The sequence below is a fragment of the Sardina pilchardus genome, chromosome 1, assembly GCF_963854185.1.
Source record: "Sardina pilchardus chromosome 1, fSarPil1.1, whole genome shotgun sequence".
In the NCBI taxonomy this organism is placed as follows: domain Eukaryota; kingdom Metazoa; phylum Chordata; class Actinopteri; order Clupeiformes; family Clupeidae; genus Sardina; species Sardina pilchardus.
The window spans coordinates 40165526-40235087 of NC_084994.1; the positions used below are offsets into that span (position 1 = coordinate 40165526).

At 42.5% G+C, this 69562-nt stretch overlaps 13 protein-coding genes and 2 long non-coding RNA genes across 15 annotated transcripts; 5 read left to right on the forward strand and 10 right to left on the reverse strand.

Moving 5' to 3' along the window:
• Positions 1–8805: 8805 nt before the first annotated feature.
• LOC134078834 (histone H2A-like) lies at positions 8806–13209 on the forward strand. Its single transcript, XM_062534990.1, has 2 exons — positions 8806–9113; positions 12834–13209. Exons 1-2 carry the CDS (start codon positions 8806–8808, stop codon positions 13195–13197), a joined length of 672 nt encoding a protein of 223 aa, XP_062390974.1. The 3' UTR covers positions 13198–13209.
• Positions 13210–14100: 891 nt separating this feature from the next.
• Positions 14101–14514, forward strand: LOC134092044 (histone H3). Its single transcript, XM_062544850.1, has one exon. It carries the CDS (start codon positions 14104–14106, stop codon positions 14512–14514), a length of 411 nt encoding a protein of 136 aa, XP_062400834.1. The 5' UTR covers positions 14101–14103.
• A 900-nt stretch (positions 14515–15414) lies between these two features.
• On the reverse strand, positions 15415–15812 carry LOC134091880 (histone H2B-like). The gene has a single exon (XM_062544593.1). It carries the CDS (start codon positions 15805–15807, stop codon positions 15433–15435), a length of 375 nt encoding a protein of 124 aa, XP_062400577.1. The 5' UTR covers positions 15808–15812; the 3' UTR covers positions 15415–15432.
• A 548-nt stretch (positions 15813–16360) lies between these two features.
• Positions 16361–16993, reverse strand: LOC134091948 (histone H4). Its single transcript, XM_062544705.1, has one exon. It carries the CDS (start codon positions 16972–16974, stop codon positions 16663–16665), a length of 312 nt encoding a protein of 103 aa, XP_062400689.1. The 5' UTR covers positions 16975–16993; the 3' UTR covers positions 16361–16662.
• Positions 16994–20240: 3247 nt separating this feature from the next.
• Positions 20241–21017, forward strand: LOC134091508 (histone H1-like). The gene has a single exon (XM_062544334.1). It carries the CDS (start codon positions 20254–20256, stop codon positions 20866–20868), a length of 615 nt encoding a protein of 204 aa, XP_062400318.1. The 5' UTR covers positions 20241–20253; the 3' UTR covers positions 20869–21017.
• A 589-nt stretch (positions 21018–21606) lies between these two features.
• LOC134091745 (histone H2A) lies at positions 21607–22109 on the forward strand. Its single transcript, XM_062544382.1, has one exon. It carries the CDS (start codon positions 21618–21620, stop codon positions 21993–21995), a length of 378 nt encoding a protein of 125 aa, XP_062400366.1. The 5' UTR covers positions 21607–21617; the 3' UTR covers positions 21996–22109.
• Positions 22098–23642, forward strand: LOC134078843 (histone H3-like). The gene is made up of 2 exons (XM_062535002.1): positions 22098–22105; positions 23203–23642. The coding sequence occupies exons 1-2, from the start codon at positions 22098–22100 to the stop codon at positions 23630–23632; spliced, it is 438 nt and encodes a 145-aa protein (XP_062390986.1). The 3' UTR covers positions 23633–23642.
• Positions 23643–24311: 669 nt separating this feature from the next.
• LOC134091863 (histone H2B-like) lies at positions 24312–24716 on the reverse strand. Its single transcript, XM_062544569.1, has one exon. It carries the CDS (start codon positions 24707–24709, stop codon positions 24335–24337), a length of 375 nt encoding a protein of 124 aa, XP_062400553.1. The 5' UTR covers positions 24710–24716; the 3' UTR covers positions 24312–24334.
• Positions 24717–25452: 736 nt separating this feature from the next.
• Positions 25453–25793, reverse strand: LOC134091969 (histone H4). Its single transcript, XM_062544743.1, has one exon. The coding sequence runs from the start codon at positions 25783–25785 to the stop codon at positions 25474–25476; it is 312 nt and encodes a 103-aa protein (XP_062400727.1). The 5' UTR covers positions 25786–25793; the 3' UTR covers positions 25453–25473.
• A 1459-nt stretch (positions 25794–27252) lies between these two features.
• Positions 27253–30573, reverse strand: LOC134078854 (TOG array regulator of axonemal microtubules protein 1-like). The gene is made up of 7 exons (XM_062535013.1): positions 29976–30573; positions 29448–29646; positions 29079–29184; positions 28712–28947; positions 28322–28480; positions 27841–27967; positions 27253–27696 (listed from the first exon to the last, which is right to left on the reverse strand). The coding sequence occupies exons 1-7, from the start codon at positions 30571–30573 to the stop codon at positions 27688–27690; spliced, it is 1434 nt and encodes a 477-aa protein (XP_062390997.1). The 3' UTR covers positions 27253–27687.
• Positions 30574–32331: 1758 nt separating this feature from the next.
• Positions 32332–33666, reverse strand: LOC134092148 (uncharacterized). The gene is made up of 4 exons (XR_009940170.1): positions 33583–33666; positions 33428–33467; positions 33229–33309; positions 32332–33099 (listed from the first exon to the last, which is right to left on the reverse strand). It is a non-coding gene; the product is annotated as an uncharacterized LOC134092148 (long non-coding RNA).
• An 8894-nt stretch (positions 33667–42560) lies between these two features.
• On the reverse strand, positions 42561–42991 carry LOC134091684 (histone H3). Its single transcript, XM_062544347.1, has one exon. The coding sequence runs from the start codon at positions 42982–42984 to the stop codon at positions 42574–42576; it is 411 nt and encodes a 136-aa protein (XP_062400331.1). The 5' UTR covers positions 42985–42991; the 3' UTR covers positions 42561–42573.
• Positions 42992–43668: 677 nt separating this feature from the next.
• LOC134091760 (histone H2A) lies at positions 43669–44081 on the reverse strand. The gene has a single exon (XM_062544407.1). The coding sequence runs from the start codon at positions 44060–44062 to the stop codon at positions 43685–43687; it is 378 nt and encodes a 125-aa protein (XP_062400391.1). The 5' UTR covers positions 44063–44081; the 3' UTR covers positions 43669–43684.
• A 659-nt stretch (positions 44082–44740) lies between these two features.
• LOC134091395 (histone H1-like) lies at positions 44741–45361 on the reverse strand. The gene has a single exon (XM_062544327.1). It carries the CDS (start codon positions 45359–45361, stop codon positions 44741–44743), a length of 621 nt encoding a protein of 206 aa, XP_062400311.1.
• Positions 45362–64696: 19335 nt separating this feature from the next.
• LOC134092141 (uncharacterized) lies at positions 64697–67759 on the reverse strand. Its single transcript, XR_009940169.1, has 3 exons — positions 67719–67759; positions 65458–65514; positions 64697–64987 (listed from the first exon to the last, which is right to left on the reverse strand). It is a non-coding gene; the product is annotated as an uncharacterized LOC134092141 (long non-coding RNA).
• Positions 67760–69562: the final 1803 nt, after the last annotated feature.

Genomic DNA, 69562 nt, shown 5'->3' on the forward strand with positions numbered 1-69562 from the left:
CACCAGCCCCTCGACATGCACATTTAATCCAAACAAAACATTCACAATCGTGAACACAATGACGCACAGAAGACACACACACACACACACACACACACACACACACACACACACACACACACACACACACACACACACACACATACACACACACACACACACACTTTGTGCAACTTTACCAAGAAGTAAACGAATTCTCATTGGCCCGCTCTCGTGCGCACTCAATGGACATCCGCCCACACCCGCCTCTACATCTTGTTGCTGCTACACTGCAACAAGATTTAGAGTAGGCTGAGTAGGCCTATGTAGCAGGGTTGGTTATGTTTCCCTGAATTTCCCCACTGTTTCCCTGCATATTCGATGCAATCTTGCAGTTTCCCACGCCTCTGGGGTACAGTAGGTAGTAGGGGGGTGTGGCTTGGGTGTGGCAGAAGTTGGTTCCCGCGTTGGAGACCCCTTTAAGGTTCCATGTAGCCCCCTCCTCTGTCTTTGTTGCAACTATCCTGAGGCAGAGGTATGTGTCTTATTGAAATGTGCGTTGTCTTTTGTTTTATGATTTTCTGTCATGCATTCATAATGTGTTGTATAATATGCATGAGACATACTGTAAGAAGACATGCGTTTTAATGTGTGCCGACCATGCACACATTACGTTTAAATTAATTTGTCCTTTCGCTGCAGCCGGTTAGCGGTCTGCAGGTGTAGTAGGCTGGTTAGCGTGCTACGACAGTAGCTGTGACATGTGGTGTACTGAGTGGTTTACCTGACCTGTTTGGCAGGAGCTGTGCGTTCGTATGCAACGCTAAGGGCTGCCGTAAATCCTTTGGCGTCGAATGTAGACGCAAGAAGGCAACGGAAACTTCTCGGATGTTCTGTGATTGGTTCGCCAACATCAGGCGAACATTTGGGCGTTAGTTTCCAGACTGGCTTAGCAGCGGGATTGAAATCACCGCGCAAGGCAGTATGGGAAAACCCAGGCTAACACTGCCGTGCAACTGTAATTGTTTGTCGTGCGGCTCTTTTTCAACTATCCTGAGGCAGAGGAGCTGTGATGCGCCTTGCTCGCTCCATGCCTGATTTATGCTTTCTTTTCCGACATCTCAGCAATAAAAATTAAAACAACAAAAGTTCCAGTTGGTTGTGGCGTCCGTCCATTAACACACAACGCAGAGTGATCGAGGGAGGGGAGAGACGACCTCTGTTACACCTACAGCTATGAGAGATTGTGTCACATAGCTTATAAGGTTATTAAGTCATTAATAACTACGGTCAAGATAACACATTCAATTAGACTCAAATGAAGACATATTACAGTTTTTCTCAAATGCTAAAACACATTTCACAAAGGTTTCCTCCATGTTCCCCAATGTCTAAACACAATACCCTTTTCTAAAGCTACATAAGCACAACCACACCTTCTCACTTCAAAACTCAAAGTTTCACACCAAAATAGCAGCTCGAAGCTTTCAAAAATCTAAACACTATACACATCATTACACACTACAGCAAAACAATTGAAAACACAATGCTCAATTTGTGAGAAGGTTCTTTGTTTCATAACTGCCAATGCATTTTTTTAAAAAAACACTTTAGAGTAATGGATCTTCTTAGATCTCTGCAGATGATTAGGCATTTGAAGAGTTCTTTTCCAAAACGCTATATCCACCATTTTACTAATGAATTTTCATAAATATATACATTTTCATAAATATATAAATTTTGTTTTTCAAGTAATCTCAGTGAAACTGTATTGGGTTATGTTTAGTTACAGTAATTTATCTTTACTCAATAAAAAAAACAATTGCATTTTTTATTACCTGAAACACACAATTACTGTAAATACAGTAACACGATTTGTTACAGTACAGTAATGTCTATAAAATGGTTGTATAGCGTTTTGGAAAAGAGCTCTTCATTTAGAGTTGTGAGTTTCATATGAAGAGTACAGGAAATTCTCCAAGTACACAGTACTCTTGAAAACGTGATCAGGGTGTGAAGTTCTTTTATTTTCTTCATTCACACACATACACACACACACACACACACACACACACACACACCACAGTCACTGTGCGCATTAGCAAAACGTGTCTTCATTTTTGAGTCGTTATGTGTAATGAATGACGCCAGGTGTGTTCATTGTGTTCAGTTATTGCTGACTGTGGCAAGCATTTTGCATCACATGAGCTTTGATTTGATAATATGTTTTGCAACATGTGTTTTAGCAAGGAAAAATGTGCTTAGATTTATGAGAACGGAGGATTGTATTTTGTGAATTGTGTCTTCATGTGAAATGTGTTTATGGTATTGAAAAATTGTGGCTAGATTTAGTAAATGTGTTTAGACAACTGGTCATTTGGTTTAGAGGATTGGCATTTGTGTTTTAGCATTTGAGAAAAACGGTATTATCAGACTACCTTTCTAGGACGCGCACTCCTGTCCACCAGCACTCCCCATTAAGGCACGTTTAGACTTGCTGTAGACAACGCGTTTGTGTACGCATCATGGCTGCCTCGCGTATTTTGCGGTCGTTTGGTGCGTCGGTCGTGCACGTCGTCGCAAGCGAACACGACGCGTCCGCGAGATGCAATACTGACAAGAAAGTAGGGGGCGATCATTGCCAAAACAAAGTGACTGCAAGATGCATTATCGACATCAAAGCTGGGGGCAATCATGAGAGTAAACAATGGCACATGGCCACATCCACATCTGATATTAGGCTAGTCTCCCCCTGGTGAAGACCTCCAGTAAGGTGCGTAATGCTGCAGCGAGTCTGTACACAGGGCACAGCAGGTCGCACACGGGCGCATACGCTTACGCTTGGTCTAACGGCAAGTATAATCCCAGCCTTACACTGGGTGCGACCAATGATCCCAGCCACCATTGCAGCTGGAGCTAGGACACCCCCTGAATAAAATGTATTCATAATTATATATTCACCCACAGTCCATATTGAACTTCTTATCCGGAAACGTTGATATAATTCAATTTAGTTTATTAGGCTTCTTCTCTACTATATATCACGTATTAAATGTAATGAATAGAGACATGTGCTGATAGGGAGGTGAAAGTGCCAAATGAAACTGAATTGACGTAAGGCAGCGAAATACACGCTGATTGGCTCTCAGCATTCTTTTCTCAGCCACTGAGGCACTTAGTTACCCCGAGCTGGCATTACATATAGCGACAGGACAACCAGTTACGAAGTACTGTAGACGAACTCTCAGGGTTAACTGTAATCATGAGCGGAAGAGGTAAAACCGGTGGATGCTGGAAATGTGGCCAGTGCGGACATAAAGCTAGTGTGTGCGTCCGTGAAAGTGTCTGCACGTTGTGTGGTGAGAACAATCACACGTACTTCAAATGCCCGAAATCATATGCTAATCGTTTTAAAAAGCCTAATCCCATTGTGGCGCCTGTAACTACCCACTGGCTATAGCTTAAAATCAGTGACTCCACGTCTCGTACTGATGTCCAATATCCATTTATTTTGTCGTTGGAACACCGTGAAAACTAGGACAAACAAACGGACAAACATACAAAACAATTTTACACATAACATCACAAAAAGCAACACATACTTAATCCTTAAAATTATACATATACATAAAACAGTTCATTACCGTGTGCGCCTGATAACCAGCAGTAGAATTCGACACTTGAAATTCGCATTCATGCGGTCTCATACTTAGTCCATTGTTTAGTCCATGGCGAACGCTAATGCGTCCGGGTCAAATAAGCAAAGGTCACATGAAACACACCTTCCCAATTAAGAACATTACACATTATGAATTCATTCTTCCTTATCAAAATACATACATGATACATACATAATACAACGACCCAACTCTTACATACAATATATAATGAATTTGTTTAAAATATTTTATTGCTTCCCCACTCTCCAATTGACCATTCAGCGTCAGCTACACTCCCACCAAATTACCTATTAATTGCATATCAATGGTAATTTCCAGGCAAGGGCTCATAGCACGGGACATTGGGACTACAAGATTCACTAAACCAATAATGCATGTTCCCTATGCTCCTTGGTTAAAACTGACATGACATTACTATGCAACTACAAACGTCAGTGATTTAATAGTTTTATTGATAAGGCATGTATGTAGAATAAGACACTCGCTCAGTCTATGAAAAGGGATCTTAACTTTTAACCTAACTTTTAACTTAACTTAAGAACCACCAGCTTTGAATAAGGCGTTCAATGCTTGAGGCATTAGCTCTTAATTCATTAAGGGTCTGCCCTCTACCTTGGATGCATCTCTAGGAAGGATTGCAGGGTCTCTCACTTCAAGTGGAGCAGATGCTCTTCTCTGTTGTCCTCCCACCCTCAATATCCCATCTTGCAGGAAAGGGTCAAGCTGGTGCAAGCTGGATAAGTGTGTATGAAGCCTTCCTTCTCTCCCACCACTAGCTCTGATGTTCCTTGGTTTCTTCGGGTGGTAGACCCCTTGGTGTGGAATATACCACACACGTCCTGCTTCTGGTTGCAACTCTGCTCTTTCTGCATCATTATCCTTGAAAACACCTTCCATGAATTTCACATAGTCATGTTTGAACTTAACGTCTCTATCCGGTTTCCTCTTAAGGTGCTTTAGACGAACTTGTGCAAGTTTTTTATTGTCTGGTAGGAAGGATCTTGCTGCAAAGGGAAGGGGCATCTCTAGGTGGCCGCAATCATTTTGATGGATACCTCCCTTTAGAATCTCCCGGAACTGGATGTCCTCCTGAGATATGCTCCTTTCACCTGGTCTGGTATCTGCAAAGTCCATCTCTAGCACTTTAATGGCAGCAGATGGCGCTATCGAAGGGAGTTCTCTGACTGACACTCTGTGGCACAGGCCGGTTACATCCTTAGAGTTCACAACTTGCGATGTACTCCCTACAACACTCCAGCCCAGATCAGTTCTAATTGCGTAAGGCTCGTAGTCGCCACCAGTGATGACTTGCCGAGGCGCCAGTGCTCTGGAGCAATCATAACCAATTAAGAGCCCAACACCACAATCCATCAACATGGGCATTTCATCAGCTATGGCTGCAAGATGTGTCCAGTTTCTAGCGGTTTCACAGGTGGGGATATGTGCACGTTCAAGAGGAATAAAGTCATTTGAATAAGCAGGGGGCAAATTAATAGAGTCTTTTGAGGAGAATCCTCTAACTTTGAGTCCTTCAACTCTTTGGCTCGACACAATCGCTTCCTTTTCCATCATGGTGGAAAGTTTTAATTTGACAGGCTCCCTTACTGCATGCAACACTTCACAGATTTCCTGATTAACAAATGTATGGCTGCTTTGTGTATCTAATAAGGCATACACCAAGATTTCAGACTCTGTATGATGTGATGAGAGCCAGACTGGAACAATCATAGAGGTACTACCCCCTCCTCCCCCATTCACACAGCATGATGTGGAAGCGCCTTCATCTTGCGAGACTCTTAAAGCTAGATTGTCTGCTACGGGACGTTCTTCATGCAAAAGGGTTGGGTGACGTCTCTTGCATAATGCACAAGTGGCTCGGTTTCTGCAGTCCTTGGAAATATGTCCCCTCCTCAAGCATGCAAAGCACAGTTTATTGTCAAAGACAAACCTTTTCCTTTCATCTGTAGATCTTTCTATCAATTTTTGACATTTATGTATGGAGTGGCTTTCTCCACAACACACACATTTGATGAAACTAGGATCATTTGTCTGAGAGGTCTTACATTCCCTCAAATCTCCAAAGTCATTGGCATCATTTGAGTCAACAGTAGCACACGCTGCATCTGAAGCCTTAACATTGGTGACGAATGTATTTGCACATGACTGTTTGGTTTCTCTTGACAGCCTTTCATCAGACATCTTTAAAGCGTACAGTGATGATACCGGGTTGCATGCTATGCGTGCCTCCCTGGAGATGAATGATGCAAACTCGCTGAAGTCAGGATATTCCTTGGCTTGGTCCAAGTGCTCGGTCACACGGCGGTTCCATCTACTCGTCACCCAGTCAGGGAGTTTGGCCAGCATCCTTTGGTTTTCTTCACAATCATTTAGCACTTGAAGACCTTTAACATGAGGCATAGCATCCCTGCATGACTGCAAGAAGTCACTAAATTCTCTTAACTTAATATACTCCTTTGCACCAATTTTTGTCCATCTATTAAGCCTTTCTCTGAAGGCGCGCTGCGTCACAAAGGAGTGACCATATCTTTCATTTAACTTATCCCACGCTTGTTGATAGGCCTGATCATCTTTCCGGTAAAAACTGCCTTCCAGAGCCGATTTTGCATCGCCAGTAATATATTTCTGTAAATAGAACAGTCTATCCGCTGGGTCCGAGCACCGTCTTTCTATAAGAGCCTTGAAGCTTGTACTCCATTCAATAAACTTAAGAGGGTCCCCAGAAAATACGGAGGGTTCTGGAACAGGAAGACGTGTTAAAGACATTGACTCTTTGAGTGCTTGTAATAAAGAGGTTTCATTTTTTGTGACTTGCTCTTGCAGACTTGACTTCGTACTGGCAAGCGGACTAGGTTCAGCTGTATCGTGTGTTTGACGACCTTGCACACTTTTAACCTTTGGCTCTTGCTGACGAGATTTATTATTGACAGGCAGACTGGAATCAATTATATCACTACATGCTTGACTACATTGCACACTTTTGGCCTTTGACTCTTCTTCTGTATATACTTTTAGCTTGGCTTCCATAATCTCGATGTCTCTACGATTTTCAAGCTTTTTCAGTTGTTGCCGCTGTATCTCAATTTCTTCATCCATTTCAGCTTTCGCTTTCCTTGCCGCCAATTCTGCGGCAATCTCTGCCCTTCTGATGGAAATGCTTTCTGGCTCTGATAAAGGGTTGGAGTGATGACTAACAACTGTGGCTCTAGAAACTGTAGATCCAAATATGGACCTAGCATATTTGTTATCAAGCAGCATGCGTAATCTTGCCTTCTCTGCCTCAGGTTCAAAATCAATGTCATCTTCTGCTAAACGAACATTCATTAATTTAAATAGGTCTGCAGTCACCGCAACACATGCATCAATTCTCCTCCTGATATCTTGGTTTGGTGGTGCCTGGTCTCGCACATCATTATATAAATCCTTCAATGCAGATTCTTGCTTCTCAACAATATCCATCATATCACACAGATCCCTCTCTGAGCATTGTTGTTTTAAGTTGGAACGAACATTTCGGACTTCAATTTTCCATTTTTCATAAGCAGACGTAAATCTTCTCTCCCTTTGACAATGTTCCTGCTCTTTCAATTCTTGCATCTTTGGGGTCAGACGTTTCTCACGGACTGATTTCCTGGTTTCATCATTTGTTTTAGCTAAAGCTAAATTGAGCTCCTTTTGCCTTGCTTCAGATTTTGCTGTGCATGATGTGCAAGATACATGGCGATCCCTCACAACACCATCTACATTCTCACTTTCTGGTACAATCTCAGGGTTAATTATTATGTCTTCAACTAATGGGGAATCATTTTGTCCTACTAGTTCACCATCCTGAGACGTTGATTCACCTTGTACTGACATTTTACAACTTTAAAATTTGAAATGACTAGACTTCTCATAAAATTGTAACAGACACTTAAATGTAAACTAAACGTGCAATAAAACAGTAAATGTCAGCAAAGTACTCTTAGATTGAATAATATTGAACCAATACCTCCACATTCAACCATAGCAGGCTACTGGAATGACAACATAATTTGTACCAACATTAAACAAAGAAAACGTATTCATTCACAATGTAAATCTTCACAGCAATCAAGAAGCAGTTGTAATAAGAGCATTGACATTTAAGTTCTTATTTTCAGTTCGTATCACTTTTTTAAGACACCATAAATCTTTTTTTATCAAAGTTGCATTTTTGTAAGACACAGACCTGGAAATCCACGGCAACGCCTGTTGTTAGTAGAGGAGACTCCCACCGCAGCTGTAGGACAGCGGCGCGCTGAACTTGAGAGTCCGATGAGTAAACGCAGACGATGAAGCTTGTAGTGTACCACGAGTGAACACAGTCCGTAATCCACGAGAGCAGGGTGTAACGAGTGCGATAGTCTGTAGTTCACCACGAGGAGCAGCCAAGTCTTTTACGAAGGTCCAGGAGCAGCGCAGCAAGGGGGCACGTTGAGCTTGGTGGGCTTCGTCACAGAAGCGGAGCAGGGCAGGCCTCGCGGTAGGACGGAGGTAGCCTAGGACGTTTCCGACGGCCTAGCTTTCCACATTCAGGCACGTTTTCACTGTAACTACCCACTGGCTATAGCTTAAAATCAGTGACTCCACGTCTCGTACTGATGTCCAATATCCATTTATTTTGTCGTTGGAACACCGTGAAAACTAGGACAAACAAACGGACAAACATACAAAACAATTTTACACATAACATCACAAAAAGCAACACATACTTAATCCTTAAAATTATACATATACATAAAACAGTTCATTACCGTGTGCGCCTGATAACCAGCAGTAGAATTCGACACTTGAAATTCGCATTCATGCGGTCTCATACTTAGTCCATTGTTTAGTCCATGGCGAACGCTAATGCGTCCGGGTCAAATAAGCAAAGGTCACATGAAACACACCTTCCCAATTAAGAACATCACACATTATGAATTCATTCTTCCTTATCAAAATACATACATGATACATACATAATACAACGACCCAACTCTTACATACAATATATAATGAATTTGTTTAAAATATTTTATTGCTTCCCCACTCTCCAATTGACCATTCAGCGTCAGCTACAGCGCCTATAGCACACTCGGCGCCTTTACCACCACAACAAACTGAAATGGATGGCCCTAGTGAACATCAACCTAAAGAAAACGAAGCAAATGAGAATCAGGGAGAAAAGGCACAGGAAGAGCATTTTGAAAGTGCCAGTGAGTCTAGCTTCGGATCTGGTACTGTTGCCGAGGAGTCCGAATCCGAGAGCGAATCAACAGAAGATTCTAAGGAGGACGAATCTGAAGAAAGATCGGAGAGTAATGATCCCCCTGTACTGGATACTTCTGTGGTGATGGATACCCAGGTGAGCGCAGACCAACAGAGACCGGTGAAGGAAGGGAGCGGGCCTCCTAAAAGTCCACAAGAACAAATGTACGATGCCGAATTCCCTCCCTTACAAATAAGCCCAGCGAGCGATTCGACGACATCTGATCCAAAAAAGAAAAGACAAATGTCTCTTACACCACCTCAAAGTAAAAAGAAAAAAGACCAAACCAGTTCAGTTGATGAACCAGAATCAACTTGAACCATTTTATCTATCAATGTTTTTATCTATATTATCCTGCAACGTACGTGGAGTTAAGACTGCAGCAAATATGAAAAAGAAAATACAATCCCTGAAGCAGCAAAACATTGACATTTCGTGTGTGCAGGAACTGCGAATAACAAACGATAATGACATTCAAAATATTCAAGCAGAATGGTCACATGGTCACTGCATTGTCTCCTATGGCGATGATAGAGCAGATGGTGTAGGCATTCTATTAAAATCAAAGAATATCGATATTGTTAAAATAAGACAGGTAATCCCAGGTAGACTTCTTTTAGTTGATTTTTTCTTCAAAGGAAAAAAAATCCGAGTGATTAATATCTACACTTCACCTGAGAAACACAAGAAAATATCGATATTTAAACAGCTACAAACCCTTTGTATGGTGGGCTATAATGTTATCATATGTGGAGATTTTAATGCAGTGACCGAAGAGAATGATAGAATATCAAGTAAACCCTTTAAATTAACCAAAGAAGGAAAGGTTCTCCGTGATGTGTGTAAAAACATGGACTTAAGAGACTGTTTCCGAGTAATTTATCCCACTCAGGTAGGTTATACAAGGATAGATCCAAACACAAAAACTCGGATCGACAGAATCTATGTATCTAACCAATTTTCTATTAAGTCCTATGAGACCAAATACATAGTGGACTCTGATCATTTAGCTGTGATTGCGAAATGTCAACTTGAGAAACGGAATTACCAGAAATTATGGAAATTGAACACTCGATGCTTAAAAGAAGATTCGATCATAGATGCTCTTCAGAAGGAATTTGAAAATTTGGAACACTTACGTCCTCTCTGGAAACAAGAATGCAGTTTCTGGGAAGCAGTAAAAATTCGTCTACGAAGTTTCTTTCAAGTCAGATGTAAAGTTTTAAATCAAGAAAAAGACAATCAATATCGAGATTTAACAAGGAGATATATTGAACTGAAATCAAACAAGGACAATGAATATGAATTAGAACAGATAAAAGAAAAATTGGATACATTCAATGAAGAATCCAAAACTAATTTGAAAATGTATACTGGTCATATTTATGAATCTACACCTACCATACACTCGTTATTGGATAATTTTAAAAAGAGAAAGGAACAAAACTGGATTGAAAAAATAAAAACTCCGAATGGATATGCACATTTAATTGATGAAATCAAGTTCGAAACAAAAGCCCAACTAGAAGACATGTATGGCTCAATTACTATCAACAGAGATGAAGTGTCTACGTTCTTAGGAAGAAAAGCCATCGTGAGAAATCCTCTGCAGGAGCAACTTGTAAATCCGATTTCCTCTGTGGAAGTAGAGAGTGCCATCAACTGCCTTAATAAAGGTAAGACTTCTGGTCCTGATGGATTCCCAGTTGAATTTTATCAATCGTCTTTCAACACACTGACAGGAATCCTGAAGAAAGTCTTCAATGAAGGCATTACATCCGGACAATTACATCAGTCGTTCTATCATGGCACTATGTCCCTTTTATATAAGAAAGGAGACAAGTCAGACATTAACAACTATAGGCATCTGACTATAATGAATGTGGATTATAAGATCTTTGCCAAAATAATAATGAAAAGGCTTGAACCATTATTGCAAAATATCGAAGAGGAACAAACATGTGCAATTAGAGGCCGCAATATATGGGATAATCTAAGCACACTAAGAGAGATCTGTGATGGGAGATCAAGTGGGGGCTTTTATATTGTAGGCTTAGATCAAAAAAAGGCTTTTGATTTTATATCTAGAGAGTATGTATGGAAAGTGTTGGGATGGTTTGGTTTGCCAGAGAGTTTTATTAATCTAATAAAACTTCTGTACCATACAACAGTAGTACAAGTAAAGATTAATGGCGAATTAACAGACCCCTTCTTGATTAATAGAGGAGTAAAACAAGGCTGCCCACTTAGTGCAGCTTTGTATATAATTGCAATCAGCCCTCTAATAAGAAATATTAAGCAAGATACCCAGCTGAATGGGGTGGATTTAAACCCTAAAACCAAAATTAAGATACTAGCATATGCTGATGATCTGACGGTCCTAGTTACATCTCAAAAGGAAATGGATATAATAAATAAGCATTTTAAAAAGTATGAAGATGTATCTGGAGCTAAATTAAATGATGCAAAAACAGAAGCTGTATGGATTGGTCGACCTGAAACGAAATTTCCAATAAATGTTCATGTAAAGGAAGAAATTAAGATTTTAGGAATATTTTTTAGTAATCAAAACAGCGCAGAAAATAATTGGAAGAAGAAAGAGGATGAAGTTAAGGAAGAAATTGAAAAATGGACCAACAAAAGTACAACTTACAAGACAAGGATTGATCTAATTAAGATATACATTGTATCCAAATTATCCTTTTTAAGCATAATTTTTCCACCTTCGGATAAGAATATTCAAAAGATAGAGCGTGAATGCACTAAACTAATATGGTCTTCAACACGAGAAGTAACAAAGAGAGAATTAATGTACAAACCACGAAAATACGGAGGACTTGGAGCAATATGTATAGGTCTTTATTTAAAAGTCAAATTATGTGCATATGTTTGTCGAGCATTGATGAAGAAAGCACCATGGGCCAACCCTGCAGAGTGGAGTAAAAAGAAGGGAAAACAAAGGATTAATGTACCATATTATAAGATTATATTTGGAGATTTTATGAACAAATTTAGTCATTTAAATTGGCATAATCTACCAGTAAAAGATATATACAATAGTGTCATTGAATCCTTGTATGGAGGTTTAATTAACTACAGAGATATGAATTTAAAAGAATGTGAGAAATTTGCCAAATTTGTATGGTCAAAAAATTTACCAGAGAGAATTAGAGATACAGCCTGGTTGATTTCTGTAAGGAGGTTACCTGTTAGAGCAGTGGTGAGGTGGAGCTGCTATGTAACCACCACAGAGTGCCCAATGACAAATTGTGGTGAAGAGGAAACTCTCGAACATTTATTACTAGACTGTAAAAGATCAAAAGAAATTTGGGGGGAAATTGTCTCAATTGGTGTACAGATTGTATTAGACAGCAAAACAATATTTTTTGGTGAAATTCAAGGAAATATATCAAACAAACAAAAGAAATTGTACAAACAAATCATTTTTTTAGTAAACGCACAAATCTGGAAAACTAGATGTCGAATGACAATTGATCACATATATGTCTCCAGCCAGATGGTTTGTAAACAATTAATCAAAGAATTAAAACGTAGGAAAACTCTTGATATCAAGAGAGGTTTAGATATACCTTGGGATACCTTAACTTTGTAAATTCTCTGTGTGTACTTGTATGAGTGTAACAGTGTTTTAAATGTTTTTGTGGTGATATTGGTGATAGTAGTATGGTGAGTGTTATTTCTATATTCATGTGTCTTCATGTTTTTTACTACAAAAAAAAAAGAAAAAAAAAGAAAAAAAAGGAATTGCCATTGGTTTAAATGAAAAAAAAAATCAAAATGATGAATGGTTGATTTGAGATAGTGATTTTATTCTCTTTATGATCCCGTTCTGATTGAATGAAAAAAAAAAAAAAAAAAAAAAGTAAAACCGGTGGCAAGGCCAGAGCAAAGGCCAAGACTAGGTCATCCAGGGCTGGACTGCAGTTCCCCGTGGGCCGCGTGCACAGGCTGCTGCGTAAAGGCAATTATGCCCAGCGTGTGGGTGCTGGTGCACCGGTCTACTTGGCTGCCGTGCTCGAGTACTTGACTGCTGAGATCCTGGAGTTGGCCGGCAACGCAGCCCGTGACAACAAGAAGACTCGTATCATCCCCCGCCATCTGCAGCTGGCTGTGCGTAACGACGAGGAGTTGAACAAGTTGCTCGGCGGAGTGACCATCGCTCAGGGTGGTGTGCTGCCCAACATCCAGGCTGTGCTGCTGCCCAAGAAGACTGAGAAATCCAAGTAAACTATCTCCCTTTGAATCTGGAAAAAAAGGCTCTTATAAGAGCCACCCAAATATCTTGAAAAGTAAATTCCAATTCACTTTTGGCATGATCTCTACTGTTACAAAAAATATTTGAGTAGCAATGTTGAAATACAATCCCTTATACTCGAAAAACAGTACCAGCCACTAAGTCCCTAGTTCAGATGACTAAAGAAAGGAAAGACAATCAATGGAAGTTAACCACTCAAGACTATTATCTGAATGATTTTGGCATTGCGGAGAGTAAAACGAAATTGATTAGTGGGTGAATACAATAAATAGCATTAAATACATTTAAAAACAATGATATATCCAAGCCACACATTCTCATCTACAGTTGCACACACACAAGCATAAAAGTAGTGAGCGATGATAAAAACAAGTTAATAGGCATATTACTATGGATAGTCTGGCTTTTCCTAAACACCGGTATTTGAATGTCTAAATTGAGCAAATACAGGCTTGAGTCATGAAAGTCACGATTTGTGCTTGTAGGCTACATGCTGTAAGGTAAGGTAATGTTTTTATATAGCGCAATTCACATGCAACCCAAAGCGCTTTACACACAACATTGATACAAACAGTGCTGAACGGAGTGGCGTAGTCGCCAGCGTACCCGTGCTTGAAATCTGTGAATGTGTAAATGAAAGTGATTTTTTTTTCATTTCGAATTTCACATTTTTATTGAAAAGGCTTTGTGAATAGTGAATAAAGCAATGATACAGGCATGTGGGGTGCGCTTTGTATTTTGAATTTTAGGCGCCATACGGAGGGAACTTGAAAGACCAATCAGCGGAGACCAAAAGCCTGACGTAAACAGTGGGCGTGGGCTGCGGTCTCATACCTTATAGACCCACGCTCCGCATATCTGTTCATACTCTTCTAACCATGGCAAGAACCAAGCAGACAGCCCGCAAATCTACCGGAGGTAAGGCTCCGAGGAAACAGCTCGCCACCAAGGCTGCGCGTAAAAGCGCACCGGCAACTGGTGGAGTGAAGAAGCCTCACCGTTACAGGCCAGGTACCGTCGCTCTGAGAGAAATCCGTCGTTACCAGAAGTCCACTGAGCTGCTGATCCGCAAGCTGCCCTTCCAGCGTCTGGTCAGAGAAATCGCTCAGGACTTCAAGACTGATCTGCGCTTCCAGAGCTCTGCAGTCATGGCTCTTCAGGAGGCCAGCGAGGCTTACCTCGTCGGTCTGTTTGAGGACACCAACCTGTGCGCCATCCACGCCAAGAGGGTCACCATCATGCCCAAGGATATCCAGCTGGCTCGCCGTATCCGTGGGGAGCGTGCTTAAATTTTTTGAAGTCCGTATCCGAAAATGCAAAGGCTCTTTTAAGAGCCACCAACATATGAAAAAGCTATTTTCCAACCTACTTGATTGAATTTCCCTCTCTAAGCTACACCTGGTTATTGGACAGGACCTGGTGTTCATTGAAAAATGTATTGCAAACAGCCTCAATAACTGGTGCTATAGTGAGACATGACACACTGACAATTGGTCACAAAGACGAATGATAACAGTGTAGAAGGGACATGAGTGACCAGGCATAATGGTTGGACAGCAGCACATCCCTGCTACAGTTTTTGTAATAGACTGGGTTTCTAATGTGTAGAGATAGCAGTAATGTGATTGGTTCCCTTAGTCACATGACGTGTGTTTTGAGTAAGTAGGAAGTGAGCTCCGAGATACTATACGAGCTGTGAGCCTATGGCTGTGAGATACAATTCAGCATAACACACGTATTGTACTAGCAACTTCCAGTAAATGTTCGGTTTATAAATCACCGTCTTCAGCGTCTTATTAACACCCACAAGATATCACAGTTTTCTTTTTCTCATTACACTTCTAGGTTTCACCGCAGTTTATTCGACCAACATCCCTCATGCGGTTTTAGTTGTGCACTAGTGGTACTCATTCGCTAGAGGAGATTCTTCCACGAGCCACTGATTTGTGCCCCATCTCTATAAAAGAAAACGTCGCTGCGTGTTTTATTCAGTCGCCTAACAACCATTCGGATCATAACGCAGCCATAACTGAATCAGCAGTTCATAAATAATGGTCTCTCCCAAATATTCTGTATTTAAAAGTACTTCTGTAGTCATACCTCAAGCGGTTAACGTACAACTACTGATGTCCATATTGAAAAGGCTTTTTAAAGAAAATGTGGGTGGCTCTTAAAAGAGCCGTTGGGGTTTAAAGCATGATTCGGCTTTACTTGGAGCTGGTGTATTTGGTAACAGCCTTGGTTCCCTCAGACACAGCGTGCTTGGCCAGCTCACCGGGCAGAAGCAGACGCACTGCGGTCTGGATCTCCCTGGAAGAGATGGTGGAACGCTTGTTGTAGTGAGCCAGACGGGAAGACTCACCAGCGATGCGCTCGAAGATGTCGTTCACGAAGGAGTTCATGATGCCCATGGCCTTCGAAGAGATACCAGTATCAGGGTGGACCTGCTTCAGGACCTTGTATACGTAGATAGCGTAACTCTCCTTCCTGGACTTTCTGCGTTTCTTGCCACCCTTCCCGGCGGTCTTTGTCACTGCTTTCTTGGAGCCCTTCTTTGGGGCAGGCTTGGCTGGATCAGGCATGATGATTTCTCGACTGAGACAGATCGAAAGTAAATATTGGTAATCGTCACCTTGTATATATTCACAGCTCTATGTAAATTGAGGACCGTGTCACCTCACACACACACACACACACGCACACACGCCCAGATTGCCCAGGCATTCCCCTCCAAAACGTAATACCACAACACGGTTGGTCATTTTGAATCGATGGGCGCAGTCAATGAGAGGTTAGTACCACCCCCAGATCATCAGTTTATACTACATGTCGATTCCTTTCCCGCACTTTTTCTTTTGAATGAAATAAATCCTTCAAAGTCTATGCAAAATTGTTTTACATTTGGCGTTACAATTCATGATTAATAATGTTTTTCAAGATTTAAGAAAATGCCCTTTTAATTACACATTTGTTGAGGAGATACTGACATATAAACAAAGTTTATGCATTTGCAGTTTTTTTTTAAGTTTTGTTTAAGATATTTGGCGGACGCTTTTATTTTGTAATTGGTGAAACCTGATAGTCATCATGCGCTCATGTTGTCGCACCTTAGCATTGGGAAAGTGAAGTAGGTCAAGTATTTTATTTGTATGGCGCTTTGTGACAGTCAGGTTTTAATGGCAATTGTTCAACCTGTTTTTATAGAAAGCTACACATGCAGGCGAATGCAAAAATGATAAGATTGGGCTACATTTGGAGGGTAGGCTACACTATAAACTTGCTCATAAAGGGCTAAGGATATTGGCCATGTATGTATTTAGTCCAGTTACTCATTAATATTTTCGCCACTCTATGCAAACTAGAACACCGCTTTTTGAAAGGAATTGGGTGGCTCTTAAAAGGGCCTTTGGGTTTAGGTCTAGGAACAGATCTGTTATTTAACCGCCGAAACCGTACAGAGTACGACCCTGGCGTTTGAGAGCATAGACGACATCCATGGCGGTCACGGTCTTTCTCTTGGCGTGCTCAGTGTAGGTGACAGCATCACGAATCACGTTCTCCAGGAAAACCTTCAACACACCTCGGGTCTCTTCGTAGATCAGACCAGAGATACGCTTCACACCACCACGGCGAGCTAGACGCCTAATTGCAGGCTTGGTGATACCCTGGATGTTATCACGAAGAACTTTGCGGTGACGCTTGGCGCCTCCTTTTCCAAGACCTTTGCCTCCTTTGCCTCTTCCAGACATGTTGAGTATTTCTTCGGACTGGGCGTCTGACGAATGTAGTGCCACAAAGGTTCGCAACCCGTTCTAATTTCCACACAGAGGACGTTGTAGAAGACTACTAGGCACTGCCTCTTCAAGTTCCCTCCCTTCACTGAATGGAGAGGAATACACGTCACCAAAAAACAACGCCCACATCCGAGCTACACCCCACCTCTCAACGAAACCGGTGCCGAGGACCGTCGGACCGACACGTCAATGCACACAGTTATTAGGCATACGTTATTAAAGGAACTTTGCCCTGCACAATTGAAAGGAAGTATATTAAGAAGATAAATTGGTATAAAAGTTGAGGAGGTAAAGGCAAAAATAAAACATTATATTGCATTCGCTCTCCCTTGAATATTTAGCTTTTTTTCTCTTTTGAAAAACTGCACTCAGATTAACACAACATCAAAGTTGTAGAATCCCCAGATCACTTAAGTCAAAACTATACAATTATCTCTCAAAGCTATACTTTGCAAGCACATCACATTCACATCCATCATACTGAGTTACTCACAAACGTAGTCTACTAAATAATCACATGTTTAATTTTGGAATAACCTCCCCTATTTGTGGACTTTGTTTTTCTCTAGACCTACATATTGTAGCATAATTTACACTGAAAGAAAAGGGGGGGAAATCAATATGATGATGATGTCACACATGTAACATAGCCACTATCAGCTAGTTTAAAGTGCAAATGGGTTGATGGACAGTGCAGATTCATATCAGCAATGGACAGAAACTATCAGTGAGGCATTTGAGTGCATTGTAGGCTGTTGTGTAGGCCTCATTTAAAGATATCGCCTGTCTTTTAAAGTAGTCTATACAGTTGTTCACTGATGCTTAAACATGTTTTTTTTTTAACTCTTCCACCTTTTCTCATATTCCCATATTTTTACTATTATGTGAGATATGTGTGTTTGTGCGGTTGTTGTGTTATTGTTGTGTTATGCATAAGTATTTTCTTTACAAAAAATCAAATTATGTAAAATCATGTTTTACATTATTATATTTAATTAGGCTACTTAGAGGTCTCAAGAAAGTGAAATACTGTACAACCTATTAAAGTAGGCTAGTCATTTGATTTCAAACACACAGATATGAGCAAAGCACGTCACAATATGCATATTCTATATTTGTACAGTTTTTTACGATTGTTTACACACTAAAATATTTTTGTTCACACAATTAGCAAAATTTTACTCCAAGGAGCAAAACACCTCCACAGATTTGCACAACATTGCACACAATGTCTGCTTCACCCTTTTTGCAAAACATTGCACACATTGATTTGTAAAACTCTACACATATTTCCACACCTTAGACACAGATAAGGATTGTGAGGTTACCTCCTTGTCATTGCAAAGCCCCGGATTGCCAATGACTACACTAATGAACGAATTGGATAATCACATGCACCAGGTGTGTAAGCACACATGTGCAAAATTTAAAACGCAGCACTCAAGTGTGCTATACAGTCTTGTTGCTTCTGCAGTAGTTGCTCTTCAGAGTCAAATGTACTTTATGCAGTAGTTTTTGTTTGTCTACAGATTTTATTTGTTCAATTGATTTCATTGTTGGTTGATTACTGTAACTGATTAAGGTTAGAAATACTGTAAGTAAAGAAATACTTGAAATATTCAGTCTATAGCAGTCTTCTGTGTTGTACAGTGCAATTGCAAGTTTATAGACCTATTTATGTACACTTTCCCTATGTCGAACTAATCATGAAGAATGTTGTGGGTTTGTCACTATTTTTTGGACATTTAAATGATCACTTACATAACAATGTCTTGGCAAAAATCTAGCACATGCTATTTCCTAATTTTTCTTTTTACAAATGTGTTTTGCATTTATCACTGCAGTGTGAAACTGGCTGCAATAGTGTCTGATCATTGAGGACTGTGTTTGTTAAATGACAACTAATAGCATTTTTACAAATATGTGTATATGTTTTGACTGAAGTGTGTATGTTTTGACTGAAGTGTTTCATTTTGCAATAATCTACGAATTATGCAAACTGGGTGTGGCGTTTGGACAGCTGTGCTTAAATTTGGTTAAAAAGAACTCGGTTTTAAAAATTGTGTGTAAGCAATTGAAAAAAAATAAAGTAAAATATATGATTGGCAAACATACATATCGTTCTGGAAATCCAGAACCACATCTAGAAAGATTTGGGTCTGGCTATGAGTAATGAAAACGGCCCAACACAGGGGGAATATGATTACCCCTTGTCATGCCAATAAAGCACTTTGAATCTGAATCTGAATCTGAGAGAGAGAGAGAGAGGGTGTGTATGTGTGTGAATGTACAGAAGGAGATTTTAGCATGCACCCATGCATGCATTTTTAATGGCCAGGCATTTTAGGATTACACATGGTTGTTCTGGACTTAATTAAAACACCCAAATTGTTGTTGTCATAATGTGTTTTGTGTGTTCAGATGCCCTGTGTTAACTAAGTCATAGAGCCTCATGATAAATTAAGATGTTTGAGAGACCGCTAACACATGCAGCAAGAGGGTTAATCATTGATCTCCATCCATTCTTGAAGCAGTTATTCCCTGCGAACATCATATATTTCAATATATGAAATGTGTAAAGAACAACAGTTCAGGGACAAACAAAACTTTGAAAACTCAACAGTGGTATTAGCAAAAAGACTTAAGTTGTATGGCATGCCATAACTTGGTCCTACAATAGACTTATGTGGTATGAATCTGTGTGTTCCGTGGTTGGCAACTGTGTTTTGCAGTGTCCCAAAAGCACCTGATTGTAAAGTACACATTTGCAAAAAACACATTGTCACTGCTTGTACGTGTTACAGAGACTCGTGTCTTGGTGTTTGGCACTTTTTTGACAACGTATAGCACGGTTTTATAACCATTATGTGCATGTTTTCCTGACAAAACTCTGACTTCAACCTCTCCACCCAGAGGTCCAAAGTTCTCAGTTCGTTGCTAAAGTGATAAAGGGAAACCATGAGCCCCTATATGTTCCTTTTAACGTGTAGGCTGTGCTCTTCACTACAGACATCTTCTTGTTGGCAAATGTCGTGTCGCTACTCATATTTCTAACAAAGAAGTGTATGAAGAAAACACAAGTGATGTCTTTGCCGAGAGCTGTCCCGGCCGTATGTGGCGGAGTGAGTCTAAATGGTTCTCATGTTAATGTTAAGTCCAGCCCACCAGCTCTGTGGTGGTTATCCATTCTCTCCGGTCTCCCGAGAAGTGTGTGCGTAAAACCGAAACGATACAATGGCAGAAACAGCTCCAGCTGCGGCCCCAATAAAGGCGCCCAAGAAGAAGGCACCCCGACCCAAGAAAACTGGCCCAAGTGTGGGCGAGCTCGTCGTCAAGGCAATCTCTGCCTCCAAAGAGAAGAAAGGAGTCTCTCTGGCTGCGCTGAAGAAAGCACTGGCGGCTGGTGGATACGACGTAGAGAAGAACAACGCTCGTGTGAAGATAGCCATCAAGAGTTTGGTCACTAAGGGAACTCTGGTCCAGACGAAAGGGACCGGCGCCTCTGGCTCCTTCAAGCTAAACAAGGCAGCGGAAAAGAAGCCCGCGAAGAAGGCGGCTCCTAAAGCCAAGAAGCCAGCAGCGAAGAAACCTGCCGCGGCAAAGAAGCCGAAGAAGGCAGCAGCCAAAAAGCCGGCGGCCGCTAAGAAGTCTCCGAAGAAAGCAGCCAAGAAGCCCGCCACGCCGAAAAAGGCAACGAAGAGCCCGAAGAAAGCAAAGAAGCCCGCTGCACCCAAAAAGGCAGCAAAGAGCCCCAAGAAAGCAAAGGCAGCGAAACCCAAGGTGGCCAAACCCAAAGCTACCAAGCCTAAAGCTGCCAAGCCCAAAAAGGCTGCACCTAAGAAGAAGTAAATGTCGTGCACATTCTTCTGATCTATTTTACCATGTGTTCAAAAAGGCTCTTTTAAGAGCCACCCACAAGCTCTCTGAAAGTTTCTATTCCGTCAGTGTTTCCTGATAGGCAAAGCAAATTATGTTTGCAGTTACACATTCACACTCAGTTCCTCACTATAACCCACAAAACCCTTCCTCTGTCATAGATCGAATGAAGTAGCCTAAGCTACCCGAGATGGGAATTCCAATAAAAGCGAGTGCTATTATGCAGTTTGTAGGCAATTCCCCAATGGGTCGGTGATTTTGAAAATGCATTGTGATGGGTAATTTAATATACAACATGCTTTCCTCCCAATGCAACAGTTGCATTCAAACATGAAACAAAGTACCCAAAACCTTGCAGCATAACAGCTTCTAAAAGTATAATAACTTTATGTACCAGTGCCAAAGTATCCCAGGAAGTCTTGTTGGTTGACTGAGTTGAACCGTCGAAAACTTCGCTGAATAACTGGTATATTACATTTCTACTATGCCTTGATTTTTTTCGATTAAGATGATGCGCTGAAAGGGAGGCAGAAGTGCTATACGCGCCAAATGGATTTCAAGATGATGTCACGCATCTAACTGCACGTTGATTGGCTCTCAACATTCCTTTGTCAGCCACTGAGACACTGAGTAGTCCAGCGCTGTTGTGGGATAATAGTACATATATTAGTAGAACTATCATCCCTAAGTATTCAGGCGAACACACAACAACGATCATCAACATGAGCGGAAGAGGCAAAACCGGTGGTAAGGCCAGAGCAAAGGCTAAGACTCGTTCATCCAGGGCTGGGCTTCAGTTCCCCGTGGGCCGTGTGCACAGACTGCTGCGTAAAGGCAACTATGCCCAGCGTGTCGGCGCTGGTGCACCGGTGTACTTGGCTGCCGTGCTCGAGTACCTGACTGCTGAGATCCTGGAGTTGGCCGGTAACGCTGCCCGTGACAACAAGAAGACCCGTATCATCCCCCGCCATCTGCAGCTGGCTGTGCGCAATGACGAGGAGTTGAACAAACTGCTTGGTGGAGTGACCATCGCTCAGGGTGGTGTGCTGCCTAACATCCAGGCAGTGCTGCTGCCCAAGAAGACCGAGAAGTCCAAGTAAACCAGCTCCCCCCAAGTCTCCTAAACAAAGGCTCTTTTAAGAGCCACCCAAATGTCTATGAAAACAAATTCCAAATTGACTTGACGTGGTGTGTGTGGTGTCATGTATACGTACGCACTCTTAAAAAAAACAGTTAGAATTCAACTGCTTTCCTGAAAATCTGTTGGGATGAATGCAGAGACCACTTTTATTCTACGGATCAAAGGAGTATACTTCTGGAATCCAACTGCTTTCCTGTGTAAACAGACGTTAATCCAAAATGTCAACCACAAAGTCACTTCTAATGTAACATATTTAGTAATTCCCTTGTTCAAAGCTTCATTTATTTTCACATAAAAAAAATAGTTTTCACTTAGTTTATCGTGCAATGCAGTGGTGATTTTGTGGTGCCTCGCAATCCAAGGTGAAGACGCAGACTTAGAAGTGTCATTTATATGTATTTGTAGGTTTATATTGAGCAAATACAAGATCTTTCATATGCTATTTTGTGTACATTACATCATATTAGTTGTTGTGATGGCTTCTATACACTAATCCAGCGCGAACTTTATGGGCGCTGCCATCTTGAATATCGCCATTACTGCGTGCCTGCGAGTGTGACGAGTGACACTTGTCTGTGCTTTTCAATGAAAACATCCTGTCAGAGAATGTCTAACAAGAGGACTGCTAATGAATGAAAATGTCAGGTGAAAGGGAACATTGGATCAATGATGTCAGACTGTACCAAAACTTACCAATGAAGGTAATTTATTAACACCATAAGGTATTAAGACGTGTATTAATGACAGCTAACTTCTGCAACAGCCGCCTATGGAACCAACGGGCTAATTTCTTAGCAGCCAGGCACGCAGTAATGGCGGTTTTGTGTTACTTCCGTGTTTCGCTGGATTAGTGTATATCATGTTATATGACTAGTATACATTGGCTGGTCGAATGCGTCAAATAATCTTTACTCATACTGAACAGATTTAGTAAAGAGTGAACCAACACTTAGGCCTATATATAAACAGATATATATATATATATAGAGAGAGAGAGAGAGCCTATATCACCTATAAAGGGTGGGCTTTCTATTTTGAATTTCAAGCGCCAAGTAGATGGGATGGTAAAGACCAATCAGCGGAGACTAACTGACGTACACAGGGGGGCAGGCTTAGACAGTAGGCCTTATAAGACCACGTTCCTCACTTGTGCGCACACTCTTCAGATCCGAAGAATCCGTAGCAATGGCCAGAACCAAGCAAACTGCCCGTAAATCTACCGGAGGCAAGGCTCCGAGGAAGCAGCTCGCCACCAAGGCTGCGCGTAAAAGCGCACCAGCAACCGGTGGAGTGAAGAAGCCTCACCGTTACAGGCCTGGCACCGTGGCTCTGAGAGAGATCCGTCGGTACCAGAAGTCCACTGAGTTGCTGATCCGCAAGCTGCCCTTCCAGCGTCTGGTCAGAGAAATCGCTCAGGACTTCAAGACTGATCTGCGCTTCCAGAGCTCTGCAGTCATGGCTCTTCAGGAGGCCAGCGAGGCTTACCTCGTCGGTCTGTTTGAGGACACCAACCTGTGCGCCATCCACGCCAAGAGGGTCACCATCATGCCCAAAGACATCCAGCTTGCTCGTCGTATCCGTGGGGAGCGTGCTTAAATGATTTGAAATCCGGAATTACAAAGGCTCTTTTAAGAGCCACCCAAATATGTATAAAAAAGTCATTTTCCAAACACCTTCTGCTACAAATCGATGTAAACCTGGTGTCTGATGGATTGGTATAGTTTGTGATCTGCTAGTACACGTAGTACACGTTGTTTTAATCAAGCCAAACATTACACAAATAATACTATTTTTTGAATATCGAGAGATGGGCCGCTTCTGGTACAATGGTAAATGACAACAGCACGGCTAACGCATCATTCATGAACACAGTCCTGACGCAGTTTTCTTCAGTGACCACACCTTGGCGTACTCTGGGTTTTCTTGTCTTAGCCTACTTCACTTTTTGTAGTCGTTCCAAATGTGGATATATAACGGTCGGAGTGATGTGTAACCACACTACAGTGGAGGAGGTGATAATAGTGTTGGTCCCCAAAATCATTTAATCGAGACTGGCGGTCTACATCGATAATAGCCTACTTTCAGTAAAAGGTGGGTGATATAAACACGCATCACACTCACTGGCACGTTTCAGAAATTCAGGGAGGAGCAGTGGTTGATTGCTCAGTTAGGCTAAGTTAAGTATAGTAGGCAAATACATCTGGTGCAATCCGTTTTGATTATAGTGGAATGATTTTTCATTGAAAACGTGAGTGGCTCTTAAAAGAGCCTTTGAAATTGAGCGTTGAAATTCCGGATTTACTTGGAGCTGGTGTATTTGGTCACGGCCTTGGTTCCCTCGGACACAGCGTGTTTGGCCAACTCACCGGGCAGAAGCAGACGCACTGCAGTCTGGATCTCCCTGGAAGAGATGGTGGAGCGCTTGTTGTAGTGAGCCAAGCGAGAGGCTTCCCCAGCGATACGTTCGAAAATGTCGTTCACGAAGGAGTTCATGATACCCATGGCCTTGGAGGAAATACCGGTATCAGGATGAACCTGCTTCAAGACCTTGTACACGTAGATGGCGTAGCTCTCCTTCCTGGACTTTCTGCGCTTCTTGCCACCCTTGGCGGCGGACTTCGTCACCGCTTTTTTGGAGCCCTTCTTAGGGGCAGGCTTGGCTGGATCAGGCATGTTGAAATGTCGACTGTTGATTCAATAGTTTACCTTTGAACAAGTAATCTGCTCTATATACTAACGTTTATGTAAATGAAGGACTGCGTCACTTTACACACCCACGACCACAACGGAGGTAATTTCCCTCCGAAACCGAATAGCCTACATGACTGGTCATTTTGTATTGAGGGGGGCAGTCAGTGAGCGGTTAGCACCGCCCTCATATCATCAGTTTACACCACCTTTTGTTCTTCATTTTCCCGCATTTTTCTTCTGAATGAAGGAAATCCTTAGAAGTAAATGGCAAATGCTTGTATTTGTCGCTACATTTTATGAAAACATTTTCTCTGATACTTTGGGGGAATTTCTCGAGCCATCACTAATGTTTGCACAACAAAACTCTACTACGAAACTCTACAAAAAATGGTTATGACAACAAGTCAAAGACTTCTGCATGTAATGACAAGCGATAAAATGCCTGTTTGTTCCTATTCAGCATGTAACTAGTATATGCTTTGTGTTGTTTATGATATTCTGAACTCCAATTCTAGGCCAATAACTGTGGTGCGCGCTCATGGCGTCTCACCGTACAATGAAGGTTATGAACGTTTGTAGCCTTTTATGCCTTTGGCTGCCTGCAACCATAAAGGACTATGCATGTTTAATCTCATGATAGTAACGACTAGGGTATAATCGGTACAATCTCGAATACAGCCTTTTGTAAGGAATTGGGTGGCTCTTAAAAGAGCCTTTGGATTTAGGATGAGAAGCAGATCAGATCTTTAACCGCCGAAACCGTACAGAGTACGGCCCTGGCGTTTCAGAGCGTAAACGACGTCCATGGCAGTCACGGTCTTTCTCTTGGCGTGCTCGGTGTAGGTGACGGCATCACGAATCACGTTCTCCAGGAAAACCTTCAACACACCACGGGTCTCCTCGTAGATGAGACCAGAGATACGCTTTACACCACCACGGCGAGCCAGACGCCTGATTGCAGGCTTCGTGATTCCCTGGATGTTATCACGAAGCACTTTACGGTGACGCTTTGCGCCTCCCTTTCCAAGACCCTTTCCACCTTTGCCTCTGCCGGACATGTTTGCAAATACTTACAACTGAAACTTATACGAATAAACGGTAGCTGCTCGCAACTCGTAGTTGTACAAACAGAGAGGACGTTAGTGAAAACTACTAAGCACTGCCCCTTCACGGCCCCTCCTCTTTCCGAACAGAGATTGCGCGGGCATTAAAGGAACACTTCACCGTTTATTCATGTTAAAGGGATAGTTCGGGTTTTAAGACACGAAGTTATATGGGTTCCCTGTCAGCAACGTTGTGCATCAGCACTGACTTACCCCCCGACAGCGTCCTGTGAGCCGAGATCCAGCCGGTTTTTGATCGTTTTTGATGCCGGACTATTTTCTTCAGCAGGTTTCTGGGGTCACGAAAGTAAAGTGTTTTTCTTCTCAAAACCATATGCGTTCAACAGAGTGATATATTTGCACCACACAAACGTTGTCCAGCTGTCAGTAGCGCGCAGTGATAGGAATCGCGAAAAATAAGTAAGTGATAACGAGGTTTGAATTTTTCCTGGACAACGTTTTTGTGGTGCAAATATATCACTCTTTTGAACGCATATGGTTTTGAGAAGAAAAACACTTTAATTTCGTGACCCCAGAAACTTGCCGGACTACTTTCTTCACCATCAAAAACCGGCTGGATCTCGGCTCACAGGACGCTGTTGCAGGGTAAGTCAGTGCTGATGCACAACGTTGCTGACGGGGAACCCATATAACTTCGTGTCTTAAAACCCGAACTATCCCTTTAAACTACGTTATTCCCTTAACTAAGACGAGTTGATACATACCTCTCACGTTTCAATGCGTGCACTCACTGGCTCTGGCGCGCGGCGCAACTTTGATAGCACAATGCATTCATTAGGATCCAAACAGAGATTAAGTTAGAACTAAGTGACCAAACACCTCCATGTTTTCCCTATTAAAATACAGTTACACGAGTAGTCACACGATCAAGTATGGTGAGACAAAATAAAACGTGGTGCATTTCTAAGCAGGTAGGGATAACTATTTTGTGTGGCGCAGTAATATCCTCACTCTTGCACTTTCAGTTTCACTTTGGAGTGACAATATTACTCCGCAGAGTCTAAGTGCTCCCAATGTTATTCCGCCACACAATACAGTTATCCCTTTTACCTGCTTAGATGATCTAGGTACCATCAGTGAGGATACCTTAGTGCTAAATTCACAGAAACCTCAGTAGGCCTACATTCACAATATTTGTTTGCTAAATACTACTAACTTTACTTTAACTTGGACGTTTATTTACATGACGGCTCTCACAAGCCCTGCGACGCAAATTGTATTATAATACAAGTTTTGTAAGACTGCAATGCATGCTTCACATGCACACCAGTGCCAAATATTACTAGTTGAAGCAGTTGAGTTGAGACGGACAAATGCACCAATTTCATCCCCTTTATTATTAATTTGCTTCAGATATAGTTGGAACGCTGTAGTTGGTTTGGGGGCGTAGAGCTGCTTGAGAGTGGAATGGTTTGACTGGAATGAGAGCAGAAGGAGTTCAGTCTTGCTGGCAGTCTGCTGGAATGGCACCACTGGGCTGGATGATCCTTTATTGCTGCCAGAACTCCTTCTTCATTTCATTCTTGTGGCTTGGATGTTCTGTCAGGATCTGGCCTGGACCGAATGTGGCCATTCTGTATATTATTCTGTGTCATGTGCTCTGTGTACCTATCATGTGTGTTTGTCTCCGCCCATCCCCTTCCTGCACTTCCTGTCTCATTAGTTTCCCCATTGTTGGTTTCATCCAGTCCTCTGTCTTTCTGTGAATTAGTCTGTGCATTTACACCCCCTGTTCATCTGTCCTTGGTCAGTTCGTCGCTTTGTCTGTGCGTAAGTCCATAAGAAAGAGTCTTGCGCGTGGGTCCTAGCCTTAGAATCCCGACATGTTCACCTCAATCAATGTTTCTGCAGGGAAAAATGACACATTATCCATTACCCTCTGTATTCTCTGAAATTAAATAATAACACATAGAGCTTTTTCACACTGATAGATAAAATATGAATAATTAATCAAAAGTGTCTTATATAAAACTAATATTTTGTACTCACCTTTTTTTGGCATTTGTTGATTACGTCCTTGATGGTGGCTCGGTCTCTCTGAGGGACAAACTTGTCCACCATCTTGAGAAGGTCAGTATGGGAAGCCAGGAATGCAAAGGTGTTACGGGCATGGGTCCTGTTTCAGACACAAAATACATCAACACCCATATGTTTACAATGAGGACACAATGATCACTACTGGCAGACCAACATTCAAAATAAGTGTGATGCCATAATGACTTTTAATAGGGAGAATAGTACCGTTGTTTCATTACGTTTGACCCTCATTCATCAACAGTCTATGTACAAAACGTAGTTTCCTGAACATAAACATTTTTCACTAACTACTTCATTCTAACTGTGGTAAACATACGATTTGAAGTCCACTGCACTGACCATTTATCATTGCTTTGGAGAGTCAATTTAGAATTTGATTGTTTTGATTTGGCAGCTGAGTGGTTAATTTAGAAACAAGAAGTAGCACTCCCACCTGACTTCCTGTGCACTGTCGAGGGCCAGGCAGCTGATGGAGCGGACGAAGCGGTCAGTCAGGTCCTTTTTGCCCGACAGGACGCGGGACGCCCCCATGACCTCTGCCAGTCTCTCCAGGTGCTGTGCAGCGGTCTTCCTCACGGCCGCATTACGATGCCTAAGAAACAGAAACAAACCAAGAGAAACACAGAGACAGATAATGAGTAATCCAGACAACCAGGGGACACAGAGAACCACAGAGCCAAGAGAACATGTTGAGAAAGAGAACCAGGTAACGGAGAACCTGTTGAGGACCAGTAAAACCGTAGAGTCTGCAGAACCACAGAGAACCAGTAAACAAGGAAGGAGTCTGAGGTGAGGGGTCACCAGGGTTCTCTTTCCTCCTCACCTGAGTCCTGTGTTGATGAGGGCGTTCATGGTGCGAGAGGGGGTGACGTTGTGCACCATGTACCCCAGTGCCAGCTCCATGTCCTCCCTGATGAAGCCGCTGGCCTCTCCAGCTTTAGGGAGCAGCGTCTGGGCTGTGCCCTCGGCCTCCGCGTCCATGCCTCGCCCCAGCTGAGCGTACAGGTGGGCCAGCGTGATCATGGCAGCACGGGACACCATGGAGCGCAGGTTCTTCACCTGGGTGGGAGGGGTAGAATGATAGCTTGTACAACTCTGACTTAAAATATCTAAAACAGAGTTTCAACTGTGTTCTGTTCACAAAAGTGAATGCCCAATATGGTTATAGAATGTAGCAGAGAGCCTCTGACCTCGCGGTAGACGGCCAGACACACATCATGCAGCCTGGGCAGCAGCACCTCAGCATGGTGCTGAGAGAGAGACCTGATGGAGGTCAGACCCTCAATCTTCTGCTCCCTAAAGAGAAAAAACACTCAACTCAGACGAACATGAGGACACATAGCGTTGACTTTAGCGTATAGCCCTAGCATAGGGCAGGCTATCTTCAATAAACACATTCTTCTAACACAATCATCATGGTCTAGAGACTATATCCTATCTTAGCTGAAAGCCTGTCATCTGTCTGAAGTCAATATGCTAAGGTAACCTAGAATATTACCGCTAATGGCTTATGCATAGAGTTAATGTGTTAGCCTAGCCTATTTGATCTATACTCCCACCAGTCCTCGTCTTTGAGCAGCCTGAAGGCCTGCAGGATGGCCTGCTCGGGGCAGGACACAGGGGCCAGTTTGGCCAGCTCTGGGAGCTCGCTGGTCTGCTGGGTGTTGCTCATTTGCTTCACCGTTATCACTCTCTTCTTCACCTCCTTTTGGTCCCTCACTTCCTCCTTCCCTGCCAGAGACTCCACGGACTTTTGCTCTGGGAGGTTAAAGGTCAAATGTATCTGTCTGACATCCTGTCTGCACTGGCAAACTATACTATAACCAAAGAGTATAGTATAGAGTATAGAAGTAACTATTATCAATAAACTACACTTAAATGTGAAAGTAAGTTGTGTTAAGACTGTATTAAGTGTTGTGTTATGTGCTACGCAGTAATCTCATGTATCACCTCTGCTGATGTTTAGATCATTTTCATGTGTTTACAACAAAAGCTATGATCAGTGTGAGTGTGTGTGTGACAATATGGTCAGTGTGTGTGTGTGTGTGTGTGTGTGTGCACCTAACTTCCCTAACTTCACCACTCACCTGCCACAGCAGTGGCCACACTGAGCGGTGTTCTCTTGAAGCGGGGCAGTCTGCTGATGAACTGTCTCTGACAGGCTGCCTGGGGTTTAGCTGTTTCTGGGGGGGCAGGGACAGCGGAGGCAATAGGTGGAGTGGGGGTGTTGAGGAAGGGCAAATTGCGCAGTGCTGACGGGGTCCTGAGGTCCACAGGGCTGAAGCTGCTCGCAGCGCTACCTCTTCCATGTTTGAGGACCCTGTTGCCATGGAGATCAGTGAGGCTGACCTCCTCAGTGACACTCAGGGGCTCCTGCACGCATCCCATGTCCTGGGCTGCAGCTTGGCCATCGCCGTCACTGTTTTGGTCAGGGACAGCTTGGACAGCTCTGACACAGCGCCTGGCCTTCATCCTCTTTGGCTTGCTCTGGCTCTTGCCTGATTGCTCAGGTGGAGCAGGTGCCATGCTGCCGGTATCAACGCCGCTCGGGGCTCTGATGTCGTGATGGAGTGGCTGCAGCGGATGAGCGCGGTCAAGGCCCGTCAGCTTCTTCCTGCCGAGGGATCGCAGGGCACCTCGTTTGGGAACTGCAGTGGGGAGCTTGTCACCTGCCAGCAGCTGCATCAGGACCGGGAACTGGCCCTGGGCGACCGCGGGCAAGGGGGGGGATGAGCCGCAGGACTGCTGCTGCTGCTGCTGCTGATGCTGGGGGGGTGCAGGGCTGATGGGGGGCAACAGTGCACACTGACCAGACGCTACAGCGGCTCTGAGCGGCTGGAGGGAACCGCAGAGCATTGTGGGATTGTGTTCTGGCGGTGGCACAGGCACAACACGAGGATGATGATGAGGGTGAAACAGCTGATGCTGAATCTGTGAACAGGGAGGAGGCAACATGTCATCAAACACACACACACACACACACACACACACACACACACACACACACACACACAGACACTGCATCATCAATGCAAGTGCAGTAATATTATGTATTTGTATGAACCATAGACATGCATAGCAAATTTGCATATGGTTTCTATATCAATGGTAGACTATAGTTCATATTGTTACCACAAACATAATTGTGGTTGAGCCAAATATTCTTTAATATTTGTTTCCAGTTTAGGTCATCACACTAAATTTGACCTTTAACCTTTTAACTAACCCTTTAACATTTCCATAACATTTCGTCATAAAATAATATCTTCAGCTACGATTAGATAGGAACTCACACATGCGGAAGTGCTGGTGTAGGGCGTCTGCTCCAACTGATTCTTCAGGAGCTGCCGCATTATGCCCAACATCTCCAGATTTCGAACGCGGAGTTTATTCACCTCCCCTTCAAGACTGTGGGAATCCATTGGAAGGAAAGTGAAACGCTTTGAACTTAAAATACAAAGCAAAGCTCAAAATCGAAAATGATCTACTGAAAAGCGTGTTATCTCTGATAAGTTGCAACAACTACTGATGTGAAATAGAGTGTTCGCTGAGGTTGACAGGAACACTATTATGACCTCACCATTGTGACGCATGTTGAGATTCTTTGACGCCTGTTGCTGGACTGTTCGGATGCACATAACATTAGTTGTGTAGGCCTATCAGGTTTTAAACTGGTCATCATTTGCTATTAAAGATTAAATAACCGTAACGATCGAAAGCTAGTCTATTAGTAAATCCAGCAAAATGCACTCTCTCTGCCCAACAACTAATACGCATTTGTATCTTGCATTTAAATTCAGTGATGTGCTTGACCGTAGGCTAGTCCGTCCAGGCCTACAATTGGCAAAATTATAACGCTTCCGAAATCTGATTCTGCATTATCTGATCATGTTAATATTACAAAAATTGTAGTTGGCCTAGGCTACATCGGGATAGTCGCGTTCAAGTGCTATGACGCACACAGATACAGGCTGCCTAGTAGGTCTATATTCTCTCATCCTAGTGGGAGATACGAGATATACGCTTCCACATTATTATCGTTTATAAGAAGGGTGATTGACGTGACATGTTTTTCGTTGTCCTCAAACACCAACAAATAATTGTATGAACACAATAACGCGTTATTGTATCGTTCCGAGTTCACTCACTTCTTCCCAATTCTCATACAAGCATGAAACAATTCATATGGTGTGAGTTTTCAGCCTTACATGCCAATCATCCACAAATCACACATCAACTACATCACAACCAAGTTCTTCTTATTACATCTGTATATTAATCCTTTCATGCACACATTTGGAACATTTTTAAAAATTTAAAATGTTTTAAATATTGATTTTATTACTCTAAATGAGCCTAAAACAGAAACGCATTTTGCATATTTTAAGTCTACTTTAGCATGGGTGTATTTCAAATTAAATAATACCTTTAGCATTCATAAAAGTACATTTTATTGAAAAATTGTGAACCAAAATTCTCAAACTATGAGAGTTTTATGAAGTACTGAATATACATATATATGAAATGACCACCATTTTAACTTTCTCCTACTTTAGAATACATTGTTTGCAGATAGGCCTACATTAAATTCCGTTTTCAATGGCAAACTTGAAACAGCACCAAAACAACTATAGTGGACGAAAAAGTATTACATGTGTATTGTTGAGACTTGCCATAGAAAATGAATAGGGGAAGTTATGGAGGTAATAGTTTGACTGTGTCATATTTCTGTGTGTACCCAGTACTATATACCACGGACATGTTTTGGGTTGCCATCCAAAATGAGGAGGCCGGACATAGTTTTGGACCATTGCACTATAAAGTAATTTGCTGCACATAATGCAGTATTTTGGAGACGAAAATAGTACTGTGCTTCATTGTACATCAGAAAAATAAACGGTGTAACTGACTGTCCCATAACAGCAGATTTTCTAGGACAAGGCAGAGAGTTGTAGTGACTGACAACATCTAAATATGCCATTTAAAACAGCACAACTTCCACAGCTACAGAACAGAAGCATGAGGCTGCTACTACAGTTTCAGTCATCCATTTCAGAACATGGACAATCATGGTTGGTGTCAATTCATCCTGAGATCCTCTAACTCCATCTCTGTAGGGGGCGTCTCTCTTCTCTGCAGAGTCTCATACACTCCTGAGTCCTGAGCTCTTCTCTGGAGAGGCATGTATGTGTGACTCAGACTCCTCACATTCTGCAAACACACACACACACACACACACACACACACACACACAGTTTTGTATTCCAATGCTATTACTGAGCAGTTACAGTAAACAGGCTGATCAAACAGGCTACAGAGATCATTCATATGATGTCTTACCTGCAGTGTGTCATACTCAGAGGATATGGTGCAGGGGTTGAGAGCCGTGTATGTGTCATCATGGACATTAGAATGGTCACTCTGTAAAAGATTAAGAGAGAGAGATTCTGTATGAAATGTATTATATGCTTGTAAATTGATTCTCCGTTATTTTAACACTTCTTTCCTTCACAAATATACTGTGATAGATTCTCAATACCTGTCTTGTGGTGGTGTTTATCCTTGCCATTGTATACCACCTAAATATAACACAAGGAACCATCTAGAATTTTCATTTCACAATCATGCATAATGCTTTCACCACTAACGGTACAAAACTGTAAGCCCCAGATGTGAACAATTTCAGCCTTTTACCTGACAAACACCAACAGTATGAGAGCAAGAATTACAGCTATGGTGATTCCTGATGTGATAGCCAGGGAAATCACAAGTCCCCCTGGCACACAAACATAAAATATTTTCAATGATCATAATCACAATAATATTCATGTAACTAGCAACAATAGCTTTCCAATGTGACTTATGTGAAAGAGTGTGGATGTAACCTGAGATGTCCATATCACACTGACCTTGGGAAGGAACCGCAACATCAGCAGAGTTGGCACATAAACATACTATTTGTCATCATCATAATCATAATAGCATTCATCATATTTAACAACAGACTGACATGAGTCACATTAAGACACATTAAGTCAATCAAGCAACAACGGCTTTTCAATGTGTCTGAGAACTAACCTTTAGAATTAGGAACAACAACTTCACTGGAGTTCTGAGAGCCAAGTTCATTCTGTGCCTCACAGTAGTAAAGTCCACTGGTATCAGAGGTCACATTGAAGCTGATGCTCTCCCCTGTGCCCCTATCAAGAGATTCAGCTCCACTCTTCATATACCAGGTGTAGGTGTGCACTGATGGTTTGGCATCACTGCTGCAGGTCAGAGTCACTGAAGTTCCCTCCTTTATTCCATCAGATGGACTGATGGAAACTGAGACATGTGTTGGCTTGTCTGTTAAAACATGAACAATTTATTGTTTAACAAAAGAACGCATGGGAAACAATAATGTTTAGAAGGTCTGTTAGGTCTCTAATGTCTAAAAGGTCTTTTAGGTGACTTTTTGTGCCACAACCATTTAAAATATTCACATCCGTCGTTCATTCTGTAGATAATTTTCTTCAGCGCATATAGGAAGTTAAACAGAGTTATTCTTACAACTCTTATAATGTACAGTTTCTGCACTACAATGGTACTGTTACCACATAGCTGTACATACTGTACATATCGGTCTATATGGTTTATTCTAAATATCTATATATTTATTATTCATATCTTATAATACATTCTGTTATACACTACTGTATATCTAGTCTTACTACTCTGATAAGGTTAGTGCTAATACACTGCACATCTTTATATTTAATTCATGTAAATCACCTCTTGTAAACCAGCTGTTTGCTACTGTCTACACGGCACTATACATCCTGCCCTGTCTCTGCACCCCCTGCACTTCTCTGCTTTTTTGCACTGGTTAGACGCACGCTGCATTGCGTTGTATGACTTGTACTCTGCACATTCACAGTGAAGTTGAATCTAATCTGTTCTAACTAATTGGCTAAATATGTTCTGCACTTACACATGGCAGGGGAGTGTTCATAGCGTCTCACAGCACAAGAGTAAGTGGCCACTTCTCGCACTAGTATGGAGGCTGTGGTTTTGCCTTGTAGGCGCTGTCCATTCTTGTACCAGACATACTCAGAGTCAGAGCCCAAACTGCAGGAAGTGCTGCAGGTCACTTTAATCTGATTATCATGCCCTGCATCAATTTCCAAATCCAAATCTGATTATAGTAAGACAAAAGTTGAGATATTGACTCACCAACATACTCACCAATCATAATTATTCCTATCTATATATCTATATCTATATATCTATCTATATCTATATCTATATCTATATCTATCTATATCTATATATATATATATATATATATATATATATATATATATATATACTGTACTGTATATACTGTATATATATATATAATGATTATATATAATGATGTTTTAAATTCTTGTTCTGAGCAGTACCAGTAACAGTGACTGTAATCCCAGGTGTGCCAGAGATCCAGCTCTGGCGTAGTTTTGTGTGAAACCGAAAGTAATAAACACCAGAGTGTTTGTGTGTAAGTTTGTCTATTTTCAGGCTGCAGTCAGGATATTTGGAGCTGCTGTGTTCCCAGACTCTTCCGCTCCACCTCTGGTCTTTGTACCACTCTCCTCTGAGATATCCACCAATCCAGGAATATTCATATTTGCAGGGCAGGACCACTGATGACCCTTTAAGACCACAGATGCTATTGGTAGAGTACGTCACACTCCCTCCACCCTGCACGGCTGAAATAGTCGATGGCACAGTATTAGTGACCTAGCAATATGATTTTGGAAGTTAGGAAACGTACGATCTCAAATGTATGTGAGAAATAGAAATGTTACTGAGAAGCCACTATAATAGTTTTTTCCATTTTACCTGGCAGGTTTAGGTGAAAAAATGCCACCAACATGCAAATGACTTCAAAACACATTCTGTGTTGTCCCTGAATAAATGAGCGGAACACACATTTAGTTCTCAGATGACATTAAACGGCAAAGCTTGTGGCAATAGTCTAAATTATATAACAAGAGCTCTTTTCCAAAACGCTATAAATCTATAAATTGTTTTGTTTTGATTGAGTAAAGATAAATCAACTAAACATAACCCAATTACAGTTCCACTGAAATTACTTGGAAAACAAAATAATAAAAAATTTTTTATGAAAATTAAAAATCATTAAAATGGTGAATTTAGCGTTTTGGGAAACTCTTGAGATAGTCTTAATTAGTCTAAATAAAGTACAATGTAAGATCTGAAGCAACACTTGACTTGCAGTTTATTTGCAGGAAAGAGGAATGCCTTCAGAAAGAAATGCATTATTTTGGAAATGAAACTGAAACTGCATTGTTGCTTCAGACAACTGTCCAATAACTGCTATTATTTTAAGTTCTAAGTGTAAACATACTGTATACATTGATTTAGCTAAACCTCTGGCTGAGTGAAATTGCTTCCTGTTAATCTTCTCATTGTTCACTGATAGAGGGTGAATATGTTTGGAAAATGCATGTTTCATAGCAATATAAAAAAAAACTATATTGAATCAATTCTAAATAATTATTTAACATTCCCCTACCTTCTCTTGAAGAGATGTCTACCAATGTCTGAATGACAGCACTTTTGATGAGTGACTGGACGTGTGAATGTGGAAACAATAAGCTGACGAAATGCTTCTCTTTTTGTATTGTGGGTTCTTGCATAACGGTGATTGGTCTTGCTGACACAAGACCATTACACCACCATGAACAACTTCCTCAGACCAGTGTCATGTCAGATCTGGTGAGGCTAGGTACTATGGACCCAAAAGCAGACTCAGAGGCAGACGGTTGATTGTGAAGTTTTAATGTAGACAAACATTATGCCTGCTGCCAATTAAAATAGCAATAAGGACTGAAGTGTGCAGACAATTTATGTGGAAGAATGACACAAACACAACATAGGCAGTCAGGCAGAATCAGACAAAAAAGCATGGCAGACATCCAAACAGGCGAAAACAAGCAGAGAGATCAGTATTCAGTTCAGGCCCCCAAAGAGGCAGGGGCCTTTGGGGGTTGATAATGCAAACGGGGAGAGACCAGTGGAGGAAGTGGGCAAGAGGTTGTGTGTATGCTGTACTCCCCCAGCTTCTGGTTCGCCTGCTCGGTCTGTCCATTTGTCTGGGGGCGGAAACTTGAAGATAAGCGGGGAGAGGCACCGATTAATTTGCAAAACTCTTTCCAGATTTGAGAAGAGAACGGTGGCCCACAAACACTACAGGAAGGGCACACAGCCTTGCCTTGCCTTGCCTTGCCTTGCCTTGCCTTGCCTTGCCTTGCCTTGCCTCGCCTCGCCTTGCCTCTGCCTCTGCCTTGAAAAGTTTATTCTGCTGCAGAAACTATTTTTAAAGGAGTCCTAGAATTCAAAACCACATTCACCTTGTTACTGTTGAATTTAGGCTGCCAGCAGTGTCCAAAGGACAACACCAAAGACTTTACCGCGTCCCCCGCCTGCTTTCGTATGCAAATTGGGAAATAGAAACAGCCGTGTTAAAATGCTCCAATCTGAACAGAGCTCAGATAACACGTAATAGGCGCCCATCCCCCTTTAGATACACCCCTCGGCCCCTCTCATTTGCATACCTTCGATTAATAATTCTTGTTAAACTGCTCTTACGATGCTAGCATCTAGATATGTGGTCTATGGCAGAGACGTTGTAATGCTAGCGTTATTACAGCTAACCTTGGAGAGTTACTATACTAAGAAATGTACTGATAAAACTTACCAATCTAACACATCCATTCTGTTGGGGAATCTGCTGCACTTCATCTTCGTCAGAACCTTCTTCTGCCTCGGTTTATACATGTATGGCTGTATTCCTTATTTAAATCCATTGTTGATAGCTTTATCAAAGACTTTGGCTTTATTTACCAGCAGTAAACGTAGTTTCACTTGGCTCTAGCTTCAGACCGGTGGATTGAGCCAATCAACTTTCAGGACATATCGGCCAATAGACCAATCAGCGCGCATCTCATTTGAATATTCATGAACTTGCTGAGTGGGCGGGAAAAACAAACTGTTTCATTGCAAGGCTTATTTATGACCTTGTATTAGGCGATCTAGCAGTGCTCCTGGGGCGTTTTCAGCCCCACACAATTTACATATGACATTATTTAGGCTCAAAGATCAATTTGTAATGGTCAAAAAATGCGTTCTATGACTCCTTTAAAAACAACAACAAAGGCTATGGCAGAGATTCTACATGCAGTTGCAGCATCGTCTCAGTGTTTAAGCTACTTTAGTACTGTGAAGTGTGACTGACTAATGTGAAAGAGGAGAAATACAGAAAAAAAAATCCTCTTGGTTAAATAGAGACAAGACAACATTTCATCTTTCAGAATTCAACTGGTCGATCACAGCCTCAGTATGCATATTAAAACTGCATTCCTTTGTTTATGCTCAGGAAATACTGTATGTTTTGTACATAGACTGTTATAAATGAGCGTCAAACGTAATGCAACAGTACTATTCTCCATATTAAAAGTCATTATGGCATCACACTTATTTTGAATGTTATTTTAAGGTAGGGTACAACACCTACATAATGCTCCTTTAATTCTGCCAGTATCAATGATCATTACGTCCTCATTGTAAATATATGGGTGTTGATGTATTTTGTGTCTGAAACAGGCTAATTAACAGAAAAACTGAGGACTGGGCATAATAATAATAATAAATAAAAAATAAACCTTGGCACTGGTGTGCACATGAAGCATGCATTGCAGTCATACAAAGCCTTTATTATGATACTCTTTGTGTTGCAGGGCCTGTGAGAGCCGCATGTAAATAAAGTAAAGGAAAGTATTTAGCAGACATACATTGTGAATGTACTGAGTTTTCTGTGAATTTAGCACTGAAGTATCCGCATTGGATGGTATCATCAGACTGATGAAAAAGGTCTCACGTGGTGCAATACCAAGCACTCTCGACAAACACTGGCAATGCCAGGAATGCCATTATCCATATTTTAAGTCAGTGTAACACCAACACGAGTTTGAAACTGGTTTGAGTTTGAGTTATATCGACTCAAGGGAATAGCATAAAGTTATGTAGAGTATTCAGTTGTAAAAATATTGAAGAAAATGCGTAACTTACACACTTGCTTTTAAAAGACTAGCCTACATAAATGCTAGCCTAATATACATATTTATGGGGGAGACCTACATGCAAATAACCTATATGGACCTCTTGAATGTCCCATTAGGGATCAATAAAGTATCTATCTATCCATCCATCCATCAGCTGTAGATAGTACGTGGCGTGTGACACAAAGCTGCCATTGCCATACGTGTGGTTATGGACCTGCTAATTACAGCCCATCAGGTCCATATACCGTAGATAATTAGCATTTCGCTGAATAGCAGCCTAATGGATAATCAGACATTCATGGTGCATTTTGAGTGCGCCTGTAAACTAGTCAAATATGTGTTGCAGGTTCATAGTATTCACTCTTACGACCACTTCTATTACGCGCAACAAGCCAACGTGACCTTTTATGTGTGAATTATGTGTGCGGATCCAAGGTTGTTTGCAATTGCTCGTGTACATAGCAAAACACATTATTTAGGCCTACAACGATGGTCATGATAGACTGCGCCGTCATAACCCACCCCTCACTCCGCCACGCGGAGATTCTGTTTATGTGCGTGGGTGTTGTTCACACATAATATCCGCATGTAAGCATCATATCTGAATCACCCGAAGCGTCATTATGAATTCCTTCGTGAATGACATCTTTGAGCGCATTGCTGGAGAGGCTTCCCGTTTGGCTCACTACAACAAGCGCTCCACCATCTCTTCCAGGGAGATCCAGACCGCAGTGCGTCTGCTTCTGCCCGGTGAGCTGGCCAAGCATGCTGTTTCCGAGGGAACCAAGGCTGTGACCAAGTATACCAGCTCCAAGTAGATCCGAGTTCGAAAAGTTCTTATCTCAAAGGCTCTTTTAAGAGCCACCCACATTTTCTTTTGAAAAGTAATACCAATGTGATCACGCCTTAGGCTACTATGTAAACGTTTGTACAACTTTGTCAAAGTTCCATTTGAGGACCTAATGCAGGGCTATTCAACTTCAGTACCAAGAGGGCCGAATGGAAAAATCACTGGGTTTTCAGGGGCCACATAAAATAAGACGCCACAAAATAATTGTATCCAACAATATTTGATAAAATCAGAGTAAATTGAATTTTATACACTGGCATAGAAACTAAGATCATAGCCTATTATCCATATCCATAAAAAAATGTTCTCAGACAGGTGATAGGCTGCCACACAAACTATACAACTATTTGAAAACACCCAGGCTAACCATAGTATTTCATACCTGGGGCCTATACTACGAAGGGAGCTCAACCTACCCATATGTAACCCAGGGTTACTTTGCTAAACCGGGGTTGACAAAACCTGGTTATCTTCATTGGTGTTAATCGGTACTACGACGCTGAGTAAGAAGTTGATTTGTTGAACTGGGGTTAACCTCATCGGAGTTGGTGCGCGTTCACATAAAATGGGCGGGTTGCAGCCTGGTTGCAGCGCAAATCGCCACTTTTAATGATGACGCGATCACGCTATTTTACGCATAAGGAATGAGCAATGATTATAAAAAAGTTGAGAGGAATTAAAACCCACTTTACGATACATCAAGACAAGGCTGTTGGCAACGTAGGCTATTGCAGATCGGATATATGAAAGTAAAGTTTTATTTCATGTTCCTTAAATAGCCTGTGTTACGGAGGATTAATAGCTTGCGGAATGTCTGAAATGTGTTGAAATAAATACATTTTGAGTTCATAAGAGTCCTACAGATGCAACACAATTCATGCCATGTATATTAATAAATATTAATAAAGGATAATTGAATGTTTAGCCCCATTGACTGATTTAGTATGCCTATCCTGTGAACATTTTAGATGCAACGGCAGTGCCGCTGGCAGCAGGTGAAAATGAAACTCAAGAACATTCAGAAGGTTTATAGGCCTAGTTATAGCTTGCATTAATATTTCTTAATTATGAAAATATGTTATATTGCCAATGCTTATAGCCTCCACTTTGCCTCGATCAGCTGACAAATGCAACGAATTCCCTCGGCTGAGAATGTATAGGCTATCTTTCATAGAGAATATTATATGGAGAAAGATTCTGGCGGTCTTTAAAAACTCTCGCCTTGCGAAGAGAGGCGCTTACAATTTGCGCTCCAATAATGTATCTTCCAAGTAGCCTACGTCGACATTGTGGGGTGTGGTTAACTGCAAACCTCGGGTTAACCAAGATCATAACCTGCTCGGAGCAGGTTTGAGATGCAGCGTAAATTGCTATGGCAGCAGACCTAGGTTAAAACCTATCCACCTTTCGTAGTACGGGTTAACCGGGAAGTTACGCCACACGTGATCAACTTACTCTCGAAGTTACCCAGCTAAGCCAGTAACCCCGCTTCGTAGTACAGGCCCCTGATGTCTGATAGCTGCCATATCATGCATCAGTGGGAAAAATTGCAGTGTTGATTTAACTAGCCTACTTCAAGATAATTAGGCTCATAAGTGTTTCAAACACACACAGTAGCCTACAGCGCCAATCTCTCAAATACACTAAGCATTGAATTTAAAGAAAAAGTAATGCCAGCTCTGCCTCTGTTTATCTATTTCACGATTTCTTACCGCCAAAGATTCTAAACTTCGAGCCTGCGCAAATCACAAACAATAACATTCCCACGAGTGGAGTGAAGATGGCTCTGTCTAAAGAAACGTCTAATTGACAACGAGAATCGTTCATTTTACCCGCTGTAAAGAAGTAATATGAAGTCAAGAGGCAATTCTCTACAAACCACAGCTCCTTCACTAACTTTCCCGAGGGCTCGGAGGAACGGAGACCGGGTATGATTGTAACATTTTCGATTTGCGCACGCTCGAGGTTTAGAATCTTTGGCGGTAAGAAATCGTAATTTAATCAACATTTAATTTAAAACTAGTTACACATTTGGAAATGTCAGTATGTGTAGTGATGTGCTGTGTTCTCTGAGTGAAGATATCTGGAAGAATTAGCCTGGCCAATAGGGGCGGGCCGACAGTGCGCTACTCGCCAATCATATGAAGATCTATGCACACCCGTCAAAGCGAGTTCATTCTCATGACGAGACACGCGGGCCACAGGAAATTTGAAGCGGGCCACTAGTTGAATAGGCCTGACCTAATGTCTCTGCTGAGTAGTAGCCTATGTGGGACCATTTTGAGTATTAAATCTACTACACGGTCACGACTTAATCATCTGTTTATCCAGGATACAAAGTGAGAAACCTTAACAAAAAACTGACTGGAAAACCTGACGTTGAAAAAGGCGGGCAAAAGCGATGAAGCAGGAAGCTGTTCTGGCGACTTGTATTTGATCTATAAATTAGGTCGTTGCTTGAATTGCTGGTTTATATCGCTATTCCTCATACTGTATAGTCTGACCAACTGAATTCAAAATACCATAATTGATTTAACAATGATTTATGATGTCGATTTGGGCAAAGGTAACCTTACTCAAACCGGTAAAAAGTGTAAGTTCAAAGGACTACTCATCTGTAAATGTGTGGCGGTTCTGCAAGCAGTTTGGAAAGTATAGCTTTTTTGAATGTGTGGTTGGCTCTTAAAAGAGCCTTTGAGTTATAGGGTACAAACTTAAATCAATTTAAGCGCGCTCCCCGCGGATACGACGAGCCAACTGGATGTCCTTGGGCATAATGGTGACTCTCTTGGCGTGGATGGCGCAAAGGTTGGTGTCCTCAAACAGACCGACGAGGTAAGCCTCGCTGGCCTCCTGAAGAGCCATGACTGCAGAGCTCTGGAAGCGCAGATCAGTCTTGAAATCCTGAGCGATTTCTCTGACCAAACGCTGGAAGGGCAGCTTGCGGATCAGCAGCTCGGTGGACTTCTGATAACGACGGATCTCTCTCAGAGCGACGGTACCTGGCCTGTAACGGTGAGGCTTCTTCACTCCACCGGTAGCCGGTGCGCTTTTGCGCGCAGCCTTGGTGGCGAGCTGTTTCCTCGGAGCCTTACCTCCGGTAGATTTGCGGGCTGTCTGCTTGGTTCTTGCCATGACTAGTTCTTCGGGTTAGAAGAGTATGAACTGATAGGCGGAACGCGGGTATATAAAGTCTATGACCGCAGCCCCCGCCCCCTGTTTACGTCAGGTTTTTGGTCTTCCAGTTCCCTCCTCATGGCGCCTAAAATTCAAAATACAAAGCGCAGCCCACACGCCTCTATTATTGCTTTATTCACTATTCACAAAACCGACATTAAAAGAAATGTACTTTCTTTCACAGATTTCAAGCTACAGCATGTAGCCTACAAGCACAAGTCATGATAAAGTAGCCTGTATTTTCTCAATTTAGACATTCAAATACCAGTGTTTAGGAAAAGCCAGACTATCCGTAATATGCATAATGGGCCTATTGACTTGTGTTTATCATCGCTCACTACCTCCTTTTATGATTGTGTATGTGTGTGCGACTGTGGGTGATAAATGTCTGTGTGTGTGGTTTGATATTGTTTTTAAATGAATTTGATGATAATTCAGATTATGGTCGTTTATTGTCCTTCCTTTATCAGTCAACTGGACTAGGAATTTAGTGGCTAGGAAGGCCAATTACTTTTGGAGTACTGTTGATTGTGTTACATTACTACACAAAAGTACTTTATAACGGTAGAGATCGTGCCAAAAGCAACTTGGAATGTACTTTAAGTTATTTGGGTGGCTCTTAAAAGAGCCTTTTTTCATAGATTCAGAGGGAACTAATTTACTTGGACTTTTCGGTCTTCTTGGGCAGGAGCACAGCCTGGATGTTGGGCAACACTCCACCCTGAGCGATGGTCACTCCGCCGAGCAGTTTGTTCAACTCTTCGTCGTTACGCACAGCCAGTTGCAGATGGCGGGGGATGATACGGGTCTTCTTGTTGTCACGGGCAGCGTTGCCGGCCAACTCCAGGATTTCAGCAGTCAGGTACTCGAGCACGGCAGCCAAGTAGACCGGCGCACCAGCACCCACACGCTGGGCATAGTTGCCTTTACGCAGCAGCCTGTGCACGCGGCCCACGGGGAACTGAAGTCCAGCCCTGGATGACCTAGTCTTAGCCTTTGCTCTGGCCTTGCCACCGGTTTTGCCTCTTCCGCTCATTATTACAGCTAACGTCGAAGGTTCGTCTTCAAATGTTTCGATTCAAGGTGTCAAGTCCTACTATATAAGGCCAGCTCGGGGCTCCTCAGTGCCTCAGTGGCTGAGAAATGAATGCTGAGAGCCAATCAACGTGTAGTTCGCTGCTTACGTCAATTCAGTTCTATTTGGCGCTTGTAGCACAATGTGCTCACACCTCCCTCTAATCTTTAAATTTAACATGCGGTAGGCCTATATATTAGGAAAGTAGCCCAATAAACAAAATTATATTGTATCAACATTTCCAGATAGTGGCTTTCTGAACACTGTTACAACAGTTAACTGAAATGGTTGCGTGTTGCACTATATTGGATAGCCTACTTTGTGTCATGCTTGGAAGCAAATAGATGGAATAGAATAAGGCACATTGTCTGTTAGATATTTTGAAATAATTAATGTTAAAGGGAGTATTTTGAATGGTGACGCAATACTTTTCTCAGTGGAATTATATTATATTTCTTGGAATTTCATTACCAGGTCATTGCCCACAAAATCTAATGCGGTTAAACATTCACTCCAGAACAATGAGTTTGGAGAATATGCGAAATCAGGCACAGCAGACACTAGAGGAATAAACGCTTTCAGAGATTTGGGTGGCTCTTAAAAGAGCCTTTTTGTTAGTCGGGGAGAAAAGTACAACATTTACTTCTTCTTGGGTGCCGCCTTTTTGGGCTTGGCGGCTTTGGGCTTAGCAGCTTTAGGCTTAGCCGCCTTTGGTTTCGTTGCCTTGACTTTCTTGGGGCTCTTCGCTGCCTTCTTGAGTGCAGCGGGCTTCTTTGCCTTCTTTGGGCTCTTCGTTGCCTTCTTCGGCGTGGCGGGCTTCTTCGCTGCTTTCTTGGGAGACTTTTTAGCGGCCGCTGGTTTCTTGGCTACTACCTTCTTGGGTTTCTTGGCCGCAGCAGGCTTCTTTGCTGCTGGTTTCTTAGCTTTAGGAGCTGCCTTCTTTGCGGGTTTCTTTTCCGCCGCCTTGTTCAGCTTGAAGGATCCGGAAGCGCCAGTTCCCTTAGTCTGGATCAGAGTTCCCTTTGTGACCAAGCTCTTGATGGCCACCTTGACACGAGCGTTGTTCTTTTCCACGTCGTATCCACCAGCCGCCAAAGCCTTCTTCAGCGCAGCCAGAGAAACTCCCTTCCTCTCCTTAGAGGCAGAGATAGCCTTGACGACGAGCTCGCCCACACTTGGGCCAGTTTTCTTGGGTCGGGGTGTCTTCTTCTTGGGGGCCTTTGTTGGGGCCGCAGCGGGGGCTGGAGCAGCTTCTGCCATTGTTTCGATTATGTTCACGTACAGCCTTCAGAGATCTGAGAGAATGAATAGCCGAATGTGCTGGTGGGCTGTATTTAAAATGAGCATGAGAACCATTTAGACTCAGCAGACAGGGCTCGCCCGGCTTGTCTGTGGCGAAGAGATCACTTGTGTTTTCTCCAAGCACGTTTTGTTACAAATATGAATACTGATTCGACGTTTACCAACAATACGATGTCTGTTGTTAAGAGCACAGCCTAGACTTTGAAGTGAATATATGGGTTCTTATGGTTGCCCCTTATCCCGTTTGCAACGAACTGGGAACTTTTGACGTCTATGTGGAGAGGTTGCAGTCAATCTTGTCTTTGTGAGGAAACCATGCACAAAATTATAGCAGAACCGTGAAATGCATCAACAAAAACGTGGCACAGACCAAGAGATGAGTCTCAATAACAGGTAAACCCAGTGACAACGTGTTTTTTGCAAATGTATACTTTACTCAGAGGAGCTTTTTGATGACAGCGAAACACAGTTTCGAAACACAGACAAATATGCGCCACACAGGATACATCTTGTAGGTCAAACTATTACACGACCAAATGATGGGGGAACGAAAGTTGTGTGGCCATTTCTGAAGGCTGCTTAATTAAGAATTCACAACGGTGAATAGAAGAAGATGTTTGTTTTTTCAACAAAGCGGCTGAGGCTGTTCTTTTAGTCTATGGCTTCAATACTCAAAACAAACACTAGGCAACAGGAACCTAATTCAGACATCAAATAAGAAACACAAATAAAACTAACTTAAATATCTAAAATATCTGCACAGTACCCTGTTTTCAATAAGCCTGTATCACTGGTCTCAGGATCTGTAAATAGAGGATGCAGAAGTCAAGGTGTCCAGTTCATAGAAGCGAGAAACAGCAGAGATTGAGCCAGTGGGACATGTCATTTTCAAACAGCACAACTTTTACAACAGAAGCAAAGTGAGGTTGCCGTACATGTTTCAGCGAGTCTACTATGGTTAAGCAAAGAAAAACGGCGACTGTATACATTGCTAAATGATACCATGTTAAACATTCACTAACAGTGAAAGTTAAAGATATGGAGGATGGGAAGAAAGGACATTGACATCCAGTGATCCAGTCAGGTTGCCACACCAACACGTCTTTGTCATTGTGTTGTTATTTCATGAGATCAGTGAGCTCCCTCTCTGACGCCTGCAGAGGGTGTCTCTCTTCTCGGCAGATTAGCATACACTGAATGCTGAGACAAACACACAGAGAAAGTTTTGGTATGTATTCCATATACCAGTGTGCTATTACAGAGCAGTCAAGCAGGCTGCTCAAACAAGCTAAATAAGAGATCATTTACCTGAAGTGTGTCATACACAGAGGATTGGGTCCTGGGGTTGAGAGTTGTGTACCTGTCATCATGGACATCATCATGGTCACTCTAAAAGATTAAGAGAGAGAGAGAGAGAGAGAGATTCTGTATAATTATTGAAAATTGGTGGTGATGTAAGTAAATCATTTTCGCATTAGTCTACTTCAAACATTCCTCAAACAATAACTTTTTTTTCAAGAATGTAATCGATTATCAATACCTGATTTGTGGTGGTGTTTTCCCTTGCCATTGTATACTTCCTACATATAACACAACGAACCATCTACAGTTTTAATTTCACAAGTATAAACAACCTCCAATGTACTACCCACATTAAGTGCTTTTTATATGAAATATAAACAAAAATGTTTTATACGGTATGAAGAAGCAAATTAGAAACACATGATGATTGTTTATTTTGCCCTTCCACCACTACAAAATTGTATGCCCCAGATTTAAACAAATTTCCACTTTTTACCTGATAGACACCAGCATGAGGGCAATAATCAAGGCTACGATGATTCCTAATGTGACAGCCACGGCAAGTCCAAGTCGGTCTGGAACTACAGTATAAATGTCACCGGTCAACCAGTAACTATATATTTCAGACCCCGGGCCACAACAACACAAAACACTGAAACCAATATCTATATAAAAGTATCTGATTTATTAATATTACACAGTAGAAAAGAAAACAAATTATAAAAATACTATTCAATAAAAGTAGAATCAGAGCTTGACGAATAACAGTCTCTCTGGGGTAATATCACCAAGCAGCACAGTCTCTCAGGAACGTTATCACAAGGCCAAGGGGTTGGGGTTAAATCGAGGGGAAAACCACTCCGATGCCACTAGGGGTCACTCAGTCCTAAATCCAGCTCACGATCCCGAGTTGCATCCAGCTCCAATCCAGTCCGGAACTTCCGGGTTGCTAGACAGTCAGTCTTCTCGGGAGCTGACGAGTTAACAGAAACAGCAAATCACAAACTAGACACCGCGGGAGTATTCAAACTTCGAACACGTTTAACAGGTGAAAGTCTTACGGCCCTTCGGTCAGGGATCGTTGCACTCATCAAAGACTCAGTGTCGGGGACGTAGCTCGAGAACGGTGGAAGGCAGGCGGCAGCGGGATCGAAGCAGGCGATGACAGCGGCGGCGTTTCATCGGAGGTACCGTGGTCAGGAGAGCGACGTTCTGGATCTGATGCAGGCGGGGAGCGGTGACGGGCCAGTCATTCGATTGCCGTGGAGATCGCCGTAAGTTTGGAGTCCATGGCTTTTTATGGGGGAAGGAGTTAGCATTCTAGCCAATGGCTGGCTAATAGAATCATTGGTAGGGAAAGGTCTCAGGTGTGTATGTTTACATGCAGTCTCATCACACGTGCAGCACAGCAACCAATAATAAGCATTCTAGGGATCTACGTAGTGATCATAGCAGTGTCCACAACAATGTAAACAATCACAGGACTTCAAACCGTCACATCAAAATAGGTGCACAAACACACAACAAAATGCACATCAATCCACAGCCTTTGACATTCCCCCCCACTGTTCTGGTGGTCGTCCCGAGCACCTCAATGGCCCAAATACCACTCCCTATACCCCTTTGCTATGGTGGCCTTCAACTCCCTACCCTACCATAGTGCCCTTTAACCCCCCCTCTCTGTTTTAGTGGTCAGTCCCCTTGACTACTATTGTCTGTACCTTCTTGGCAAGATGCCTTGAGACTCCCGTTGGGAGCGCCGGAAGGGGTTCTGTACTTCCTCACCCTGGGGAGTAGCCAATTGAGTGGACGGCCCGGGCTGATTGGCACCTAGAGGCTCTGGCACTTGGGCTGGATTCAGACCATCTGCTGGACGTTCCGATGGTGGCTCTGTAGCTGGAACCTGGACAGGCAAGAACATAGGTTGACTCAACTGGTACAAAGGATTGGATTCACGGGACCGAACAATGGGTGTCCCTACGCTGGTGGCTGTTTCCGGTTCCCAGGTGCAGGGGCGCAAGTTGTTACGGTGTATGGTCTTTTCTGGTTCTGACCTTCCTTCTGGGCGTATCTTATAGACCGGTTGGCCTGAGTGGACCTGGGCAATGACCACAAAGGGTGTTGGTTGCCAATGAGGGGCCAGTTTCCCATGGGAGCGTCTCCGGAAGTTTCTCACCAGCACTCTTTCACCAGGTAGCAAAGGTACTGCTCGGCTCCTACGGTCATAACGCTGTTTATCTCGTTCCTGCCGTCTCTGGCTATGGTACTGGGCCTGTTGAAAAGCATTGGTCAGTATTCTGTGGTGGGCACGAACCCAGTCATTCAAATCGTATTTAAGCTGCTGTGGTGCTGTACCGGTGGCTATGTCTACCGGCACCCTTGCATGCCTACCATACATGACAAAGTATGGGGTCATACTTGTGCTGGAGTGTACTGTGGTGTTGTATGCCAGGAGGAGCGCCGGTAGATGATCTGGCCAATGAGCCTTGTTTTGTTCCTCCAAGGAACCCAGCAGCGATAGCAACGTCTGATTGAAACGTTCGCACGCCCCGTTCCCCTGAGGGTGGTAAGGGGTCGTGCGTAACTTCATACACCCATACAGCTGACACAAGTGATCCAACAGTGAAGATTCGAAAGCTGCCCCTTGGTCTGACAGGATCTTCTCTGGGCAGCCCCAGGTCTGGATCAGACCCCGCCAGAGCACCCGGGCTGTGGTCTCGGCTGTCTGGTCCTTAGTTGGGAAGGCCCAGCCATACCTAGAAAACAGGTCGGTTACAACTAACAGGTAAGGGTAGGTATCCGCTGGTCTCCCCAAGGACAAGTAATCGATGGCCACAGTCTCTAAAGGGTAAGAAGTGGAAATGGAGTGCATGGGGGCTCTCACCTCTGGTCCAGCCTTATTGCAGGTGCATGTAGGGCATTCCGCCGTCCAGTCCCTCAGGTCTCTACCCATTCGGGGCCAAAAATAGCCTTGACGTATGGCTGCTTCGATCCTCTCCACACCCAGATGACCGAGTGCTACATGGTAACGTTCCCACAGCCGCCTTGCTAGTGCCTGGGGGACTACCAGCTGTTTACGGGTCTGTCCAGTCACAGGGTCCTTCACCTCTCGTTGAAGTCCTTCCGTACCCAGACGTAGACGATCCCAATCCAACAGGAGGCGACGTGCCCTCTCGGGAGCAGCTTGGCGGATGATTCGATCTGGCTGCTCACCTTGTCGTAGCCACGAGCAGATTTCCTGGAGTGCTGGGTCTGCTCTTTGCTGTGTCAGCCAGCCCTCAGAGTCCTCTGGTACTCTGGGGTCCTCTCCGCCGATGTACAGGATGTTGGCCTGTGGCTGAGGGATTGGTCCCAACCTGGATAATGCATCTGCGTTGCGGTTTGCAACACCTGGACGGAACTTGAGGGTGAATTGGAAGTTGGCAAGTTGGGCCACCCATCTCTGCTCCGTTGCTCCCAAGCGTGCTGAATCTAGGTGGACCAAAGGACTATTATCAGTGAAGATTGTAAAAGTGGCGCCCCATAAGTAATCCTTGAACTTTTCCGTCACCGCCCACTTGAGACCCAAGAGTTCTAGTTTAAAAGAGCTGTAGTTCTTGTCATTTCTCTCTGAGGGGTGAAGGCTCCTACTAGCATAGGCTATCACTCGCTCACGACCCTCTTGCACCTGAGCCAGTACAGCTCCTAACCCCTCAAAACTGGCATCGGTATAGAGGTTAAAGGGCTTCGAAAAGTCTGCAAATGCTAGGATGGGGGCGCTCAATAAGGAGTCCTTCAACCTCCTAAAAACTGCATCACACTCAGGAGTCCATTGCACTGGCTGATCTTTCTTCCCTAGGGCAGCCGTGCCAACCAATAAGCTATGGAGGGGGGCAGCTATCTTAGAAAAGGAGGGAATAAATCTTCTATAATAACCAACAAACCCCAAAAATGACCTAACCTCCTTCACTGTGGCAGGGGGTGGCCATTGTTGGACTGCTGCGTTTTTTTCAGGGTCTGTCGCTACTCCCTCCTTGCTCACCACATGGCCCAGGAAATTGACCTTCCTTTGAAAGAACTTGCATTTATGCGGTTGGAGTTTTAGGCCATATTTCCACAATTTCTCAAAAGCAGCTTCAAGGTGTTTTAGATGGTTGTCAAAATCTGAGGAAAAGAGAAGGACATCATCAAGATAAATTAGTAAGGAGTCATTGATCATCCCCCCCAGGCACCTTTGCATTAAGCGCTGAAAAGTCGCTGGCGCGTTACAGAGTCCAAAAGGCATCCTATTGAACTCGTATAGGCCCAGTGGGGTCGTGAATGCCGTTTTTTCTCTGTCACGGGAGTCCACCTCCACCTGCCAGTAGCCACTGGCCAGGTCCAAGGTGGAGTACCAGCTAGATTGTCGGAGGCAGGTTAGGGATTCCTCTATTCTTGGCAAAGGGAAAGAGTCCTTGTGGGTTAGAGCATTGAGCCGCCGATAGTCTACACAAAATCTCCAGGCTCCATCTTTCTTTTTCACAAGGACTATCGGAGCTGCCCAAGGGCTAGCACTTTCCCTGATCACTCCATTATCTAGCATACTTTGCAACAAGACTCTTAACTCTGAATATAAAGTTGGAGGGACGGGCCTATACCTTTCGCGGCTGGGGGCAGCTTCTCCGGTGGGAATTGTATGGAGGACTGCATCCGTCCGACCAAAATCTTCATCATGGGCTGCGAAGATGGCACTCCAACGATGGAGCAGTTGGTCTGCTTTGGCCTGCTGTTCCTCAGAGAGACCGTCACCAGGCTGTATAGGTGAGGGGGACTGATTGGCTGTTGGAGGGCTCTTGATGTTGTATACGTTGACCTCAACTGTTCCAGGGTCTGTGAGCCTTACGGCCAATTCTCGCTCCCCATGCACCTGTTGGGGGCATACTTGAAAAACATAGGCCAATGGGTAGCGCTGTGGGACTATGATAGGGTAAGGGTTTACATTTTTTATCCTTAAAGGCACCTTACCTCCTCTGGTGTAACTCAAGGTCCTTGCAACTTGCCACTCAGACTCCTCCCCCGTCCCTTCTACCAGCACGCACTTTGCAGTTGGATGTTGTCCGTCTCGGATCTGAGCCCACAAAACCATCTCACTGGCTGGGGGAATCTCCACAGGGCACTGGCGATTGAGGCGGGCCACCCCGACTCGGCCATCACCCATCTCTTCCTGTGATATGTGACTACACACGACAAAAGCCCGCTCCCATTCTTTTTTCGCCGCAGGAGAGACGGTCACTTTAAAAGAGGCCGGTCCTGGGTGTCCCTCCTTGAACAGACCTTTCCAACAATCTGTGATGACGTTCATTCCCAGGACACCCTTGTCTACCCCCAAACACTCGTCTTTCACAATGACAACTCCCTTCCCAGGTACCTTAACCCCTGCTACAGCAAAGTCCAGGATAGCGTAGCCAGTGTATGGTATGGAAAGGCCATTAGCAGCCTTAAGTGTGAGCCAATTCAAGTCTTCTGTCCCTCTTGGTTTAATGTGCCCCAGCCATTTCTGAATAAAAGATTCGCTAAAAAGTGTCACTTGAGAGCCGGTATCTAATATGCATGGGACCTTAACCCCAGCTACTTCCACTTCTACCCCAGGACAACTTCCAACAATGTCAGGCTTCTGTATCTCCCCTTCTGTTCTGTCCAGACCCCTCCCAGCCACCTGCCTGGCGGTAGCTGGGTGTTCTAGTTTAAATTTTCCTGGCAATTCCTCTTTACATGACCTACTTTATTACAGAGGTTGCAGATGGGCCTACCTTGACTGTCCCATTGGAAAGCTGGCTGGGCTCTTGAAGAGGGACTATATCTGGCCCCGGCTGATGGCGGCCTAGTAGGTGTTCTCCTCCCCACTGCCGGACTCAAAGGGGCTGGGGACAGTTGACGTCGAACCTCTTCAGCTATGCTCCTGCCCAGGGACGATATTTGATCTTGAATTTCTTGCCGTACCTCCGCCTTGAAAGTTTCTTTCCACTTCTCCAGGTCGCTTCCCAGTGCCTCTCGTGGATGGTGAGCCCTCACCCTGGAGGTTACTGCATCTTCACCCAAATGGTCTGCTTCAAGTGCCCGAGCTTCAGCAGAGGCATCTGAAAAGGTAAAGCGTTCTTCCCGCCTCACCAGACGCTGTAACTCCCTCTGGATGGTGACGGATCTGAGGCCCAAGATGAATTGGTCACGGGCTGTAGAGTCATCCTGTGCAGAGCCCCTAGGTTCCTTCTCACGCCACCTAAGGAACAATTCACGAAGGCGAAGAACAAAAGCCCCGATACTTTCCCCTTCACTTTGTACACATTTAAAAAACTGCACTCTAATCTGGGCTAGTGTTGCGGTTTTGTTATAAAAAGTGTCTAGTTCTTTTAAAATTTCAGTAGCAGAGTTTCTTTTTTCATCCTCCAAAAGTAGCACTTCTCGCCTGGCGGCCCCGTCTAAAGCACCAATAATGAAGTCAGTTTTTTGTGTTTCAGTCAGTCCTTGGGCCCTAAGCATAGCTTCAATTTGAAGTTTCCAGTCCCTAAACTTTACCTGGCCTCCCTCCCCTGAGAACTTGGGCACCCAAGGCATCCCCATAAACCAGGGCATGACCATAGTGTTAATCACAGGAGGATTAGCAGTACTGTCTGAGCTATCACTATCAGTCATTTTTGTATTGTCGTGGGAAGGGGTCGTGCCAGACTACGCCAAAATTATGTCACCGGTCAACCAGTAATTATATATTTCAGACCCCGGGCCACAACAACACAAAACACTGAAACCAATATCTATATAAAAGTATCTGATTTATTAATATTACACAGTAGAAAAGAAAACAAATTATAAAAATACTATTCAATAAAAGTAGAATCAGAGCTTGACGAATAACAGTCTCTCTGGGGTAATATCACCAAGCAGCACAGTCTCTCAGGAACGTTATCACAAGGCCAAGGGGTTGGGGTTAAATCGAGGGGAAAACCACTCCGATGCCACTAGGGGTCACTCAGTCCTAAATCCAGCTCACGATCCCGAGTTGCATCCAGCTCCAATCCAGTCCGGAACTTCCGGGTTGCTAGACAGTCAGTCTTCTCGGGAGCTGACGAGTTAACAGAAACAGCAAATCACAAACTAGACACCGCGGGAGTATTCAAACTTCGAACACGTTTAACAGGTGAAAATCTTACGGCCCTTCGGTCAGGGATCGTTGCACTCATCAAAGACTCAGTGTTGGGGACGTAGCTCGAGAACGGTGGAAGGCAGGCGGCAGCGGGATCGAAGCAGGCGATGACAGCGGCGGCGTTTCATCGGAGGTACCGTGGTCAGGAGAGCGACGTTCTGGATCTGATGCAGGCGGGGAGCGGTGACGGGCCAGTCATTCGATTGCCGTGGAGATCGCCGTAAGTTTGGAGTCCATGGCTTTTTATGGGGGAAGGAGTTAGCATTCTAGCCAATGGCTGGCTAATAGAATCATTGGTAGGGAAAGGTCTCAGGTGTGTATGTTTACATGCAGTCTCATCACACGTGCAGCACAGCAACCAATAATAAGCATTCTAGGGATCTACGTAGTGATCATAGCAGTGTCCACAACAATGTAAACAATCACAGGACTTCAAACCGTCACATCAAAATAGGTGCACAAACACACAACAAAATGCACATCAATCCACAGCCTTTGACATAAACATTATTTTTCATCATCGTAAACATAATAGCATTCAACATACAAAACACTGGCATGATGATTCTTGAAGTAACTCCGCCAAAAATGGACCCCTGGCTGTTTTTCTGCATGAAAACATATCAAACTAGAAAAGCACTCGGGGAGCGCAGACGTCCGCCAAGCAAAAACATAACCGCCTCCTGGATCCAGAAGGTGATATGGATCACTCCCAAAATGTAATCGTTTCTTCCTTGGGTCATTTCAGATTTTTTTTTTTTTTTTTTTTTTTTTTTTTTTTTAAAGATCAAAATCTATCCATAACTTTTTGAGTTATCTTGCGAACGGACAAACAGACAGACAGAGAAACAAACAAACAAACAAGCCCTGATGAAAACATAACCTCCTTGGCAGAGGTAATAAGCTTTGGAGACAGTATTTTATGTTGATCAACCACTCAGCCTACAGAGCTTGCACTGGTGTACCCTATAGCCCAAAACCGCAAACAGTGGATTAGCTAAGGCCAAATGCTTTCCAAATAGCATTTTTTAATATTGTATGTTCAAAACAGCACCAAACCTCGTCAGAAGCTTGTTCAGGGTCCCTACACATTTAAATACAACACAGATATCCTAACAAATCTAATAATCCACAACAGCTCCATCTTTAGTTGGTCAGCATCTACTGTTCTCACCACAATATCAAACTCAAATGTTGACAGCTCTGCAGGATCTGTAAGGGATGGTAATTAAAAATGCAACGGTGACTTTTTTTGACCTTACGCCTACTGCCAAGCCACAGCTGTACTGTAGGTATATTCCTTGAGCCATATTGGATAAACATCAATAAGAATATAGGTGAAATTGTGCAAAGTGGGAAACACACCTATGCATGGGTTGCTGCTAATAGGCAGAGATGGGACTGTTGGAATGTATCCTCCTGAACAAGAACAGTTGTAGCTGCCAATGGTGTTGGAGCAGGTGGAGTCTGGACCACATGGATCAAACTTACATTCATTAATATCTATAATAATATAATATCTAAATAATCTCTCATTTATTTGGACAAAATGCTGAATTTATTTAGTAAATAATCCTTTTACAATGTATTCGAGAACTCTTTGAAGAAGGATGCCAGTTATTTCATGGATCCAGGACACTATGCACCCTGATAAAGTCCCCTTGGCCCCTTGGAATTAAAATAGCCCCACATCATCACATACAGTACCCTTCACCATACCTAGAGATTGCCATGGTTTTATTTCAGTTAGCCTATTAGCTGGTTTCATTCTCATTGAGCTCAATGCAATTCAAACCAGCAAATAATGTCATTTTAGAGACACATATCCCCTTACCTATCTTCTCATGAAGAAATGTCTGTCAGCATCTGAATGAGGGCACCGTTAATGAGTGACAGGATGTCTGAATGTGGAAATACAGTAAGCTGACGAAACGTACAGTGTGCAGACACGTCGCCTTTCCTTGCTGACATCAGACCATTTCTCCAAACAGCTTCCTCGGACCAGTGTCATCTGTACTTGTCATTGCTGGTGAGGCCAAATTAAAATCGTCCCTGGCATATTTGGCCAAAGCTGCCCTCAAATCATTCAGGCACACCTAATTAAATACAAAATCCTTGCATTATCCTTTGTTCAGCTAAGTATCGTGGAGCACTGAAAGTGGACAAATGTAGGCCTCACTGGCTATCACTCTGACTGATCAGAGGTAGCTATGGAGCACAGGGGTGGAAACTGACGAGCTGTAATTGAATCAGTCCACTGTCAGTATGGAAAATTAACTAGTGGCCTACTGACTGTCCTTGGCCAATCATCGGTCCAAAGGAGTTAAACAACATAAACAACAACATGCAACATATTCAACTTACTAAAACAGTTTAGAATCATTGCGATGGTTAAATTACCTGTTGTGGTGCGAATTGCAGCTTTCCCTCCTTCCGCTACCATATCCTAGTAGCCTTGCCAGATCTACATTATAGCATCACAACAGTGTCTGAATCAGGAAGTCCCGTGAGAAGCAAGAGCGAATGAGGACAAGCAAGAAACAAGAAATGCAGAGCCAGAAGAAAGACCAAAGGGATGGTTGTGAAATATGCACCCCAAAGCTGTAGGGGGAGCTATACGCAGAGAAAATACAACAACAGAAGTTGGACAGCCCTTTGACTTATAGGCCTATAGCCTATTCTATCGCTTCAAAAGGTGTGACGACCTACTGTAGTTTGTATCTTGGTCAAGCCTCCATTCACACTATTCTGTTTTTGTTGTAGAATGCTACGTTTTAAATGTGATCTCCATCCACATTAACTTGTTTGTACAGTGAACAGTGATCATGAAACCACTGGTAGACAAATATACGCCAGAGTAGTGTAGATGAGCCACTAATGTAACAGAAGTGTTTCGGACTGAAACAGAAAACTTAGTGTGGATGTACGACGTAGCAGTAAACTGTTCCCTCTCCCCTAGTGTGGATGTGAACTGTTCTCTCTCCTCCAGTGTGGATGTGAACTGTTCCCTCTCCCCTAGTGTGGATGTAGCAGTGAACTGTTCCCTCTCCCCTAGTGTGGATGTAGCAGTAAACTGTTCTCTCTTCTAGTATGGATGTAGCAGTGAACTGTTCTCTCTCCTCTAGTGTGGATGTAGCAATGAACTGTTCCCTCTCCCCTAGTGTGGATGTGAACTGTTTTCTCTCCCCTAGTGTGGATGTGAACTGTTCCCTCTCCCCTAGTGTGGATGTAGCAATGAACTGTTCCCTCTCCTCTAGTGTGGATGTAGCACTAGGTAAGTCTCTTTGTATTGAAAACAATACCAACTTTTTTTTTCATCTTGATATAAGATTTAAAAAATGGGGTTAGATTTTATTCGACGTCATCTATGTACAGCACACAAAGTATTTTCTCTCTGACAGGCATCCTGGGTGAAATCAGACAGTTTACACAAAGGGCCCAAACCCTTTACAGCCATTAGGGAAGAATAAGTCAATGCAGGTTTCACACAGCATCCATTTTAATCAAGGCAAGGCAAGTCAATTCATATAGTGCAATTCATACACAAGGGTAATTCAGAATGCTTTACACACACAAAGGAAAGAGTAATAGTACATAAATGCATAAAAAGGCAAATGTTTCAAAAATATTTAAAAAGTAATAATTAATGTATGTTTTTTGAGCTGTTGATTGATTGAAATTACTCATAAGTGGTGACCTACACTATTACCAGGGTTAATATTGACAAAAATCATGTTTTCCAAGAAAAGTAACATTTCATATAATTTTGTATTGGAGATATAGCTCTCCGCGCCCTCTACAGGTTGAAACATGCCATGGCATTTTGGTCCAAAATGCTATTGAAATGCTGACATAGTCCTGCACTTTTCTCCCGAAACTACGTCACCGGGTCATTACAAATTAGGAATGAAACGCCCCAACACCTGCTGCCCTGATTAGCCTACCTGTGATAAGCTATGTCTGCAGCAATCATTCCCAGATTGACACGAAATCACCATGGTTGATGCAAGCAGGGCTGCACAACCTTCCAAATTTCAGAACGTCCTGCCCGTTTTGAAAGCCTTTTCCAGAAATGTGAAGTGGGTGGAGTTATGGGGTGAAGTTACACTTTAAAAGTCATAGAAACAACACAGAACAATTAAAAGACTGCACCATTAAAATGATGCACACACATTATCAAACAAATAAAACAAATATCACCATGGAGACTGTCACTTTAACATTTATATGCACAACCCCAAACAGAAAACACCATTATTACACCATAACACTGCACATATCACAGATTAACAAATTGTTAAAAAAAAAAAAAAAGATGTGACACATCATCTAGATATAAAACATCACATGTAACACTAAACCTTCCCTGTGGTCAGTGGCATGACCTGTGCAGAGGAGGTGGATGGCCCATAGTCTAGGCCTGTACCAGAGAGTGCTACATGTGTATGAGGCCATCTATGGTCAACAAAGGTACTACACCAACCATTACATATTCACTCATTCATTGACAAATATCCCCAAGTTAAATACAATATTATAGACATCACAACACAATAGAAAAGGGAAATGTTTGGAAATATTTTACTGTTTCGCACATACTGATTAAGTATTTCTTGCTTGGACTAGCCAACGGAAATGTAAATATTTGTGTATTATTTCTTGCTTGGACTGGACTTGGACTAAATATTTGCCCTCATGTTTCCTGTGGACAAATGAAATGACGTGAGGGTATTTCAGGTTTGCTGGTCGGTCACTGTTTGTGGACTGTACTGTAGATCACAATGTCATCATTCTCTCTGCAAACACACAACAGCATAAACCACTTTCAGAAGAAATGGGATTGGACTAAAAGCAACAACACATCTTCAACATGACATGTGAGCAGTGACTGAGTTTCTGCCAAGCTGTTCCCTCAGCATTTAAAGACCATTAAGAACACTTAATTGCGTCAACACCATGCATCAGTGCTGCACAACTGGTTCAAAGTATCAGTAAATATGCTCAGATGCTGAACACAGGTTGTTAGGAAAGGCTGTGAATGCTGGATACAGTTTGGTGTTATGAATGCCTGAGAATGTTGGATACAGGTTTGTGTCAGAAATGGTTACAGTAATAATGCTGGATACAGGTTGGTGTTAGGAATGGTTACAGTAATAATGCTGGATACAGGTTGGTGTTGGGAATGGCTAAGAATGGCTGTGAATGTCTCTAGATTGTGGATGCTGGTTAGAACACGTTAAATGCTTCTGATAAACAATAAAATTGTGTTCAAAGACTGTGTAGTTCTCCTAACCTTGAGTACTTAATCAGTTGATGTAGAGGTTACAAGATGTGTTGTAATGAGAAGAAATACCCACCTGGTGGCAGCACTCCCTCTGTGGAACTGGACTGAAGCATAGGTAATGTCATCCTGTGCAGAGGTTTGAGGCATCTGGACCGTGGAGTATAGAGGCACTTCCTGACTTTTGAACTGAACGCTGGCATACTGAACGTCGTCCTGATCATGTGTGGTCACTCTCTGTGTGGGGTTAGAGGTCGTGGCTCTTACTGTAACGGTGCTGTACAGGAGACCTGAGTCACTCTGGTCAGGAAAGAGAAAACATCATGTTATTATGAGTGATGCTGAAGTGAAGGTACAGTAGTAAGACTCAATGGTGACATGTACGCCTCATCATAGATATGGATGCTGATTGGATGGATGAGCTGCTGGAGACATCTAAGACTTGGATGCTGATTGGACGTTGATGTTTCATTTAAGCTTCATATGCACAGCAGACTAAACAACTTTGAGTGCCAAGTTCCTTACCTGCAAGTTAGCATCTGTGGACCTTCCATCTGCTGTGATTTTAGCATTCTTCTTCCTGTTTTATTGATACGACAATATCTGCATTTAAAACTGATGGTACAGAGTTGTTAAATTATATAGAAGCATAATGTATTCACTTGAGATTAGATTAGATGACATTAGAGATCCCATTTTTCTTCATTAACAAGGTGATTATTTACTGTATATATACTGTGTATTATTTGCTATATGTCTGTAGTTTTAGATGTTGGGTCTTATTACAATACTTGGGGTGGTGGTAGTGTAATGGTGTTATGGGCTAGTGTGCTGTGCATTAGCCTGAAGGTTTTGGGTTCAATTCCTGTCTTCCACTGTTCCAATTGATCAGGGGACAATGTAATGTAGTTGATATTTGTCACTTTGGACAACAGCTGAATAAATAATCAATATAATATATATTACACATTTAATGAAGTCAATCATTCAGAATACGGAGTGCAGACTTTTTGTCCTATACATGCTGCTTTACTCCATTTTTTGTGTGTTTCCTTGAAATAATATGCACTACTCATTAGATGGCATGTCTGCTTTGCACAACATGTCACATATTCACCTCAAGTGCACAATTCCAAGTATCAGCAGCAGAGCAAGAGTGATGGGTATGGTGACAGCTGGCAGCACCATGGCAACAGCTCCTGGGCCTTTTGATAGGAAACATGAAATACTTACAATAGGCTAATAACATGCAAAATAATAAACTGACTGAACATGAGCTGCCAAATTATGTTACTTAGTCTGTATGTCCATTAAATCTCACTGACCTTTAGAAGGAATTGCAACATCAGTAGAGTTCTGAGAGCCAAGTTCATTCCGTGCCACACAGTAGTAAAGCCCGCTGGTATCAGAGGTCACATTGAAGCTGATGCTCTCCCCTGTGCCCCTAACAACAGATTCAGCTCCACTCTTCATGTACCAGGTGTAGGTGTGCACTGGTGGGTTGGCATCACTGCTGCAGGTCAGAGTCACTGAACTGCCCTCTTCTGCTTCACCAGGGCTGATCAACAGCAACACTTTAATTGGTGAGTCTGTTAAAACAGAAGTGCAAAGTTTATTTACTAGAGCAAATATGACACATCATGACATTTCAGTCACGATGAGTAGATGTTGTTCTGTTCACATTTATAGTCCACAGTAGCAACTTACATCTAACATTGAGAAAGACAGCAGTTGAGGAGAGACTCTCATGTCCACTAACAGCACAGGAGTAATTGCCTGCATCCACACTGCTGACTGGGTTCAGATGCAGCTTGTTGTCTCTGGTTGTGTGTTCATGGGGCTGTCCATTCTTGTACCATGTGAAAGTGGGATCATTACTCAGTCTACAGGTAGTATTACAGGTGAGGGTCACTCTCTGTCCCTCTGTCACTGCTTCAGGAGGTATGAACACCTGCAGAGCTGGAGGACATATTACAGTATTATACAGACCGTTCTGAGTGGAGATTTCACCAAAATAATAAAATCACAAGTTACCTGTAACAGTGATGTTGACTCCAGGTAACCCAAAGTAACTCTCTCCCTGTTCTGTTAAACACCTGAAGCCGTATTCTCCAGAGTGACGATTTCTAATGTCTTTCAGTCTCAGAGTGCAACTATTCTTTTCAATCCCGAGAAACTCTGTGTGGTTTTGATAGTCTTTATCCATGCGTATGTCTTCAAGGTGATGGCTAGTGTTTTTATTGTTAAACCAGAATGTTGTGTTGATGGTTTGATCTCTAGGATGTTTGTAAGTGCAGGAAATATCCACAGATGAGCCCTCCAATACACAGATGCTGTTAGATGCGTAGGTCACACTCCAACACTGTTCAGCTGGAGCACCTGCAGTCAGGTTTGAAATCTCAGTATCAAATGACATATTTATCAGTATATATGATGGCTGTGACAAGTGAAAGCCTAATAGATTATTTTTTTTTTTTTTTAAAGTAGTGTAAGCAATAAAAGTGCTGTGTTGATTCCTAAATGGCTTCTTCAGATTGGATAGATAAACACCATGAATTGCCTTGGAGTGTTCTTAAAGTACATTAGTATTAACACATTACAGCGAATTTATATGCTAAAATAAGGAACTGGAATTTCTGAACCGGAATCTGCACTTACACACTGCATGGGAGCGGTGACCCTCATGACCTTTCACAGCACAGGAGTAACTTCCCTCCTCAGAGGGTCTGGTTGAGTCCAGTAGTATGGAGACTGTGGTTTTGCCTTCTAACGTCTGTCCACTCTTGTACCAGACATACTGAGAGCCCAAGCTGCAGGAGGTGCTGCAGGTCACTTTAATCAGATTCTGATTCCCCACAACAGCCTCCTCCTTCACCTGCAGGTCTGAGAGGTTAGACATTGTTAGTGAGTCAACTCTGAATATCATTCTTTAATGACATAAAAAAATAATTTGTTAATCACTACCTGTGACTGAGAGAATAGCAGTAGAATTGCCAGTTATCCAGCTGCTGTGTAGGTTGGTATGAAAGCGAAACTGGTAAACACCAGTGAGATTATCTGAGAGGTTGTCTATGTTCAGGCTGCAGTCAGGATATTTAGAGTTGCTGTGTTCTTTGACTCTCCCTCTCTGCTCTTCATACCACTCTCCTCTCTGATATGCATCTTTCCATGGATACTCATATCTGCAGGGCAGGACCACTGATGCCCCTTTAACACCACAGACTTGTGTAGAGGAGTAGCTCACACTCCAACACTGTTTTCTTGGAGCACCTAAAAATGTTGGAAAATGTGCTTCAAGTTCTATAGAGTTCACCATCAATGCACTCTTGTAGTGCAGTGCATAAGTGCATTAAAACATCTCTTGATTTAAGTTTAACATTAAACGTAACAATTTGGTGTAAAGTCATGTAGCCTAAAAGGTGGTTTTGAACAGAAATACAGATGTAAACATGTTCACTCTTCTAATGATTTCAGGAATTAATTGATCTGCTGATTTAAGAAATGTGTTCATACTCACATACTGCAGGGGAGCTGTGAGCCTCATGACCTCTCACAGCACAGGAGTAGTTTCCCTTTTCAGAGGGTCTGGTAGAGTCCAGCACTATGGAGACTGTGGATTTGTCTTGTAGAGTCTGTCCATTCTTGTACCAGACATAGAGAGAGCCCAAGCTGCAGGAGGTGCTGCAGGTCACTTTAATCTGATTCTGATTCCCTACAACAGCCTCCTCCTTCACCTGCAGGTCTGAGAGGTTAGACATGTTTAGTGAGTCAACTCTGAATATCATTATTTTATGACATAAAAAAAATTATTTGTTAATCACTACCTGTGACTGAGAGAATAGCAGCAGAATTGCCAGTTATCCAGCTGCTGTGTAGGGTTGTGTTGAAGTGAAACTGGTAAACACCAGTGTGATTATCTGAGAGGTTGTCTATGTTCAGGCTGCAGTCAGGATATTTAGAGTTGCTGTGTTCTCTGACTCTCCCTCTCTGCTCTTCATACCACTCTCCTCTCTGATATGCATCTTTCCATGGATACTCATATCTGCAGGGCAGGACCATTGATGCCCCTTTAACACCACAGACTTGTGTAGAGGAGTAGCTCACACTCCAACACTGTTTTCTTGGAGCACCTAAACATGTTGGAAAATGTGCTTCAAGTTCTCTGGAGTTCACCATCAATGCACAGTAGCTCTTGTAGTGCAGTGCATAAATGGATTAAAACAATTTGTTGTAAAGTCATGTAGCCTAAAAAGTGATTTTGAACAGAAATACAGATGGAAATATGTTCACTCTTCTAATGATTTCAGGAATTAATTGATCTGCTGATTTAAGAAATGTGTTCATACTCACATACTGCAGGGGAGATATGAGCCTCATGACCTCTCACAGCACAGGAGTAGTTTCCCTTTTCAAAGGGTCTGGTAGAGTCCAGTACTATGGAGACTGTGGATTTGTCTTTTAGAGTCTGTCCACTCTTGTACCAGACATACTGAGAGCCCAAGCTGCAGGAGGTGCTGCAGGTCACTTTAATCTGATTCTGATTCCCTACAACATTCTCCTCCTTCACCTGCAGGCCTGAGAGGTTAGACATTGTTGGTGACTCAACTCTGAATAGCATTATTTTATGACAGAAACAAATAATTTGTTGATCACTACCTGTGACTGAGAGTGTAACAGCAGAATTGCCAGTTATCCAGCTGCTGTGTAGGGTTGTGTTGAAGTGAAACTGGTAAACACCAGTGAGATTATCTGACAGGTTGTCTATGTTCAGGCTGCAGTCAGGATATTTAGAGTTGCTGTGTTCTTCGACTCTCCCTCTCTGCTCTTCATACCACTCTCCTCTCTGATATGCATCTTTCCATGGATACTCATATCTGCAGGGCAGGACCACTGATGCCCCTTTAAGACCACAGACTCGTGTAGAGGAGTAGCTCACACTCCAACACCGTTTTCTTGGAGCACCTAAAAATGTTGGAAAATGTGTTCTCTGGAGTTCCATCAATGCACTGTAGCTCTTGTAGTGCAGTGCATAAATGCATTCAAAGTTAAAACATCTCTTGATTTAAGTTAGATTAACATTAAAAGTAACAATTTGTTGTAAAATCATGTGGCTTAAAAAGTGTTTTTGACCTGAAATACAGATCTAATGAAGTTTACTCTTCTAATGTGTTGAGAAATTAATTTACAGTATCTGAGCTGATTTAAGAAATGTGTTCATACTCACATACTATAGGGGAGCGGTGTCATGACCTCTCACAGCACAGGAGTAGTTTCCCTTTTCAGAGGGTCTGGTTGAGTCCAGTAGTATGGAGACTGTGTTTTTGTCTAGAAGAGTCTGTCCATTCTTGTACCAGACATACTGAGAGCCCAAACTGCAGGAGGTGCAGGTCACGTTAATCTGATTCTGATTCCCTACAACAGTATCCTCCTTCACCTGCAGGTCTGAGAGGACAGGACGGAGACAGGTCATTGAGATTTATTCTCTTACAAAATAAACAAATGAGTCAAAACTGCCTCATGATTTTTACTCGGTTGTAGCCTACATTACCTGTGACTGAGAGAGTAACTCCATGTTTGCCTGTCATCCAGCTATGGTGTAGGGTTGTGTAAAACTGATACTGATAAACACCAGAGTGATCATTTGACAGTTTGTCTATTGTCAGACTGCAGTCATAACCAGGAGGATTATGTGCTCTGACTGTTCCCTTATTCTTATTGTACCACTCTCCTTTGATATAGTGGCCAACCCCGGAATATTCATATTTGCAGGGCAAGATAACTGATGTCCCTTTAAGACCACAGACTCTTGAGGAAGTGTAGGTCACAGAATGCCAACATCGCACACCTGAAAAAAACATAAAAATCTCAGTTTTTGTCAAATCAAAATATATGCAAACTGTAACACTGGAGTAGCCTACATCGCACCCCTTCCACCCTTGACAGCTGAAACAGTCAAAACCAACAAAAAACATCATTATTCAGTCCAAAACATTACTAATGTTGACATAAAACTAAATGAAGATTTGTCTTAAAGTGGGAAATGCTGCTTTCATTAAATGAAGTTGCTCTTGCTGTTGAGTTCCAATGCTATATTTCTGTTATACAGTTACTATGGAAGATCTAAAATGTCTTAATATACTGTACAGCTATCCAGAATCCTTATGGTAACCTTGTAATAAGTAGCATAATGTGTTGTCCACCAGTCATTAGCGAAAAATACAAACTAAATCTTTGTCTTGTTGGGACCTGTTCTCCAATAATGATCGGTGAACAATACATCATCCCTTGTATGAGTGGAGTTGTTTTTCACTTTACCTGGCAGACTGAGGAGAAATAATACCACCAACATGCACGTGCACATTATCACCTTCCCTGCAATAATAAGACACTCGGGTGAATGTGACACGCAAAGTTCAGGGCAAGTAGACAACTTGAAGAATTCTTGTTGATGTTTTTAAGTATGTTACGGGTAGACGTGGTCGGAGCGGTGTGAGGTAGTTGGAAATAGCACTCAGAAAAAAGGATGAAATATGATGGGTGATTTATTTTCCCCAATTAAGGCCAAAGGCAAAAATGATCGAGAAATTTGAACAAAAGTAAAAATAACAAAAATACTTTAAACAAAATAAATAGACTTAATAGTCAAAAGCAAACAATAATTCAATAGATGCAAGAATAACAGTGAAAGACAGACCAATTGCGCTAGTCTAAGGTTCACCAACCTAAAGTCAAGACTTACGTCTTATCATGCGCTACTCTCCCTTGGTACTGAACAGCACCTGTTTAAATAGCCTAACCTGCACAAACCCCTCAAATTGGATCAATCCAATATAATTAGCAGGGGTGTTCACAGGTGACAAAATATAAGCTTTCATCAGCTCCAAAATATAATTCTAAATACTAGAAAAGAAATCAAATACACACACAGTAACTTGCTATGGTTCGGCATAACCAAACACGAAAAAGCAGCAAAAACAGGCATAATTACAAAATAACCAATGTATTGAACTCTGGTGACCCAGGAAGTCCTAACATTTTCTAAACAGACTAAAGACAAATACGCCGCATTCACTCTTGTACAAACATTGAAGACGCGACAATGGACACCGGACCAACACGTAACAACTTGAAAATGACAATTCTTTGAAGTGAAATAAACGGAACATTTGACAAGACGTGTGTTCATTTTAACAGCCGTAACGTGAGTGAAATGGTGAATGTTTAACTGTCGGGAGTTGTGATGGTTGATGTAGCTTTGCGTACGCCTCGCCGTAGTGTTTGATTGTAGGCCTATGTAACAACTACGGGAGAAACGGAGAAGGGTCTGATGAATGACATGTATGACTGATGATTGTAAACGGTACATAGATAGACGGGAAACATACACATTCAACAAACATACATGCAACCCGACAAAGGTAAAACCAAAAGATGGCAGTGACTCACTGCCGTGACGGTGGCTATACTCGCCCCGTCACAAAGTAAATATATCACTTTTAAAGATGAAAAAAGATACCCGGATAAATGTACTGTACATTGGAGAGAGCAGTAGAGACGTGATTAGGATTATAAAAGAGCACACAGTATTTGATCCTATAAGATGAACCCTGCACATACACATAATCAAAGCAAGTCATGGCCAAAAGCACACTTGGATGCTAACCCTGATCAAGTTCAGTTACATTTTATTACAAGTTTATTATAATACCATTTATACAATTGTATTGGTGTGCTCAAAACACAATTGACATCCATGCACAAACATAGAGAACACATATTGCACATTTCATAACAGTATGCAAACAGAAACAGAGAGCAAAACAGAGTTGCCATAGTGCTGCGCCATCTTGCCTTAAAGGCTAGACAGTGATACCAAGGGAGACAAATAAGTAAAAAAGGGAAAAGGTTTATCAATTAGGAAATATTTATACATAGACATTAAATGCCATATTAGTTAGTACAATATCCATACCAACATAAGAAACATTAGAACATTAGAAAGATACGTATGTTGTAACCACCAAAATACACAGCCCATAATCTTCTAAAAGCTGATTTCATACCATCAGGAAGCAAACTGAGGTGTGAGTGATAACCACCAATTGCATAATGGTAATGGGGAAAAACCATTGAGAGCTAGGCAAGAGTTCAGAGAAACATAACGAATACGGAACAGAATGTTGTTTGAATTATAAGCCCAGTTCATTTATTGAGCATAGGAGGTGTCTATAGGACTTGATCTAAGATACAGCACTCAGTTCTACAGTACATACTTTGTGACTACTCTTTACTAGAATAAAGAGAGATTGCTGTATCAGCCACAAGGAACATTCTGATTTTACGTCCACTCAAAACATATTCTGCAAGACTGCAACCATCTGACATCAGCGACTCCTTAAAAGTTGAATGTAGAGACAGGCCGAGCAGACACATCTCACAAAAGCAACAGGAGGCTGAAACTTTATAAAAGAATACCGAGACTACTAGCACAATAATTATTAAGAAATTGATGTTTAGGAAAAAAAAAACATTCAGTAAGTTAAAAAGGAAAGAACTAAAATGCATGACTTACTTACCGTCACACAAGAGACTCACTCAAGGGCAAGTTTGTCGAGTGACTGATCAGAGTGTGATTGTGGAAAAGGAAGTGCAGATTAAATGCTTCTCTTTTTTTCCACAGTCTTTTTGTAGTTTACTGGCGGACAAGTGAAGGTGGCCCTTGCTGACGACTGTTTTTCAGCCTCACTTTCTCCAATTCGTCATCATCAGCATCAGCATCTATCAGGTAGAGGCTGGTGCACTTGAGGTCACGGAGGATGACCTCTTGACCTATGAGGTGAGGCTGACTACTGGTGCAGGACACCTGACCATCAGAGGTGATTTTATACCAAACAGAGTAATTAAAGAGAAGGACAAACTCTTAGATTACTTCATGATTCTATCTACTGACATGAATTTTGGTCTCCTGGTTTAGTTTACTCAACTAACCTTGTTACCAGTAAAATAAAATAAAATAAAATAAAACCAAAGCAACTGTGAACAAGAACTTATGGTAAATAACTGCAGTCATGTTTCAGAAAATGAATTCAGAGAAACTGTCAGAATGTTTGAAGAGTTTGGTTCCAAAACGCTATATCCACCATTTTAAAGAATTTTCAAAAATATATTTTTTACATTTTGTTTTGCAAGTAATTACAGTGCAACTGTATTGGTTTATGTTTAGTTGATTTATCTTTACTTTATCAAAACAAAACAACTGCATTTTTATTGATAAATAACATGACTTTTTAATGTTTTTAAAAATGGATATATAGCGTTTTGGAATCAAACTCTTCGTTTGAAAATGCTTTAAGAGGAAAAATCAGTCTGACTACGCCAATGCAACACTGAGCAGACTGAATGGATATTCTGCAGAACATTAGCCAATCCGAGACTAGAGTTGTTGCGCCCCATCCTTTACCCCGACAAAGGGGACAAAGGTCCTCTTATTTCTTATAGGAAACAGTCCAATCAGGATTTGGGGTTCACCTCCTCAATAGATGACTGACGTCTTGGCGCACCAATCAGTGATGCCACATCAGTCAGCCTTACAAAGTGTTCTTCAGGTTTATAACGGAAAGATTTCTATTTATGCCTTTGCTTAGTCTTCTTGTTAACCTAATATACCAGTGAAGCTGTGGTCACAACTGCGGTTATCAATAGTCAGCAAAACTAGCAGAGTTGAAGTAAAGAGCTGACAGACAGACAAACATTTCTCTGACTGCTGTCGTGGAAAAAAACACTGACTTTAACTTAACTTTTAATCTAACTTAGCACTCTGAACAAAAAACCAGCGGAGAATGATCTGAGATGAGAAGTAGCCGCTTGTGGCCTTTATTCGCAGAGTCCTCCAAGACACAACTCTGAACAAGCAGAGCAGAGTGTTGCCAAGCAGGAGTCACGAATGATGGATGCCCTCTGCAGCGGGATGTCCACGACCCAGGCCTTGGGGAGAAGGTGCGCACGTTCTAAAGAAGCTCCCTTTGGGAGAGGGGTTTTAAGTGTCCCCACAACACCTCCTTTGTTTACTTCTGGCCAATCTTGCCCTGGTGTCTTCCCATTATGTAAATAGGAGACCCTTGTTTTCCAATCAATATAAAAATGATATCATACGTGGATGAGGCCACTTGGCCTGCCCCTTGAATGATTTAATTACTCTACAGTAGCCCTGGGGCTACAATGGGCCTGGTTCATGACCGGGGCATGACCGCACAGCTGTGTGTGTGTGTGTGTGTGTGTGTGTGTGTGTGTGTGTGTGTGTGTGTGTGTGACATCATCCTCTTGCTCCTGCCCGGCAACACATGAGGCCTACATGAAAATTTACCACACTGCAAACACTTGTGTTCAGACAAACCTTTTCTGCAGAGAATACAACTTTGTC

What these genes read in the sequence shown, in the direction of transcription:
- LOC134078834 (XM_062534990.1), top strand. Translation starts at nt 8,806, where the DNA reads ATGGATGGCCCTAGTGAACATCAACCTAAAGAAAACGAAGCAAATGAG. An exon ending in AAAAGTCCACAAGAACAAAT is followed by an intron (nt 9,114 to 12,833) that starts GTACGATGCCGA and finishes AAAAAAAAAAAG; the next exon opens with TAAAACCGGTGGCAAGGCCA.
- LOC134092044 (XM_062544850.1), top strand. Translation starts at nt 14,104, where the DNA reads ATGGCAAGAACCAAGCAGACAGCCCGCAAATCTACCGGAGGTAAGGCT.
- LOC134091880 (XM_062544593.1), bottom strand. Translation starts at nt 15,807, where the DNA reads ATGCCTGATCCAGCCAAGCCTGCCCCAAAGAAGGGCTCCAAGAAAGCA.
- LOC134091948 (XM_062544705.1), bottom strand. Translation starts at nt 16,974, where the DNA reads ATGTCTGGAAGAGGCAAAGGAGGCAAAGGTCTTGGAAAAGGAGGCGCC.
- LOC134091508 (XM_062544334.1), top strand. Translation starts at nt 20,254, where the DNA reads ATGGCAGAAACAGCTCCAGCTGCGGCCCCAATAAAGGCGCCCAAGAAG.
- LOC134091745 (XM_062544382.1), top strand. Translation starts at nt 21,618, where the DNA reads ATGAGCGGAAGAGGCAAAACCGGTGGTAAGGCCAGAGCAAAGGCTAAG.
- LOC134091863 (XM_062544569.1), bottom strand. Translation starts at nt 24,709, where the DNA reads ATGCCTGATCCAGCCAAGCCTGCCCCTAAGAAGGGCTCCAAAAAAGCG.
- LOC134091969 (XM_062544743.1), bottom strand. Translation starts at nt 25,785, where the DNA reads ATGTCCGGCAGAGGCAAAGGTGGAAAGGGTCTTGGAAAGGGAGGCGCA.
- LOC134078854 (XM_062535013.1), bottom strand. Translation starts at nt 30,573, where the DNA reads ATGCAGCTGCTGGCAGGTGACAAGCTCCCCACTGCAGTTCCCAAACGA. An exon ending in CTCATCAACACAGGACTCAG is followed by an intron (nt 28,481 to 28,711) that starts GTGAGGAGGAAA and finishes TCTGTTTCTTAG; the next exon opens with GCATCGTAATGCGGCCGTGA. An exon ending in GACAGTGCACAGGAAGTCAG is followed by an intron (nt 27,968 to 28,321) that starts GTGGGAGTGCTA and finishes TGTCTGAAACAG; the next exon opens with GACCCATGCCCGTAACACCT.
- LOC134091684 (XM_062544347.1), bottom strand. Translation starts at nt 42,984, where the DNA reads ATGGCAAGAACCAAGCAGACAGCCCGCAAATCTACCGGAGGTAAGGCT.
- LOC134091760 (XM_062544407.1), bottom strand. Translation starts at nt 44,062, where the DNA reads ATGAGCGGAAGAGGCAAAACCGGTGGCAAGGCCAGAGCAAAGGCTAAG.
- LOC134091395 (XM_062544327.1), bottom strand. Translation starts at nt 45,361, where the DNA reads ATGGCAGAAGCTGCTCCAGCCCCCGCTGCGGCCCCAACAAAGGCCCCC.